This window comes from Chenopodium quinoa, unplaced genomic scaffold, assembly GCF_001683475.1.
Source record: "Chenopodium quinoa cultivar QQ74 unplaced genomic scaffold, ASM168347v1, whole genome shotgun sequence".
NCBI lineage: Eukaryota > Viridiplantae > Streptophyta > Magnoliopsida > Caryophyllales > Amaranthaceae > Chenopodium > Chenopodium quinoa.
In genome coordinates this window covers 2,846,638-2,918,726 of record NW_018742763.1, presented here as the reverse complement: position 1 = coordinate 2,918,726, position 72,089 = coordinate 2,846,638, and the positions used below count along the sequence as shown (strand labels likewise).

Genomic DNA, 72,089 nt, shown 5'->3' with positions numbered 1-72,089 from the left:
ACCAACGACCTATTATCCCCCGATCAAAATGCGGGGCTTTTACTACTCTTGCTGAGCAAACACCCCGAGCTAGCTAGTACTAGCAGTAGCCAACGATGCCCAGCGTGCTAGCGTGCAGGTGGCCTTGCTAGCACTGCTAGCACGCGAGCTTAGCTAGCAAGCTCCACCAGCACTCGTATAGGTTGTTGGGCTTGCGGTCTTACAAGTGTTTAGCCTAGTAGCCCTATATAGCCTAGCCCTCGCTTGGCTAGGCCAATGTGAGGCTACGACTCTGTATTGACTTGTGGTTTGACTTTATTTCTCGTCTCGTCGATTGCTAAATTCGACTCGACGTTCGACGCTCGGCTTTGACGCTCTAAGCTCGGAATCCAACGTCTTAGTTCATAAAATCTTTATCGACTATTTCAATCCTTCGGATTAATTCATCGTTTTAGTTCGGTTACACAATTGGGTGTGACCCGAAGGGTTCAATCAAGAGCAAGTTGTAATATTAATTATACATTAATATTACTGATCAGAAGCGACCTTTAGCTAGGCATTCCGATCACTTGACATCACTGAAAAATTAGCTTTCCTAATTAATTCCAAACCCTCTATTGGAATAATACACTTATTCAAAGGAAACCTTTCCTTTCAATCTCCTACTTGTCCTTCCGGACAAGTGTGCTGTTTGTGTATAGCCTGTTTCTTATGTCACTTGATGCCTCTTCATGAATTAAAGGTAAGATTCTTCGTCATCCTTATTACCTCCAGAAGTGTTTCTCGATTTCCGAGTTCGACTTTCAATAAACATATGATTTCTAAAATCCATTTGAGCACGGCCATGCATTTTCACAGTCTCGCTCTTCGAGAGGCCTTGTAAACAACAAAGACATAATCCCTATTTGTCAATAGGGGGACATTTCTTGTCTTTCATTATTAGCTTCCCTTACTAAGAGACTCTAGCCGCCCAAGTGTTTCCTTTATAATCCCCTTGAACAGCTGACGTTTGGCAACATCAACACGGACTAGTTCTCAAACAAGAGAACTTACAATACTCATGGTTGAGGAAAGAGGTTCTGATAGCCATAATGAGTATTATACTTATGACGATTGTTAAACCTCTTACAGTATTCGCATAGGTCGATCCGGTATAGTTCCAAACCAATACCTGTGCAAATGATTTATGACATTCATTCCTTGTAGCACAAGAAACGGTGCTATAAATCATACTACACACTAATCTCACGCGGTCATTAGTCTTCCAACTTTCAAATGACCTTGATTAGGTATAATCTTGATATGATATTAAACGTTCACTTAATAAGTGTTTCTTTTTCCAAGACATTGTCTTGATACCCTATTTTGAATATTCTCAAATCGAATGAACTAATTATTTAATTTTAAACCACAATTAAATATAAATGGAATAATAATTTACAAAAAAATGAATGGTTCAACATAGTGTTTTACATTTAATGAATGGTTCAACATAGTGTAACTCCATAAATGAATGGTTCAACATAGTGTTTTACATTAAAGTCTCCAAAACTCAAATCAAAACACACAACAGGGAAATCAAAGTCAATCTCCAATATGTCTAATTCCCATTGCCTCAACGTACTTGTTGTGTTTCACTTGAGGCAAAGATTTAGTGAGTGGATCGGCTACATAGTTGTCCGTTCCAATCTTGCAAATTCTGATTTCACCCTCGGACTTCCATTCCCTTATAATGTGAAATCGCCTCATGACATGTTTGACTTTCTGATGCTCCATTGGCTATCTAGCCTGAGCAATAGCCCCAGCATTATCACAATAGAGGTCTATTTGTCTCTTTATTGAGGGTACAACACCAAGTTCACCAACGAACTTACGAATCCAAATTGCCTCCTTAGCTGCTTCTAAAGCTGCCAAGTATTCGACTTAAGTTGTTAAATCTGCATTCATGCTTTGCCTAGCACTCTTCTAACTAAACGCTCCTCCGTTAAGACAGAACACGTATCCTGATTGCGACTTGTAGTCGTCTCTATAAGTCTAGAAGCCTGCGTTGGTATAACCTTCAACAACCAAATCCTTACTCCCACCATAGACTAGAAATTTATCCTTGTTCCTTTTCAAGTACTTTAGGATATTTTTGGCCGTAGTCCAATGCGCCTCTCCTGGGTCTTATTGATATCGACTCGTAGCGCTCAAGGCATACGATACATCCGGCCTTGTACATATCATGGCGTACATGATTGATCCAATAAGCGAAGCATATGGAGTCTGACTCATTCTCTCTCGCTCATCAGGTGTCTTTGGACACTGTTTCTTGCTGAGAGTTATGCCATGAGACATGGGTAGGTGGCCTCTCTTGGCTTCCACCATATTGAATCCTGCCAATACCTTATCAATATAAGTACTTTGGCTCAATCCAGTCATCCTCTTAGATTTATCCCTATAAATCTTGATCCCCAATATGTATTGTGCCTCTCCCAAGTCTTTACAAACTCCAGCATTGGAATGTTGTTTCCAATGAGCAATATGTCATTGACATATAAGACAGGGAATGCGATGTCACTCCCATTAACCTTCTTGTAAACACAAGACTCATCTAGATTCCTGATAGAACCAAACTTGCTAATGGCTTCATCGAGTAGTAGATTCCAACTTCTACTTGCCTGCTTTAATCCATAAATGGATTTCTTAAGCTTGCATACCTTCCTAGCATTGTTTGGATCTACAAAATCTTCAGGTTGTGTCATGTACACAGTTTCTTCCAAAATCCGTTTAATGAAGGCGGTTTTGACATCCTTTTTCCATATCTCATAATCATAATATGCAGCAATTGCTAGGATAATCCAGACAGATTTAAGCATGACAACTGGCGAAAAAGGTTTCATCATAATCAACCCCGTGAATTTGTCTGTAACCTTTTTTTCCACCAGTCTAGCTTTGTACGTATACAACTCCATCTTTGTCGGTTTTCAACTTGAAAATCCATTTGCAACCAATAATTGTGTAACCTTCGGGCAAATCAACCAAGTCCCATACTTGATTTTCAAACATAGAGTCTATCTCGGATTTCATGGCTTCTTGCCATTTTTGCAGAGTCGGGGTTCGTCATAGCTTGTTTATATGTCGTTGGCTCATATTCATCCATAACTAGGATGTCTTGATTCTCGGTCAAGACAACACCGAGGTATCTGTCTGGTTGACATCTTGGCCTTTGCGACCTATGCAGGGTAGTAGATTGAGCATTTGCATTGTTAGTTTGACTCTGACTTTTTTCAATAGTTGCTTCCAAAGCACTTTGATTGTTAGTTTTGTCAGTTTGACTTTGTTGCTCACCTTCTCGAACTTCATCAAGTTCGATTTTCCTCCCACTTGTCATTTTAGACACCATCTTGAGCAACAAATACTTTGTTCTTATATTGGTTGTAGAAGTAATACCCTTTTGTTTCTTTTGGATATCCCACAAAGAAACATTTGTCAAATTTTAGTGCAAGCTTGTCAGACATGAGTCTTTTGACATATGCTTCGCAACCCCAAATCTTAAGAAAAGACAACCGTGGAGGTTTCTTCTTCCATAATTCATGTGGTGTCTTTTCGAAAACCTTTGACGGAGCGCGGTTCAGTGTAAGTGTCGCGATTAGAATTGCGTGTCCCCAAAAAGTGATAGGAAGATCTCTAAGACCCATCATTGATCGAACCATGTCTAACAGAGTTCTATTTCTCCTCTCGGACACTCCATTCCATTGTGGAGTTCCGAAAGGTGTCAATTTTGGGAGAATACCATGTTCTTTTAGATGGTCGTCGAATTCGTAGCTTAAATTCTCGCCACCTCGATTCGATCGAAGGGCTTTGATTTTCTTGCCAAGATGATTTTCCACTTCACTCTGAAATTCTTTGAGTTTCTCAAAGGATTCAGATTTGTGCAACATAAGGTAAACATAGCCAAATCTACTAAAGTCGTCCATGAATGTGATAAAATAGCGATAACCATTTCTTGCGGTTGTGCTCATTGGTCCACATACATCCGTGTGTATAAGACCTAATAATTCACTAGCCCTTTCTCCCAACTTAGAGAATGGTTATTTTATCATCTTGCCAAGTAAGCATCCTTCGCAATTTTCAAACGACTCTAAGTCGATTGAATCAAGAATCCCTTCACGAAGTTTCTTGATGCGTTTGATGTTTATGTGGCCAAGAAGAAAAAGCCACAAGTAGGTTTGATTCGACTAGGTGGTCCTAGCTCTTTTGGTGGTATCATTAACATTATAAACCTGTTTGTCTAGTCACATTTGAAAATGTGAAATCCCATAAAACATAAGCAAGACATTCAAAACAACCATTGTTATAGTCTTGTGATCAAAACAACCCGGCGTCCAACGCCAAAGATCAAAATATGTTCTATGGTAAGAAAAACATAATAAAACGAGAATTAGTTCTATTACAAAACAAAAGAAAAATATTGTGCCTACAAACACGGCAGAAGAACCATCTTCATCGTTCGGTTGTAGTCGCACATTCACTTGTGAAGCCTCTCACTTGGTCCCTGAAATAGGAGCATAAAGTGAGTCATACATGGTATCCAATACCTATGAATTTATTATACACAAGTGTTAATGAAGATAACTGAGCTAGATGGAACATTCCTCTTTTCCTCATCTTCTCGGAAGATCTTGCATTCCCCCTTGTAGTGGCCTTGCCCACCACAATAGAAGCATCGAATCTTCGCTTTGTTCTTGAACTCCTTCTTCTTTACTCTCAAGGGAATCTTGGTTTCTCTATAGGAGTAGGCTTGCGAAGCACTTGTACCACCTCTTTTAATGAGTGTGACTTCTTCCCAGCAGCTATATGCATCCTAAGTGCGTCATAGCCAAAGTTGAGTGACCCTTGATACTTGGTAACTAGCATGACCCTTGATACTTCAATCTTCAAATCTTCAAGGGCCTTCATTGCATCTTCTTGGCTTCGTCTTCTTAAAAACGTCATCTTTGAGACATCACCACCAATTATGCAACTACTAGAAAAGCTAGGACTAACCTAAATAATTTAAGTACAAAAATACTTAACGACACGCAGTCCGTATTTAGATTTACAAAAATATAAAACGAAAACAGTCCGTATTTACTATCCTAGTTGGGCCCCACTAGTTGACATTTTGTAAAACCTGCTTTAGAATATCTATTACATTCATCCATTCACTTCTAAAGTGAATGTCCCATGTATTTTACAAATAATTCAAGCAACAATTCCAAACGAGCGCAAACTAGTAACTAACTTAGGTGGTTAATCCAATTAACGCGCCAAATTAAAACTAATCAAAGTAATTAACGCAATAATAATAGCTCAAAACGATTAATAAAGCTCCCACTAAATTCCACATCAAACTTAATTAAAATTAATCCAATTATAATTAATTAAGCCGCTTAACCAAAAATTTTGCCAAATAATTTTGCAAGTGCAGGAAAAACCAACGCCTAGCCTTGTTTTAATTACAAAAACACAAAATTGCAAAAACCGATGCCAAGTGCCTAGCCCCGAGCCAAAAGGCCTAGGGAATTGGCTAGGCACCAAGCATGGTGCGCAAGTCCGGCCACACGCACGTGGCCTACGCAACAAGGCTGCCTTGGCACGTGCCACTGCTAGCCACAGCAACTGCCCAGCAGCTTCGAGCCATGCGGCATGGTGCGAGTGCTCGCACTCCAGCCTAGCAGCACTTGCTAGGTGCTCCCGTGGGCGTCCTAGCAGCGTCCACTTCTGGCTGTGTGGCGCTCAGTCACCCGGCCAACCCGCTAGCCCTTTCCGCACACTCATGCTCGCAGCCACACGCATCTACACGCCCCCACTCCCTCGGCATCAACATGCGAGCAACCCTGCTAGCCGAGGGTGGTGCTCGAGGCTTGGGGCCTCGTTTCACATGCTCATCCATCGGAATATCATTCCTATTTTTTGTGTGTGACTTTAAAATTAATGCTAAATTGATTTTAAAACTAACATTGAGCAATATTGAAAATAAAACAAGTTCAACTTAATTAAATTCAATTTTATTAATTTAAGAACCATTCCTTAAATTATTTATAGCTCAACTTGATGCTACAAAAATTGAGGGCTATTCTCACAATTAATTTAACCAACATAAATTAATAATGAGATTTCACCAAATAGTTGAATAAAAAATCAATCATCCAATGACATAATTTATCAAATATTTACGTATGCACATTTTAATATAATAACCTTCCAATATGAAGAACAATAATATTTCAAGCACAAGTATGAACATTTAAGATTTTAATAAACTTCCAAAATGATTATTACCAAAATTAGTTCAATAAGGATTTTAACAAGTTAAGATTCACCCATTTAAACCATTAAAGATTGAATCTTTAACATTTTAGGGGTTTCAAAAATCATATCACCATAAATTTTTACACTACAAGCAATTTATTTGCAAGAATGTGAAATTTCAAGTTAGTGAAATTATGAGCTCACCAAATTAAGCAACCAATATGACTTCATAAACATGCTTAATAAGGTGTAAAATTGCAGAAGATTAATGGTATAATCAAACACATAATCCAACAATTGCATGCCAAAATTAATCAAGGTTTAAAGATTTAAAAAATTTCGTTCCAAACGAAAAACCACTTTCTGGGTGGATTTTGGCTTCTGGAATATCATTTTTAAACACTTTGTGGGTAAAGAATGATTTAGGACATCATTTCCACCCAAAATTCACTATTTTTAAGTGGAAATCGGGTTCGTAGGCCAAAAATAGCATAAGTATGATTATAATCTAATTAAAAACGAGGTCCTAATCTAATTAGGATAATAAACCAGAAATTTAAATGCATTTAAATCACCTTCGTTAATTTTTAGTTGTAAAAATTAAATGCAAGAGGCTCTTATACCGCTGTAGGGTTTTGCGGTGTCTGACAACACGCGAAATCAAAACCCGATAACCGGATCGCGTGCATAATAATTACAACATAAATAAAAGCATGCAAATAAACAAAAACACAAACACATAAAGAGAAGAGAGAGAAAGAAGCTCACCCTAGACGCGTGCTTCGCTCCCTCAACGAGCTCGAACTTGGAAAGCTTTAAGCTCCACAAGTGCGAAACCTCCGACAGCTCACACCCTCGCTCACCGAACCAGAACCGGCCCCTACCCCATAGCTTAGACGAGGTTAGACCAAAAGTAATTTAGAGTTTATGAACTAAGGTTTTCTCACTTTTGGAGGTCCCTTAGAGTTCACCAACTCAAGTGAAAATCCCAATACCCAATGATTGGTATTTATAGGGAATTGTTCCCAAGAATTCCCATCATCTTTCAATGTGGGATAGTTGGTAAAATGCCAAAAGAAAGAATTAATTTAATTCTACTAAATTTAAATGGCAAAACAATCATCAAACAACAAGTAGCACTAGGGGAGCTAGGGATTAGGTGAGGACCACAAAGGGAAGGACCACCTTCCCTTACTACCTAAGCAAAATCCTTCCAACAAATCGGCCCACTAGCATGCAGCCAGCTGGCGGGCTGCCTTTGCCACTAAGGATGTCGCGCTAGCGCCTGGTGCCTTGGCTGGGCCTGCCTTGCTAGCCCATGTCGCGCTAGCCCGCATAAGCATCCTTCGCTAGTCTGCACAAGCTATTGTGCAATGCGGGGCTGCTGCTGCTCTTGTTGGGCAAGCACCCCGGGCTAACTAGCACCAGCAATAACGAGCAAGGCCTAGCGCGCTAGCATGAGGCTGGCATTGCTAGCACTGCTAGCATGCGAGCTCGGCTAGAAAGCTCCAGCCAGCACCCGCATAGGCTGCTGGGCTTGCGGCCTTGCTAACGTTTAGGCTAGCAGCCCTATAAAGCCTAGCCCTCGCTTGGCTAGGCCAGTGTGAGGCAAAGTCTATGTATTGACTTGTTGTTTGACTTTATTTCTCGTCTCGTCGATTCCTTAATTCGACTAAACGTTTGACGCTCTAAGCTCGGAATCTGACGTCTTAGTTCGTAAAATCTTTATCGACTCATTTAATCCTTCGGATTAATTCGCTTTGGTTCGGTTACACGATTGGGTGTGGCCCGATGGGTTCAGTCAAGAGCAAGTTGTAATATTAATTATACATTAATATTACTGATCGGAAGCCGCCTCTGGCTAGACATTCCGATCACTTGACCTCAGTGAATAATTATCTTTCCTTATTAATTCCGAATCCTCTATCAGAATAATACACTTGTTCGAAGGACGCTATGACCCTCTTATAGCTTATACCAAAGTACTTGTAGTCATTAGAGATTTGACTCAAGCTATCCTCCATACGCTTGATTGTTTCAATTGGTATTTGCTTGTTAGGGTCTTCGACTCGGATGGTAAGTCCCTTAAGCATATAAGCAAGTCCATTTACAATTTCTTGAAGTTTCTCAAATCTTCTTGACTAGCTTCCATTCTTATCTTTCTTTTTTTTTCGAACTGGTCTATCGAATAGGAGTACTTGTATTAAGGTGTTGTCCTTGATTAAACGCCCTTATCTCCTTAACCAAGTGGTGTAAAACTAAACCATTGACTCTTTTATTGACTTGACTCAAATTGACTCGTAATTTTATTGGGTTGAAAAAAAAACAAAAAATGGGTGCATATTTTGGGAATCAAGTATGGGGATCAAATTAAGTTTTCAATCAACATGGTTTATGTTGGGAGGATAATATCCGACTTACCCCCCTAAAAAAATAACGGAAAAATGCACACAAGACCCTAGTGTGTGCTAAGACTCGTGAGTGAAAGTTATATGTTCAAGACTAGTGTAATGACCATGGGACTAAATATGTGATTAGACTCAAGCCAAGACTAAGTTAAGACCTCGTTTATATATTAAATCGGCTAATTATGAAATATACCCGGCTAATTGTGAACTATCGCGGAACGCTGTATCCATCGCGGTGTGACAAGACTGCCACGGTTCGATGGTCCTGGTGTTCTGCGGCACAGACCAAATTTTTGTACCAATAATGGAACGTCAATCTAGTATGTTTAGACTTCATAGGTTCAAATTAGTTAACCAATTTAATTAAGCAAAGTCCTATTTAATCCTTGGTTAGTTTATTAAGACTTTATTTACAAGAAACAAGTCAACATAAAGTGTTAGTTTAATCACAAGTAAGGTATGCACAAGTAAAAGATGCACAAATAGTCAAGTAGTCACAATATGATGCAATGAGTTGCAACCTAACCATAGCTCTAGTTCTCTAAGGTCACGGATTATGGTGTCCAAAAGGGTCCATGGTTATGAGTCCTGATGCATCGCGCGAAAGCCTTACGTTAGAAGGGTTGGCACGATGGATGGGACCCCACAAGTTAAACTTGCTTCCATGGTTTGGTGAATCACAATCTCGGATGCACCCATTGTTGCAAGGAGCGTTCATGAGGGTGGATAGAGCGTGAATTCCCAAGGGCTAAGACCATATGTCGAACACATACATATGGATTCAGAAAAGTCGAAAAAACTCAATTAGGAAGTACTAGAACCAATCAAAACATGAAAGCTGAAAACTAGCGCAATGTCGTGAGAACTCAGCATGAGAAAACAGAGATTGTTGCGCAACGACAACTATATCGCGCCGCGATAATGCTGTCGTTTGGCGACGGTCGTTGTCATCTTGCCAAATTTCCAGCGCGTCGCGGCAATTTTGGAATTCGAAGTTTTTTCCGATTTTTCGTAGTGTTTATTCAATTTTAGTTGTGAAAGATATTTCCAGCTTTTCCTACGTGTAAAAATCCTATGTTTTTGACGAATTACGGATGGTCTTTCCAATGCGAACCTTTTTATGCTTATGCCACAATGTTAATCAATATTATGCATAATGAATATCTAGAATCTTTAAAGTCTCATCCACTCATTCTAAATCAATTGGAAAAATTAATTTTAAGAATCAAAATTAGAAATCCTCCCTAGTGGAGTCGCCAAAAAACTGTAGGGAATTTATCGAACTCAACTTTGAGCCCCACTGTGATCAGGCTTTTAGGCATGGTGGCGTCTAAAGGGAAGGAAGCTAGAGATAAAAGAGTTGCCAACAAGTTGTAGGAAGTTGTAAACCGTTCACGGGTGTGAAGGTTACACCCCATTCACGATCAAAGAGATCGCTAAATCCATAGTGGTCCGGAACCATGACTGGATGTTTAGGGATGATGGTACGAATCCAACCTAAAAGAGATTGAACCCACTCTAAATGGGTCTCTAATTAATTTTTATGATATTCATGTGTGCTTTTCGATCAACGTACATACATCAAATTAATCCTAAGCATATTTAATCTACGTTGGTTGATTATTAGCAAGATCCTGGGCATGATACTAAACTGGATTAAGAACAAATCCTAGCATATCTCTAATAATTAAGATCAAAGCTTTTTCCTAAACATGATACTAGGAATCAACATGATATTAGAAATATTAGTTAACACTCTAAGCATGATACTAGGAATCAAAATCAACATCCTAACATGATTTTTATATCAAAGGAATAATTAAGTAATCGAATTACTTACTTTGATGCCTCGTATCTCTTTCTATCAAAACAATACACACGTTAGCAAACTTCAAGAAAGATTAAATCAAACAAATCAAATAAAAATTTAAATATAGATTTGGGACCAAACCCTTAGAACTATCAACATTTCACGTCAAGGTCGAAGGCAACTTTGAGGTTGGCTAGGAGTAATCAAAGTTCGTGAAAGAGGCATGGTGTGTGTTTGAAGAGAATAACAAGGATGTGTGTTTGGGATGTGTTTAGGCTAGGCTCATAAATCAAGAAAAGAGAAGAGAGAGTTTTAGAGAGGGAATTGGATGATGATTGTTGGTGAATGAAAATGGGGTGAAACGACCTCTATTTAAAAGGAAAAAACAGAGTCTAAGGATCAAAAAAGAGTCAGAATCCGACTCAGAATAAAACGCTTCTCATCACAGCGCAAAAGTTTTGTCGCGACAAGCCTGTCGCAGCGCGCTGGTACTGTCGCTCAGCGATGGATTTGAATCCGTTCGGAATCCGATTTCCAATCGGATGGGGTTAACCAAATATCCATACGTGTTTTATTTTGACTGGGATTAGGATCATTAAAAAACAGATGTTTTATCCGATGTAAAATTCTTAAATCTTTATCTTTTCAAAAATAGGATAAATTAGAACTTTCTAGAGGATTCTAAAAGCTCATAATAAATCCTAATGGATTTAGGATTGAAAACAACCTTCTAGATGATTTTAGAAGCTTGTGACAAATCCTAATTAGTTTAGGAATGGGATTAAGGTTAATAAACCCTCCACATGATCATTGGGCCGCAAGTAAGGCTCAATTTAGTATTTTAGCCATAAATTATTTGTTATAAGTTAGATTTGGGCTTATAATATATCTTTGGAAAGCTCTTTTCAAACCGTATCCAACTACACAATAGTTGGACCGAGATCATGGACCAAAATAGACTGGTTTGGACGATTTTATAAATTAGACACGAAATGATTGGTTTTCAAAGACGCAAAATGAATGATTTTGGTCTAAAACATTTAAGTAAACGTTAGAAATTGTTAAGGCTTAAAAGAAATTCACGAGACTCTTCAACTCTTCACCTAACTCGGTAATCAAAGGCGTAAAAGGTACTCGTCACTGGGTTTGGTTTTTGGGGAGACACAACTAGGTGTCTACTATTCTATACTTCACTGAACTTTTGAGCTACTCAAGATCCATATTTGTGAAAACGTTGAAGTAATGAAATCCTCTTTAGCTTTCAGAGTCAATTGTCCATACCAAGCACAATAGCTCCTTTCTTTGTCGATTTCAATAAGTAAGACCTGCTAGCCTTAGAACGATTCTGAATCGATCAATTTTCAAGAGTCTATTTAATAGAACCTTGAGTATGTTCTTATTGATGTGACATTGCTAAAGATAATCGGAACACAAATCATGTCTATGACTTGAACCTTGTAAGTTTATATCAGGGAAATGTCTGTTTATAATCAAACATTCTTGACTCATTGTTTAAACAACCTTTCCCTTCAAGTAAAACCAACAACCATTGTTCTTTTACTTTGAATGTGAGTCTTTCCGTGTGTAAACAAAATGTATGCTGATTATGGAACACAATAGCCATATTTGTTCCAACCTTAGTTATAAAAGGTCTTTTAAACAAATCCAAATGACTTTACAGCTCATGTACCACCGCTTGCTTCATTCCAAGCTCGTAAGACAATACCTTAGCTTAACTTCAATGAGTTTGAGGTCACTTCAGAAGTGGAACACTCAAGCAGTATCTGATACTTGTGAAGCTAAGTTAACTACGATGACATGAACTCTTAGGTAGAATCGGAATCTTGAATCCCTTTTCTTTGTTCCTTGTTCCCTATATTTCTTATCATACATCATCTCATAACTTTAAGAATCACTTCTTTAAGTGTTTTGACTTTTGTACTTTGTTTTGGCATAATTAAGCATCTAATGCATCGTAAACAAAGTTCTTTTTCTTTAATTCGTACTTGAATCATTACATTAAGGAGTCCTACTCATTAGTGTATAAAACGAAAAGATATGTTGGTTGTCAAATATTGACAAAATGAGTCTTCAACTCAATACTTCATGTTTATCGAAACCATCTAGTATTTTGAATACATGATGTCCAACCGTCCTTTCGGACTTAGTCATAAAAGTCATTCATGAGAAGTTGTATTTTAGAAATGCCTTTTTTTTTTTCTTTGAGAACTTTTCTCAAAAGATTTCCTTTACCAATCGTTTGAAACATTATAATTTGATTTAGAATACTACAGATATAAGTGCAAAGTATAACAATATATCAAGATAACATAATAAGCTTTGAAAAATACATGCATACTAGTAATTTCAAGCAACTTATTAACGCTTTGTTCACATATTTATAGTTTATCCCATTTAAGCGAGAATAAAACGATTCAAAGACCCTAAAAATCAAAAAGTGATTAAGCACGCTTTGACTTGTCTTAACACTTAATATTTTATTGTAAGCAATCCAATTACTAATAGCTCTAAGATATTTTTAGTTCAATAAAACGTCGCATCTAATGCTTCCTTGACGTTTATATCCATTGCCACGGCATCTAAGGACTCCTTACCGATATCGTTGAGTTTAACCAAAACTAACGCGTATACCTAGTATACCTTAAGTCCCTAGGAAAGTAGTAATGCCTTGCTTCGGCATAGCTCATTACTATTCTCATTACACTAGTAGAAAAAATTAAAAAGGCACCCCCTTTTTCGCACCGGTTCTTAAAAACCGGTGGGAAAAGAAATGGGTGGGATTTGGATATATACTTTTTGCACCGGTTCCTTATAAACCGGTGTCAAATCTTGGTTTTCGCACCGGTTTGAACCGGTGCTAAATTTAAAAAAAAAAAATAGGAAAAAGGTATTTCGCACTAGTTCAGCCCAAACCGGTGGGAAAACTTTATTTACAACCGGTTCGAATCGGTGCGAAATTAAACAAAAAAACAAGCTTAATCGTGAAATTCTTCTTCTTCCTTCAGTTTTCATTCCCCTGCTAGCTTTTCCAATTCTTCCTTCTCTCGTTGTCGCCTACCTTCACCATTGCTCTCCTTCACGCATAGCTCTGAATTTTCACCATAGTTGTCCTCCATTGAAGCGCATTCTGGGCTTTCGCACCTCCATTGCCGCGCAACTCCTCTCTTTCTCTCCATAGCTCTCCTCCATTGAAGCGCATTCTGCTGAGCTTTCTCACCTCCATTGAAGCGCATTCTGAGCTTTCCAACTCCATTATAGCAGCTTCGAGGTAAGATTTATTTCGTGGTCTTCCTAATTTATTGAATACCTTCGCAATCTATGGTTACTCGTTGATTTAGGGTTTTCTGTTCATTGTGGTTTGCTGTTGTGACTTTAATTTCGAGTTGTGCATTCAACAATAGTACATTGTTTTAGGGTTTTCTGTTCTTTGTGGTTTTCTTTGAGATTTTGGGTGGATTCTGTTGTAACAGTTGGTGGAATTGGTGGAATTTTGCTACCATAACTAAAATTATCGAGTGTGCATCATGTGACACACTAACATAACTCACAGGTAATAGTGAGTTTTGCTTGATTTATTATCCTAATTATATTTGCACAAGTTAGGGTTCTTGTTCTTTAAATTTTCTGGATTTTCGGTTTTATTGTCACTGTTAGTTTAGTCTCGCTCCTCCCAATTTCGTTTTTAAGGGTTTAATTTTTCTGGGTTTCGTTTATTTCATCTCATCTTTTTCTGGGTGAATTCTAGTAAAATATGTTTTGATAATTGGATTTATATATTTACTGTTGCAATTCTTGTTTTTTGTTTGGGTTTTGTTTGTTTTAGCTCATATTTGCTGCAGTTTTTGCTGGGTGAAATTTATAGGATTGGAACTATATAAGTATGGAAGCTTTATTCATTGATTAATTAGGGAGGATAGGAGAAAACAGAGCTGATTACAAGATTTGATGTCCTGTCTATCTCGGTTGGTGGAGATGCTTGAGATTATTTCAGTGATGCAATCGCCATTGGATCCTTTCATGCTACTCAAAGTGGTATCGTCGTGGTTTGTTCTGCTGGTAATTCTGGTCCTGATGTAGCGTCTGGTTCAAATGTTGCACCATGGATTGTTACTGTTGGAGCAAGTACTATGGATAGGGAGTTTCAAGCTTTTGCTGAGCTTCGAAATGGGCAGAGATTTAAGGTATCAGTTTGCAACTTTAACAAATTATATTAGCTAATCATTCTTATGATCTTAGAAGATTGTCTGTTTTTCTCAAAGTTTTATACTGTATTCAGGGTTCGAGCTTATCAAAACCTTTGCCAGATGACAAGCTTTATCCACTCATATCTAGTGCTCAGGCGAAAACTGCCAATGCATCTACTGCAGACGTGTAAGTTTAACCCTTTCTTTACCATCAAAGCTTGTTCTAACTGTGATATGTTGTAAACCTGATATTAGTCTATTTCTGCAGTATGCTCTGCCTGGCAGGCACATTGGATAAAACTAAAGTACAAGGAAAAATCGTGGCATGTCTTCGTGGTGGTAATGCAAGAGTGGAGAAAGGCGTGCAAGCATTACTTGCTGGAGCTGCAGGGATGATCCTTTGCAATGACAAAGATAGCGACAATGAGATTATAGCTGATCTTCATGTCCTTCCAGCAACACAACTAACCTATACAGATGGGGCTGCTGTTTTGGCCTATATCAATTCAACTGCGTACGTATTTAATTGTTTGTTCATTTATTTCCTATTGCTACAAAATCATCCAATTTAATTCTTTAGCTAATCCAAATGTAAAAATTTGTTGACAGTGAGCCTTATGGTTACATCACTCATCCAGCAGTTGTTCTAAATACCAAGCCAGCTCCTTATATGGCTGCCTTTTCATCCAGAGGTCCAAATCTTGTTACACCTGAGATTTTAAAAGTAAGTTGTCGTCATTTAAAATCTTCAGTCTGATTGAAATTGGACATATGCATAGTAATTTAAATCCTCGGTTTTAGTTTTACTTTTGGTTGAAATGTTACTTGGACTCGGGTATAGGTGTCTAACAATGACACGAGTTTTTAGTGCCATACACCATTTGATATGCCATGTATTCTTTTAATATAAATTAAAGTGTCAAGTATTCAATTTTCATACCCATATCAAAGTGTCGAAGAAGTAATGATGTTCTTGTGCTCTGTAGCCTGATATCACAGCATCAGGAGTGAATGTCTTAGCTGCATACTCTGAAGCAGTTAGTCCAACAAGAGAACCATGGGATAAGCATAAAGTTTCCTTTATGTTAGACTCGGGTACTTCTATGTCTTGCCCTCATATATCTGGGATTGCTGGCCTTCTCAAAACTACAGCAAACAGAGCTAAAAAATCAAAAGCTTTATTCATTGGTTTTCCTGTCTGTGTTGCTGTGAGCTGTTGTTTCTGCTACAGTGCTGTGTCTGCTGTGCTGTGATGTCGAGTTTTACTGGGTTGATGTGATGCGCTGCTGTGTTGGTGTTGCTGTCTGTTTCCTTTTGCAGTGCTGTGTTGCTAGTTTCTGGGGTGTTGTGCTGCTTAGTTGTAGCGCTATGTTTTATTATTTTTGTAGCCTGTTGAGCTGCTTAGTTCAATGTTTATATGCTTCATTAGAACAGGTTTTGGGAGTATTAGAAGTAAATTTTTGTAACTCTATATATATGTTAGTGTTTATATATCATTTTAAGTGAAAAAAATGTAAAAAACATAAATAAAAAAAAAAATTATTTTTTTTGGGCATTTTTGGCACCAGTTTTTGTACAGAACCGATGCTAAAAAAAATTTAATTTTTTTGGTGACTTTTGGCATCGGTTCTAAGACAAAACCGGTGCAAAAAGTCTGATTTCGCACCGGTTACAAACCGGTGCGAAATGTATGGGGTTTTAGCACCCCCCAAATCCGGAACAGTTCAAAACCGGTGCGCAAAGGGCGGTTTGAACCGGTGCTAAAGACCTTTATTCGCGTATTGTTAGTTCGGTAAGTGTTATTTTGGAATGACAAATTTTAACTCAATTTTATATTGACCTAGGCTTTCTTTGTTGGTTGATTTAAGTGAACTAAATTAATCATTCAACATTTGAAATCCTAAACAATCATCTAATTTCGCAATTATATATTAGAAAAATATATAAGGCATAAATAAAGATGCATTGGCAAACTAGCATGAGTCCCTTGAAACTTAAAGCATCCAATCTTCAAAGGCCTTCATTGCGTTTTCTTGGCTTTGTCTTCTTAGAAACGCCGTCTTTGAGACATCACCACCAATTATGCAACTACTAGAAAAACTAGGACTAATTTAAATAATTTTAAGTACAGAAATGCTTAACGGCATGTAGTCCGTATTTAGATTTACAAAAATACAAAACGGAACGCAATTCATATTTACTATCCTAGTCAGGCCATACTAGTTGCCATTTTGTAACACCTGCATTAGAACATCTACAATATTCCATTCATCCATTTACTTCTAAAGTGAATGGCCCCAAGCATTTTACAAATAATTCAAGCAACAATAAAAACCAATGTATCAAAACGAGCGCATACTAATTACTAACTTAGGTGGTTAATCCGATTGACACACCTAATTAAAACTAGTCAAGAGTTTATCCAATTATGTGAACTAACCCAATAACAAAAGAACAATCAAGGCTAAATTAAGCTCAAAGAGATTAATGAAGCTCCCACTAAATTCCACATCAAACTTAATTAAGATTAATCCAATTAAAATTAATTAAGCCGATCAAACAAAATTATGTCAAAAATATATGCAAGTATATGGAAAAACCGAGGCCTAGCCTCGTTTTAACAAAAAAAATGCAAAATCAAAACCGAGGAAAAATAATGGCTAAACCTAAACCAACCCTTTAGCACTATGCTAAGGCCATGGGCTTGCCATGCCTAGCAGCCCAGCCGCTCGTATGCATGCAAGTGCTGGGTGCTGCCTAGCAACCCCGACCTTGCGTGCCGAGCTGCTTTGCAACTAGCTCGCACATGGCGCGCGTGCACGCTGCTGCTGCTGCTGTCACGCCATGATGCCATCTTCGTCAACCCACCCCGCACCAAGCAGCCACACAATACGCACACACGCACACTCACCTTGCTCAGCAGCAACATGCTGGGCTGCGAGCAGTCCATGCTAGTTGAGCTTGGTGCTCGAAGCTTAAAGCTTTGATTTTGTGCTTGTGCTTCCGGATTTATTTTGAATTTTTTGTGTGACTCTAAATTAATTATTCTAAATTGGATTTTAAAGTAATATTTGAGAAATTTTGAAATTAAAACAAGTCTAACTTAATTAAATTCAATTTAATGCACAAACCAAAATTAATTTCAAGAACCATTCTTTTGATAATTTTGGCTCAACTTGATGCAATAAAATGAGGGTTTATCTCATAATTAATTTAACCAACATAAATTAATTATGAGATTTGACAAAATTAGTTGAATAAATAATCAATCATCCAATGAAATAATTTATCCAACACTTACTCATGCACATTCGTATATTCAAGCACAAGTATGAGCATTCATGATTTTAATCAACTTCCAAAATGATTAAAACCAAAATTTGTTCATTATGGATTTTAGCAAGTTAAGATTCAACCATTTAAACCATTAAAGATTGAATCTTTAACAATTTTAAGGGCTTCAAAAATCATATATATTCACCATAAACTTTCACACTACAAGCAATTTATTTGCAAGAATGAGGAATTCCAAGTTTATGAGAAATTAAGAGCTATCCAAATTAAGCAACCAATTTACCCCATAAACATGCTTAATAAGGAGTGAAATCGCAGAAGATTAATGGTATAATCAAACACATAATCCAACAATTGCACGCCATAATTAATCAAGGTTTAAAGATTTAAAAATTTTCGTTCCAAATGAAAAACCACTAGAAAAACCACTTTCTAGGTGGATTTTAGTTTCTAGAAGGTCATTTTTAATCACTTTGTAGGTGAAAATGATTTAGAACATCAATTCCACCCAAAAAAAAAACACTATTTTGGGTCAAAACCTGGGTTTGTAGTATAAAATTAGCAAAAATACAATTTTAATCCAATTAAAAACAAGGTCCTAATCTAATTAGGTTGCTAATCTAGAAATTTAAATCCATTTAAATCACCTTATTTAATTTTTAGTTGAACTCAATAAGGTATCTCTCAAAAGTGAGAAAGCCTTTAAGTTCATAATACTCTAGTTTATTTTGGTCTAGCCTCGTCTAAGCTACAAGGTAGGGGCTGGTTAGGCTTGAGGGTGTGAGACGAAGGAGGACTTGCACTTGCGGGTCTAGGACTTTCCGTGTTCGTGCTCGGGGTTCGTGACAAGCACACGTCAAGGGTGAGCAAGTCTTATCCTTACTTTTCTTGTTGGGTTTTGTGGTGTTCGACACCGTGCGGAAACAAAACCCGTAAAAGGATCACATACATAATAATTACAACATAACAACATAACATGCAATTAAAGAAAGCATAAACACACAAAGAGAAGAGAGAGAAAGTAAGGATAAGATTAACTCACCCTTGACGCGTGCTTCGCTCGTATCACGAGCTCGGACTTGGAAAACCTCGAGACTCGCAAGTGCAAGCCCTCCAACATCTCACACCCTCGTGCACAAACCGGCCCCTACCTCGTAGCTTAGACGGGGCTAGACCAAATAAAGCTAGAGTATTACGAACTTAAGGCCTTCTAACTCTTTTGGGAGATACCTTTATAGTTCAACTCTTGTAAAGAATTCACAAGGTCCTTGGGTATTTATAGGAGAAGCATCTCCATCCCCTTGATATTCTATCAATCTAGGACTTTTGCAAAGTTGAGGACTTGCACTTGCGAGTCTCGAGGTTTTCCAAATCCGAGCTCGTGATACGAGCGAAGCACGCCTCAAGGGTGAATTAATCTTATCCTTACTTTCCCTCTCTTCTCTTTATGTGTTTATGCTTTCTTTAATTGCATGCTATGTTGTTATGTTGTAATTATAATGCATGCGATCCTTTTGCGGGTTTTGTTTTTGCGCGGTGTCGGACACCGCAAAACCCAACAAAAGAAAGGATAAGACTTGCTCACCCTTGACGTGTTCTTCTCACAATCCCTGAGCACGAACACAGAAAGTCCTAGACCCGCAAGTGCAAGCCCTCCTTCGTCTCACACCCTCGAGCACGAACCGGCCCCTACTTAGTAGCTTAGACGAGGCTAGACCAAAATAAACTAGAGTATTACAACATAAAGGCTTTCTGACTTTTGGGAGATACCTTGTTGAGTTCAACTAAAAATTAATTAAGGTGATTTAAAATAGATTTAAATTTTTAGATTAGCAACCAAATTAGATTAGGACCTCGCTTTTAATTGGATTAAAATCGTATTATTGCTAATTTTTACTACAAACCCAGATTTTGACCCAAAAATAGTGTTTTTTTTGGGTGGAATGGATGTTTTAAATCATACTTAACCCACGATAGGTTAAAAATGGCCTTCTAGAAGCCAAAATCCACCCAGAAAGTGGTTTTTCAAGGGTTTTTCATTTGGAATGAAAATTTTTAAATCCTTAGACCTTGATTAATTATGACATGGAATTGTTGGATTATGTGTTTGATTATACCATTAATTTTCTGCAATTTCATCTCGTATTAAGAATGTTTATAATGTAAATTGGTTGCTCAATTTGGAAAGCTCTTTATTTCACATAAACTTGGAATTTCTCATCCTTGCAAATAAATTGCTTGTAACTTGAAAGTTTATGTTGAAAATGATTTTTAAAACCCTTAAAATAGATAAAGATTCAATCTTTAATGGTTTAAATGGTTGAATCTTAACTTGCTAAAATCCAAAGTGAATAAATTTTGAGTTTTAATCATTTTGGAAGTTGATTAAAATCATGATTTTTCATACTTGTGCTTGAAATATTATTCTTCATATTGGAAGGTTGTAATATTCAAATATGCATGAGTAAGTGTTGGATAAATTATTTCATTGGATGATTGATTATTTATTCAACCATTTTGTGAAATCTCATTATTAATTTTATTTTGGTTAAATTAATTATGCGACAAGCCCTCAATTTTTATTGCATCAAGTAAAGCCAAAATTATTAAACGAATGGTTCTTGAATTAATTTTGGTTTGTGCACTAAAATTGAATTTAATTAAGTTAGACTTCTTTTAATTTCAAAATTTGCTCAAATATTATTTCTAAAATCTAATTTAGAATTAATTAAAAGTCACAAAAATTCGGTATGAAATTCTGAGGCACACAAAGTAAAATTGAAGCACAAAGCTTCGAGCACCAAGGCTCGGCTAGCAGGGCAGCTTGCACAGGCCGCATGTTGTTGCTGAGCCAGGTCCGTGGGTGTGTGCATGTCTGTGAGCAGATGCTGCCAAATGCGTGGGAGTGGTGCGGCAAGCAACAGCTTGCAAGCACTGCCAGGCAGCACCTAGCCCGCAAAGGCAAGGGCTGCTAGGCAGCGCGCAATGCGAGCGCTAGGAGGCATAGCAGCACGCTAGCTGCGCTAGTAGCGTGCACGCATGCGAAGCATGCTACGAGGCTGCTGGTGCCAGTAGGTGCCTTAGTGCGCTGCTAGCTGTGTTTGCCCGCATGCAAGTTTGGCTAGGGTGCCTAGCAACCCTAGCCCTTTGGCTTGGTTTCTAGGCACTTGGCCTTGGTTTAGGGCTTACGATTTTGCGGTTTTAGTTTAAATTGAGGCTAGGCCTCGGTTTTTCACGTACTTGCAAATTTTTGACAAAAATTATTTTGATCGGCTTAATTAATTTTAATTGGATTAATTTTAATTAAGTTGAATGTGGAATTTAGTGGGAGCATCATTAATCGGTTTAGAGCTTAATTAAGCCTTAATTGTGCTTTTGTTATTGTGTTAATACACATAATTGGATAAACACTTGGCTAGTTTTAATTAAGCATGTTAATCGGATTAACCACCTAAGTTAGTAACTAGTACGCACTCATTTTGATACAATGCCTTGTATTGTTGCTTGAATTATTTGTAAAAATGCATGGGCCTTTCACTTTAGAAGTGAATGGATGAATGGAATATTACAAATGTTCTTATGCAGGTTTTTACTAAAAGCTAACTAGTACTGACTAGGATAGTAAACATGGACTGCATTCCTTTTCATATTTTTGTAAATCCAAATACAGACTACGTGCCGTTAAATATTTTTTTACTTAGATTATTTAGATAAGTCCTAGTTATTAATAATTGCATAAATTGGTGGTGAAGTCTCAAGACGGCGTTTCTAAGAAGACGAAGCCAAGAAGATGCAATGATGGCCTTGAAGATTGGATGCTTTAAGTTTCAAGGGGTCATGCTAGTTTGCTAATGCATTTTTAATTATCTCTTATATATTTTTGCTTATATATAATTGCGATATTAGGTGCATGTTTAGGATTTTGAATGTTGAATGATTAATTTAGTTCACTTAAATCAACCAACATATATAGAAACCCTAAGTCCCAATAAAATTGAGTTAAAATTTTCCATTCCAAAATAACACTTACCGAACTAATGAGAATAGTAATGGGCTATGCCCCAAAAGCAAGGAAATACTACTTTCCTAAGGAAGTAAGGTATACTAGGTATACGCGTTAGTTTTGGTTAAACTCAACGATGTCGGTAAGGTGTCCTTAGATGTCGTGGCAATGGAGATAAAAGTCATTAAAGCATTAGATGCAATGTTTTATCGAACTAAGAATAACTTAGAGCTATTAGCAATTAGATTGTTTTCCTTAAAATATTAAGTGTTAAGACAAGCCAAAGCATACTTAATCACTTTTTGACTTTTGGGGTCTTAGAATCGTTTTATTCTCGCCTAAAAGGGACAAATTTTAAATGTGTGGATAAAACGCTTAATAAGATTGAACATTTGCATGTATGCTTTAATTTTCAATCCTATCGGTTTTATGAATGGTTTTTCATTGCAAAATCTTTCATTTGTAGAAAAATGTTTGCAATTAACACCAACAACAACCAGTTTTCATTACACTAAATTCTCGATAAAGAGAAATTGAGTGGGTCAAACTTCCTTGATTGGCAAAGGAACTTGTGAATAGTTCTCATACAAGAGTTAAAGGAATAAGTCCATGCCCGACACTCCTAATGAGGAGGTCACACAGGCTCCCTAAACCGATGGAAGGCTGCCAATCAGGATGTCAAACACATCATGTTGGCCACAATGTCTCCGGATCTCCATAAGACTTTCTTTGAGAAGGAGATGGCTTTTGAGATCGTATCTGAACTTTAAAATATGTTTCAAGAGCAGGACCGAACTGATAGGTTCGAGACCCTTAGGCAAATCCTTAAGAGCAAGCTCAAGAAAGGAGAGCCCATCAGCCCTCATGTGCTCAAAATGATTGGATTATTTGAGAACATGGAAAGGCTTGATGTGAGATACTCGAACGAGATGCCAATTGACATCATTCTCCACTCGCTGCACAAAGGTTATGATCAGTTAAAGATGAACAATAACATGCACAACATGGAGAAAACCCACACTGAGCTTCATGGAATGCTGAAGCAAGCCGAGAAAACTCTCAAGGATGAAGGGAAGCATGACATGCTTATGGTAAAGAAGGGCAAGCCATTTAAGCGATCGGGCAAGAAGAAAGGCTATAAGGGGAAGGGTAAGAAGACGTTTTCGCCTAAGCCAAAAGCTACCAAAGGTGACAATCAAAACAAGGTAGCCACTTCTCAATCCGACTCTGAATGCTTCTACTACAAGAAGAAAGGGCATTGGAAACGAGATTGCCTCAAGTTCAAGGAAGATAAGAAGAACGACACCGTTGCTTTTGGATCAGGTATATTTTTTATAGACCTTAACTTTACTAGCAAAGCTTCATGGGTATTAGATATCATATGTGGCTCGCACCTTTGTTCCAATGCTCAGGGACTAAGGAAAAGTAGAAGGCTAGTGAAGGAAGTAGTGGAACTTCGGGTAGGCAATGGAGCAAGGATTGCAGCCATATTCCGTAGGGACACCTAGTTTGTCTTTGCCCTCCGGGCTTATTTTAGAACTTGACGAATGTTATCATGTTCCAAACATTACCAAAAACATTATTTCAATTTCAACGTTGGATGCCAAGGGTTTTGAATTTTGGATAAGGGACAATAGTTGTTTATTTTATCTTGATAATGTTTTATATGGTACGGAATATTCAAAAAATGGTCTTTATGTGCTTTTATTAGACAAACAAGTTTATAACGTTAATGATACCACCAAGAGGGTTAAGACTAGTGAGTCGAATCAAACCTACTTGTGGCATTGTCGACTAGGCCATATAAACATCAAACGCATCAAGAAACTTCTTCATGAAGGGATTCTCGATTCATTCGACTTAAATTCATTCGAAAACTGCGAAAGATGTCTACTTGGCAAGATGATAAAACAACCCTTCTCCATGTTGGGAGAACGAGCTAGTGACTTGTTGGGACTCATACACACGGATGTATGTGGACCAATGAGCACAACCGCAAGAAACGGTTATCGCTATTTTATCACATTCACGGACGACTTTAGTAGATATGGCTATGTCTACCTACTGTCGCACGAATACAAATCCTTTGAAAAGTTCAAAGAATTTCATAGTGAAGTGGAAAATCAGCTCGGCAAGAAAATCAAAGCCCTTCGATCGGATCAAGGTGGCAAGTATTTAAGCTACGGATTCGACGACCATCTGAAAGAACATGGTATTCTATCATAATGGACACCACCTGAAACTCCACAATGGAACGGAGTGTCCAAGAGGAGAAATCAAACTCTATTAGACATGGTTCGATCCATGATGGGTCTTACCGATCTTCCTTTCTCTTTTGGGGACACGCACTTCAAATCGCGACATTAACACTGAACCACGCTCTGTCTAAAGCTGTCGAAAAGACTCCATATGAATTATGGACAAAGAAACCTCCACAGTTGTCTTTTCTTAAGATTTGGGGTTCCGAAGCATATGTCAAAAGAATTATGTCCGACAAGCTTGCACCAAAATCTGACAAACGTTTCTTTGTGGGGTATCCAAAAGAAACAAAGGGGTATTACTTTTACAACCAATCTGAGAACAAAGTATTTGTTGCTTGAGATGGTGTCTTTTTTGAAAAGGAGCATCTTTCCAAAATGACAAATGGGAGGAAAATCGAACCTGATGAAGTTTGAATAGATGAGAAACAAAGTCAATCTGATAAAACTGACAATCATAGTGTTTCGGAAGCAGCTGTTGATAATAGTCCGAGTCAAACCGACAATATTCAAAGTCAAATCGACAATGTAAATGCTCAATCTATTACCCTATGTAGGTCGCAAAGGCAAAGATCTCAGCTGGACAGATACCTCGGGGTCGTCTTAACCGAGAATCAAGACATCCTAGTCATGGATGAAGATGAGCCAGCAACATACAAACAAGCTATGACAAGACCCGACTCTACTAAATGGCTAGAAGCCATGAAATATGAGATGGACTCCATGTTTGAAAATAAAGTATGGGACTTAGTTGATTTGTCCAAAGGTTATACACTTATCGATTTCAAATGGATTTTCAAGTTGAAAACCGACAAAGATGGAAATGTATATGTATACAAAGCTAGATTGGTGGAAAAAGTTTACAGGAAAATTCACAGCGTTAATAATGATGAAACCTTTTTGCCAGTCGCCTTGCTTAAGTCCATTCGGATTATCCTAGTAATTGTCGCTTATTACGATTATGAAATATGGAAAATGGACGTAAAAACCGCCTTCCTTAATGGGATTTTAGAAGAAACTGTGTACATGACACAACCCGAAGGTTTTATAGACCCTAACAATGCTGGGAAGGTATGTAAGCTTAAGAAATCTATTTATGGATTAAAGTAGGCAAACAAGAGTTGGAATTTGCGATTCGATGAAGCCATTAGTAAGTTTGGTTTTATCAAGAATCCAGATGAGTCTTGTGTTTACAAAAAGGTCAGTGGGAGTGACATCGCATTCCTTGTCTTATATGTCGATGACATATTGCTCATTGGAAACAACATTCTAATGCTGGAGTCTTTAAAGACTTGGCTTGGAAAGTGTTTTTCAATAAAGGACTTAGGAGAGGCGCAGTACATATTAGGCATCAAGATCTATAGGGATAGATCTAAGGGGATGATTGGATTAAGCCAAAGCACTTATTGGATTGATCATGTACGCCATGATATGTAGGCCAGATGTATCGCACGCCTTGAATGCTAAGAGCCGATACCAATTAGAACCAAGAGAGGCACATTGGACTGCGACCAAGAATATCCTAAAGTACCTGAAAAGGAACAAGGATAAATTTATGGTCTATGGTGGAAGTAAGGACTTGGTTGTTGAAGGTTATACCGATGCGAGTTTCCAGACTGACAAAGACGACTTCAAGTCGCAATCAGGATACGTGTTTTGTCTTAATGGAGGAGCGTTCAGTTGGAAGTGTTTTAAGCAACGCACGACGGTAAATTTTATAACTGAAGCCAAATACATGGCATGTTCAAAAGCAGCTAAAAAGGCAGTAGTTTGTATTTGTAATTTCATTGGTGAACTTAGTGTTATGCTCAATAAAGGGACCAATAGACCTCTATTGTGATAATAGTGGGGCTATTGCTCAGGCCAGGGAGCACAGGGAACATCAGAAAGTTAAACATGTCATGAGGCGATTTCACATGATAAGGGAATGGAAGACCAAGGGTGAAATCGAAATTTACAAGATTGGAACGGATGACAATGTAGCCGATCCACTCACTAAACCTTTACCTCAAGTGAAACACAACAAGCACATTGAGGCAATGGGAATTAGGCATGTCGGAGATTGGCTTTAGTTTCCCTGTTAATGTGTTTTAATTAAGTTTTGGAGATCTTAATGTAAAACACAAAGTTAACCATTCATATATGGAGTAATTTTAATTTTTCGCAAATTATTATTCCATTTCTTTTTAATTATGGTATAGAATTAAACAATGAGTCCATTCGATTTGAGAATATTTAAAATAGGGTGTCAAAACAATTTCTTGGATAAAGAAACACCTATTAAGTGAACATTGAATATCATATCGAAACTATCCCTAATCTAGGTCATTTGAAAGTTTGAAAACTAATGACCGCGCGAGATTAGTGTGTAGTGTGATTTATAGCACTGTTTTTTGTGCTACAAGGATAAGAATGTCATAAATCATTTGCACAGGTATTAGTTTAGAACTATACCGGATCGACCTATGAGAATACTTTAAGAGATTTAACAATCTTCATAAGTATATTACTCATTATTGCTATCGAAACCTGTTTCCTCAACCTTGAGTATTGTAAGTTCTCTTGTTTGAGTACTAGTCCGTTTTGATGTTGTCAAACGTCTGCGTACAAGGGGATTATAAAGGCAACACTCAGATGGCTAGAGCCTCATAATAAGGGAAGCTAACAATGCAAGACTGGGAATGTCCCCCTATTTAATAGTAGGGAACATGTCTTTGTTGTTTACAAGGCCTCTCGAAGAGCGAGACTGTGAAAAGGCATGGTCGTGCTAAGATGGATTTTAGAAATCATTTGCTTATTGGAAGTCGAACTCGGAAATCGAGAAACAATTCTGGACGTAATAAAAATAACGATGAATCTTACCTTATAGTTCATGAAGAGGCATTAAGTGAAATAGGAAAAAGGGTATACACATACAGCACACTTGTCCAAAAGGACAAGTGGGAGATTGAAAGGAATAGTGTCCTTCAAACAAGTGTATTATTCCAATAGAGGGTTCGGAATTTATTAGGAAAGCTAATTATTCAGTGAGGTCAAGTGATCTTAATGCCTAGCTGGAGGCCGCTTCCGATCAGTAATATTAAAGTACAACTAATATTACAGCTTGCTCTTGACTGAACCCTTTAGGTCACACCCAATTGTGTAACTGAACAAAGGCGACGAATTAATCCGAAGGATTAAATAAGTCGATAGATATTTTATGAACTAAGATGTCGGATTTCGATCTTAAAGCGTCAAAGTTGAGCGTCGAACGTCAAACGTCGAGTCGTTTCAAGGAATCGATGAGATGAGAAAATAAGTCAAAATGACAAGTCATCGCGCAAGACCTAACCTCGGATTGGCCTAGCCTCGGCCGCAAGCCCAGCAGCCACGTATGTACGCTGCCCGGGCATGCTGGCCGAGCTAGCTAGCTAGCAACACATGGCCTTGCGAGCATTGTCGTGCTGGGCGAGCTAGCAGCGCTAGCATCAGCACGCAAGCATGCAAACAGGCCGTTGCTAGCAGTGCTAACACCATCCCGCAAGCACGCGAGCAGGCCTAGCAGCAGCCCGCTAGCTTGCGAGGCTTGCGGCATGTTAGCAGGCCCAACCGAGAGCAAGGCCGCCAACTAGGCAAGCCTTGAGGCCGGTTAGGTTTTGGTTGACCATGGTGAGTTGGCGGTTTGCTTGCTCTCCAAGGGAAGGGGTTGTGGTTCTTACCTAACCCCTCCCTTAAATTGCCACCTATAATTTGCTTATTGTTTATGATATTTAATTTAAATTAATTGCTTACTTTTTCACACTTATCATTTCTCCCACATGCGAAGATGATTGAAGTTTTTAGGAGCATTTCCCTATAAATACTTGTAAACACCTGACTGTGTCTCCCCAAAAAACCAAACCCAGTGATGAGTACCTCTCACGTCTTTGATTATCGAGTTAGGTTAAGATTTGAAGAGTCTTGTGAAGTTTCCTTTAGCATTGACCATTTATAACCTTTCCTTAAGTGTTTTAGACCAAAATCATTCATTTCGTGTCTTTGAAAATCATTCATTTCGTGTCCTCTTTATGAAAACATCTATACCAGTCTACTTTGGTCCATGATCTTGGTCCATTTATTTTTTAGTTAGATGGGGCTTGAAAAGAGCTTTTCAACGATATATTATAAGCCCAAGTCCGACTTATAATGAATAAGTTAAGGCCAAAATACTAAACCAAGCCTAGGTCCACCTTACCTACGACCCAATGATTATGTAAGGGTTCAATACCTTAACCCTAATCCTAAACCAATTAGGATTCATTAGGAACTTCTAGAAGTCTCTAGAATGTTCTAATTTATCCTTTCTGAAAGTTAAAGATCAAAGAGTTTGAAATTGAATAAAACTCCTCTTTCTGAAAATCCTTGTTCTATTCGAATTTAAAGACATTCAGATATGATTTTCGTACCTAATATTTTTTATCCAAATATTAGAAGGTTGGATAGTCCTTGAAATTATCTTTCCAATGATATATCATAATCCCAATTTCGAGTTATAACGAAAAAGATATGAACGAAATACCAAACTCTATCCAAAACTGACACTGTCCCACTATTTCGATCATATCTTTTATTCTAGAAAATATATCAATATTATTTTAATTGGGTTAGAAAGTAGACTTCAAGAGATTTCTAAAAATATATTATTTATTTTATTCTGATTTCTGGATCAATAGTTATAATAAAAACAAAAACCGCAAAAACTGTTGTCTATCGCGCTGCGACAAAGCTGTCATGCCGCGATGAAACCAGTTTTATTGTGATTCAAATTTTGACTCTTTTCTGGTCCTTCAACCCTCTTCTTTCCTTATAAATAGAGGTCGTTTTCCCCCGTTTTCGATCATCAACAAGCTCAATCACCAACAATCATCATCAATACCCTCTTTAATATTCTTTCTCTCTCTCTTGATCCTTAATGTTCTTAGCATAGGCTAAACACATCCCAAACACACATCCTTGATACTATCCCCAAACAAACAAAATACCTCCTTTGCGAGACTTAAATACTCCGAGCCAACCTCGAAGTTTTCTTCGACCTCGACGTGAAAGGTTGATAGTTCTGAGGGTTTGGTCCCAAATCTATATTTTAATTATTATTTGATTTGTTTGTTTGATTTAATCTTTCTTGAAGTTTACTATTGTTAGAAAGGGATACAAGGCCTCAAAGTGAGTAATTCGATTTCTTATTTATTCTTTTGATGTAGAAATCATGCTTAGAATCTTATGTAATTCCTAGTATCATGTTAGGATGCTTTTATGATTTCTAGTATCATGTTTAGGGTGTTAACTAATATTTCTATTATCATGTTCCTAGTACCATGTTTAGGCTAAAGATTTTATCTTGATTATTAGTGACATGATAGGGTTTGTTATTAAGCCGTCTAGTATCATGCTTAGGATCTTGCGAATTATGTTTTGATGGTATTATATATTATGATGATGATTGTTTTGTCAACTATACATTGCTTTATTAATCATGATTGATTGTTATTGCTTGATCAAGCCCTTCTTGCAGGTTTAAAGGGAATTTGTACTTGAAATCACGCCTAATAAGATAATTAATAAATCGAATTTAGGCTAATATGATTTTAATTCAAGTGATCACCAATAATAGATTTGATTGTGCATTAATAATCAACCAATGTAGATTAAATATACTTAGGATTAATTTGATGAATGTATGTTGATCGAAAAGCGCACATGAATATCATAAGAATTAAGTAGATGTCGATTTAGGGAGGGTTCTATCTTGTTTAGGTTGGATTCGTACCATCATCTTCTAATATCCAGTCATGGTTCCGAAACAATGGGGTGTAACCTTCACACCCGTGAACGGTTTACAAGTTCCTAAAACTTGTTGGCGACTCTTTTATCTCTAGCTTCTTTCCCTTTGGAAGCCACCATGCCTAAAAGCATGATCACAGTGGGGCTCAAAGTTGAGTTGAAAAATTCCCTACAATACTCACCTTGAATAATGGGATTATTCACTTGTGTTGAACTCAATAAGGTATTTCCCAAAAGTGAGAAAGCATTTAATTTCGTAATACTCTAGTTTATTTTGGTCTAGCCTCGTCTAAGCTACGAGGTAGGGGCTGGTTTGGGCGCGTGGGTGTGAGACGAAGGAGGGCTTGCACTTGCGGGTCTAGGACTTTCCGTGTTCGTGCTCGGGGTTCGTGAGAAGCACGCGTCAAGGGTGAGCAAGTCTTATCCTTACTTTCTCTCTCTTCCCTTTATGTGTTTATGCTTTCAATAATTGTATGTTAGTTTGTTTAGTTGTAATATTATGCATGCGATCTTTTTGCAGGTTTTGTTTTTGCGCAGTGTCAGACACCGCAAAACCTAAAAGCGGTATCATGTAAATCGAACGGTCCACATGCTTTCTGTGTCGTTAATGGCATTTTCATAATATTTCAACTTTATAAAGTAGTTTCCAGTTTCATTTCTAAAAAGTAAATGAAAAGTTAGTTAAAATAAATGAAATCAATCATAAAGTAGTTTCCATTTATATCTTGGTCCATCTCCTCCGCTGTGGCCTATTATAAACTCAGTTTTGATGGGTATGCCCTTTATAATTTAACCTCTGCTGGTATAGTTCTAAGGGATAATTTAGGGAATCATATTGCTAATCGTACTTATAATTTAGATATTTATTTGACTTCTCTTGCTTAAACTATTGCCTTTCGTAATGGCCTCCTCCTAGCTAAGGAACTTAATATCACCTATATCTTTAGTGAAGGTGATAATCTTATAGTTAATAATATTATGCAAGGTCACTGTTACTGCCCGTGGAAGCACCAGCTGCTAATGGATGATGTCAAGAATATTTTGGATGCTTTCTCGACCTTCAAGTCCCAACAAATCTACCATGAAGGCAATCATGCAACATATTATTATGTTGCCTCTTGTATTCTACTCCGACGTACCAATATATATCCTTTTACATCGATAGCAAGTTTTCCTATATTTCACTTCTAGAGAGATTATGGCACAATCTTGCAAAAAGACGCTTCTAATCTACTTCGCTCTATGTATCTTACTTCTTAAATAAAAGTCTTTTGTATTCCAAAATTGTAATATTTATATCAAAACCAACATAAATCATGTCTTAATGTAAAGAAGTTTATTATTCAATTATCTCATTGAATTTAATTTTTTTAAAATATTGTAATGATATAATATTCGACAAAACTAACACAGAAAGTACCGTGTGACCAGTTATTATAGGGGTTATTTCGTTAGTATAATAAAGGTTACTTGGTCTGTATTAAAGGGGTCACTTGGTCAGTGTTAAAAGAGTTAATCGATTAGGATTATAGGGTTTACTTGGTCAATATTAAAGGGGTTACTTGTTCAGTATTATAGAAGTTACTTAATTATTTTAAAGGTGGCCACAAAACTTGCTGATCGATAAACTTAGTCAATTACATGATCGAAATTTGACATTTTTTTTTTAGATAAACATCCGACACAAGATTTTTCCAATAAAGTAACTTCCAAATTATCATACCAATCAATATCAAAATTCAAACATCTCATAAAATATCATTAAAAAAAATATCAAATGACAAAATAGTATTAAATAAATAAAAAACGAAAATCATGATATGGATCTCCTTCTCCCATGAAAAAGTGAAGATATTTTGCAAAGGAGTTAAATCCGTAGGATATTTTTAGTCAGAATAAAAATATCTGATAAACACAAACACAACTGGCATGTAATATAAGTGACAATAATCTTACACGTGTAAAAAGCGATGCCAACTGGGTTGCTCTTTTTGTCCCACAAACCGCCTCTTTCTTCTCTTTTCCATCTTCATCTTCGCCATTCAAACCTACGTTTCTACATTTCCTTTTAAAAAAATAAAATAAAATCATATTTTCTCCCAATTTCTACAATTCAATTTCCAGATTTTTGGATAAATCATAATTATATTTTTTACAATTTTGTATCAAATATCTTTTACGTTCCCGATTTTTTTATTTTTTTTTTTCTGTAAATTGTTTTTGTTTGTTGTAGATTTAGTTATGGAGGGTTCCATGAGCTCCCAATCTTCTGGAATTACTGGAGGTGATCTCTCTAATTGTGTTGAGCAAGAAGAAATTTCGAATTTGGTATATATTTTTCTTATTTGTATTGATTTGTTGATTTTTAATTATTTTGCATGACTCTGATTTTTATTTTTATTTGGTAATTATTTAATTTTTTTTTTCTAGTTTGGATTAGGTTAAATGATGAAATCAGATGTTAAATTTTTTGGATTTTTTTTATTGATTTTCTGTAATTTGTCGGTGATATTATGGATTTATTTGTGACTTGATTGTATTTTATTTTTGATTTTAGGTGAATTTTGTTTATTAGTCTGTTTAATCGATCAATCTGATGGTTAAATGAAACCTTTAGCTGTCGATTTTATTTATTTATTACTTGATTTATTGTTTTTTTTTTTTTTTAAATGAAGATTTTTATACTTGAAATATATTTCTAGTAAAAATTTGTAATGAATATTGTTTTTGCTAGTGTTGTTGACTCTTATTATTTGAGTATAACATTTTTGATGTATTTTGGATCACTATTTCCTTGCTTTTGATTGCTGAACTTTAATTAATTTAGTTATTTTTTGAGATTGAAGAAAATCTGAAATTTTAAGTTATAATAACTCACTTTACACTCATATGTAAACATTATGCCTTCAGAGTGGATCCTTTTGTTCATTTTCTATGATGAGTTGATTATTGATTGAGCAAAATCTTAGCTTCGCGTTACCTCATAGCGAAATTTCACTCTTTGCCCTCACAAAACATCAAAATTAAAAATAAAAGATAAGGTTTAGAGATACATATTGTAGTGGGTTTTTTTTTGTAACATACGACTCAAAAGGTTTTTCCTAGAAGTTCCTCATTCATGACGAAGAGGGACCCTTAATTCGAGGTTATGATAAGGAGCCTTTGGTTGCAAGCTCGAATTTCTTTGTGCGATAGTAGATAAATCGTTTGTGTTAGTTTTATACTTGTATTCTAATATATGTGTTTGAAATCGATTGATGCTTAGGTGTAGTGATATGGAATTTGGTTGTTTCCAATGACAGGCTCGTTCTTATTTTCGCTGTATAGCTATAACAATGTTCTAAATCTAAAATACGAACCTATTATGTTTTGCAGGAATTATTTGAAAAGGAACCCAAGTCCTCTGAGTGGACAGATGAAAAACATAGTATATATCTGAAGTCTATTGAAGCCTCATTTGTACAACAATTATACAGATCATTGAATTCAAGTGGTTTGACTTCACATATGAAGCAGTCTTCACCCATGAAATCTTCCAAGCATAATAAATCTCATATAGAAGATAAGGTATGAAATTTTTTTATTTTTATTTTTTATTTCCCTTGTCTTTTGTAAAATTATTTATCGATTCTCTTATTTGAAAATTAATTACTATGTATTACAGTATTGCATAATGCACAAGGCTATTAAAAGTCAAAGTTATGTGCTCCTATTATTTCAGATACATGGTGTTTATCAACTTGGTATTTTTTGGATTGGTTTCATAGGAACCTAGTTCTAGTAACCATCTATGAATGACAATTTATCTTTTTAAACAATTTAGAGTTCAGCCACTTGCTATGAGGAAGTATATGTAGTTAACGATCTATGATTACTGGATTATATTTGCTGTACATGTAAAAGACGAACATACCCTATCATTATTTGTTTTGGGTTGGGCCAGCATCCTCCTATCCCTATAACTTTTGCAGTTCAATTTAATCCATTATGTCCCACTAGTTTCTTTTATTTTTCATCTTAGTTTACGATCTATCAACATTGTTGCTTGCAGAGGATCAAATATGGAATGGGTGAACCTCCCCCAAAAGAAGCAAGAAAGTGTCGCCGCCTCCTACAAAATCAGTGGATTCAGCATTTTAGTAGTGGAGACCATCAAATTATGCAGGGAGACACTTCATTTGATAATCAGCCCGGGAACTGCGAGGGAAGGGCAATATATACATGTACATTAGCAAATATATCAGACAGTTTTCCTGTATGTCCAACTATTGGTGATTCAAGTGTCGGTGAAGGTAATTTTGACACCTTTTACTCTGTTTTAGGAGTCTTGTTCTTTTAGCTTATGTTTAAAAAGGATATTTCATATGCCAATTACTTTTTGATACAGACCCATTGGCATGAAGGAATATTGCATATGTATTTATTGCTGTTAAAGCATGACTTTTTGCTACCCATGCTTGTGCATTAGTCCACAACACAAAACTGAATGACTGACAGTTCGGATGACTGTTACATGAATGTTAATGATTCTCTTCAAAGAAATATTCAGTTGCTCGTTTGGTCCAATAGAGGCTATATTGCATTTAACTTTTATGGTTAAAGCTTACTTTTAACCAAAAGATTGTTAAAATTTGTTGTACAAAATTATTTTGTGAAGTACATCTTGAGTATTTTGTGAAGTACATCTTGAGTGAGACATATTTATGTTTAATTTTATCTTACTATAATTACAGAAACTAAAGGTTAGGGTTCACAAAATTTTATCACAAAAAGGAAGTATAGCCTATTGTTTTAGAATGGAGTATGGCATTATTTTCTTGAAGTATAATCGTTAATGTCATTGTGTGGCTACTGCCTTGATTTTCTTATGTACTGATTTGCAAAATGTTATATACAATGTTTTATCACATGGACTAAATTGAAACATTGTGGTTCACAAGTCAAGTTTATGGGCAATTATTGTTAATTTAGGGATCAGGAAAGTTTAAATGAATATATAAGATTGTTCAGCAATTGAAGAAACAATATTTTATTTAATAAACAAAATTAAACTAAAAAAATATTCAAAAGAGAAGTTGTCGCTCTGAGTCAAATGGCATGAAAAGTAAGATGCTGAGTGACCTACTATCCCAGTTTTCTGACCAGCTATAAGATGGAGAGATATCTGATAATTAATTACATGTTTTTGTTCCTGCTTCCCCCTCGTGTTGTTGGTGGCTTGTTGGTCTATATAATGCTGAATTGGGAAGCCTTCTCTTTACTTGTACATGGTCCTTTTTAGTAATTTGAAGGTTTGTAAGCAGCATTTCTTAGGTTTGACCAATGTTGTGTCATTGTTACTAGATAATATCTTATTCTTTAATGTTATTGATTTACTGAACCATTACTCTTTAACATACAAGTCAAGTGAACCCTGGAAAAGTGTGATTTCATTTTTTTAATTGAAGTTTTCTGTTTCACTTTGATCTTTGCAGAATTCTCTGGTCAGAATTTCAGTGAAGAAGATGATGAAGAGGTCACATGTAGATTGCGCTCAACAAAAAGGTTGAAGACTTTTGATGCATTAGCAGAAAACAATGAGTAAACATCTTACCATCTCACACACACACACACACACACACACACACACTATTATTTTGTTCGCAATTATTTCTGATTCTTATTACTGGCTATTAACTGTGCTCAATTTCAGGTAGTTTGATACGCAAAATCCTTTTGCTCATATTCTTCATTGAATGGGAAGTGGGAAGATAGAGACTGATCACCGGCTCTGGCGGACTAGTCTCAGCTGTATTAAATTGATCAATATATCCTGTAATGTCCAAATGATGAAAAGTAGCAGGAAAGAGTCGATTATACCAAGTATTAGTATATCAATAATAGTAGATGTCTGAGGTCGTTTAGTTTAGGTAGGTTGAAGAAATGGCTGGTGCTTTATTTTGTTGATGACACATGATCTAAACATAAGCCGGTTCAGTGGGTTTGATGATCTCTTTTGTGCATTAGTTGGTTAGATCTGTTGAGACCATCTGATTGAGAACTTGTAAATTGGTACCATTCATATAGATATGAAAGTTAGAAGATTAGTAGTAGGTTTACTTTGCACAAGCTGAAGATGGCTGACATCCTTTTATGCTAGTCAAGGTTGCTTATTCAGGTAGATTATGGTAAGACGGCCAAAGAATTAGGGTGTCTAGGTTGATTTATATACCTAACAAGAGTGTAGAAATTCCACAATGATAAAAGATTTTGCAGTTAATATCAAATAAAATACGATATATGTTTACCTTGTACTCGGCGATTTGTTAATGAAAAAATATAAAAAGTTATTTCCATTTACAATCATTTTCCAATAGGTTTATGGGATATGATTGTTATGAACCTTTTATTCATCATTTTCCAATAGGTTTATGGGATATGATTGTTGTGAACCTTTTATATACATATCGGTGCAATGATGGTGCACCTAAGGGTGATTTTTCTTGATTATTTGATATTTTCTTGCTCATTTATAATTTGTGCCCTTTACTCTTAACTGGCTCTCTCAATAACCGTCTTCTTTTTTATAAAAATAAAAGAAAATTTTTCTCAAAGTAATGGTTGATAAATTTCTTTTTGTCATAAGTCACCTTTCAAAAATTCTTTTACAACTTTAAACCTTAAAATGGTGCGGGATGAACCGTATAGGTTGGACTAAATTTTTTAGGTTGACTAACCCTTTCAAGTTTTGAATGGAACGTGTTGTTCAAATGACCGTCATTCTTTCTATTTCCACGTTCTCTTTTATTATTTTCACCCTTTATTATTATTTTGACAATAGAACTAAAGAAAAATGGTTGTAGTAGCAAGACCGTGCGCCGTATCAACCTTGTCACCAGAAACCTTGTGAACGTTGTACCAATTAAAGGGTTTGCTTGCCTGTCGAATACTATCAATCGTCCATCGCACATTTCTTCCCAAAGAATGTGGACCATAGAAAACGAGTCAGTGAGAATATTAACAGTCTTTAGTATTTGCTTGGCTACCCATTGTAGACCTTCAAGATAAACAATCATCTATGTCTATAAAGTTGATTGAACCAAGGCACCCAAGTAACACGGAACCCCAAATTCTATAATCTTTGTGCACCATCCCATTCCGGACTTATATGTTTGCTTCCTCCATGATCCATCAATAAAGTACGCCGTAGTAGACACACCTCCTGCCCACAACCCTATAAAATGGTTCGCATAAATCACGCCACAACATATTATGAATGTCATTTACTCTATTTTCACCATCAATTTCTCTATTTTCACTGCACATCTCATTCAACTATTTGTAGGGATGAAAGTTCAAATTTAGTTTGGATTTGACTCCTTTCAATTCAATCTAAAGTTAAGTTCAATTTTTGGATTTTGAATTTTATTCAATAAGATTCTCCATAAAATCTAAGCTAACTTGATTTAGGATTAGTTATTTGGCAGACTAGAACCACAAATCTAAATTGTTTCGGAGTTTCTTGATGTCCTTAAAAAAACCAAAATCCAAAATGTCGCGACTGCGCTTATGATCACCTGCAAAACACTGAATATTCTTTCACTGAAATATTCACGTCTGAAGATCAAATTTGTAATCTAGAACGGAAATATTGAACTCAATGTAACTTGTTCCATCAGTAAATGATTGGGCATTTTAAAGTGTTTAATGCTGAAAATTTTAATGATCTAAACATTAACTAGTCAAAATCAATATTTTTATCAAGATAGATCCCTATTTTGGAGTGCGTGCTTTTAAAGTTTTAATAAGGCGCACCTTGATTGGCGACCCCTACACTTGAGTGACATGTCTCTCAGGTTGTGGCGTCATATATACGAGTTTATTATCTGTTTGTGGGCTTTTGAGGCTTTCATCATCATGTATGTATCTTTTTCTGTTTGACATGCGCCAGAATCATATTGGTCTTTTTTGGTTGAGTTGGGTACCACATGTCAGTTATTGGTTAGGCCATGTGTTATCATCTCATTAGACCATGTGACGGGGGTATTTTTATCCTAAACATACACAAATTAATAGTATCATTTTTATCTTGTAGACCCGTTGTATAAGCTAAACATTTACCCATCCTTAGAAAAGCTCTTAAAAGTTAACATAAAAGTTTAATATAATCTCTTACCCAAAAAATCCATGGGTTTGTTTTGTCACTACATACTAAATATCTAGCTCACAAATCTTTTTTTGACTATATAGTCCTCAACCAAAGGACTCTTAGATTTGGAAAAAAGAATCTTGAAATTCATCCCCTCCTACTTCATGGTCATATATGAAAAGTTGATAATGGTACTAGTGCTCTATTCTGGCTTGATACTTGGATTACTATGCTTAATTTGGAAATTTCAAATATCTAGAAGCTGGATTTAACCGTTAATCATTTTCTCTTAAAAATAAACAATGTGATAATTCTTCTTTGTCTCTTTTATGTCCTATCTAATATTGTCCTTCTTATTAGTGGGATCCTACTTCCCTCTTCTATTATTCAAGATGAGCCTTGCTAGGGTTTCTCTAATACTTGTGATTTAATAGTTGTTTCGAGGTTTTTTTGATGTGTCCAGCGGGAGAGTTATAGCACCGGGAATGTACGCCTAACCTCTGTACCTGCAAAACCACGAAACTCTGGTTGGGTGGAGTTCCGCCTCCGAAGAACAAGTCAGATTCCGGGTTAGATTACGTGCGAAAAGTAATTGGTCTTTTCTCTCGGATTCCGGGAGATTCTGCAATTAATATTGCTCTGATTTTTGTGTGGGTTTTTATGAATGGGCCATAAATGAGGATTTTCCCCCTATTTGTAGTGGGGGAGGCATGTCCCCTGATTAGGGCATTGATGCCACGTGTCAGCATCCGATCGGATCCCGCTAAGCCTTTGGTGGGCTGCCAAGTGTCATGACATTATTGGGCCACGTGGCCAGGGGTATTTTTACCCCAAACATTTTCCCCTCACAGGTGTGACGTGGCGTAGCCACGTGTCACCTGTGACAGGTGTCAAACACAGGGGAGGTGACGCTTGGGTTGGTTCCCGCCTCTCTCTCTCTTGGTTTTGAATTTTGAAAAGGTTAAGCACAAGGTGGCGATTCGCCTTCTAGGCATCTCTATAAATAAAGCCATACCCCTCCCTCCTCTCCACTTTACTCTTTTCCAAAAATCCTCAAAAGAGCTCTGATACCGGCTGCTTTATTGCACTCAACTTTCTTGATTAGACACACCCGGATACCGGTTGAGTACTTCTTCATTCAGCTAACCCAGGTACCTGCTGCTTCTTGATTTATTCTCGATTTGCGTAGAACTACAGACGGTCTCATACCGTCTGGGGCACCTTGAGGCCTTTCCTTTATCTTATGCATTGGGTAGACCCGCAGACGGTTTGGACCGTCTAGGGTACCTTCAAACCATAGTTTCCAAGCTTAGATCCCTAGGCGGCTATGGGCCATCTAGGGTTTCTTCAAACAAGGGGCTTTTCAGTTTATGCATCTCATAGACCCACAGACGGTGATATACCCCATGTGGCCTCTCTTATTCAATCTTTTTCAAAGAATTGCATTTAAAGGACCCCCAGACGGTTACATGCCATCTGGGTTATTTTCGGATAACTATAATGCTTTGCATGTAGTAGACCCCCAGCCAGTAATATTCCGCCTGGGTCATTTTTGAACAATTGCTTCTTAAACTTGCATCTCATAGACCCTCAGACGGCTAGGAGCCGCCTAGGGTACCTTACAAACAATCAGATCTTTAAAATTAGATCCTCAGACGGCTAGGTGCCGCCTGGGGTATCTTCAAACAACAGATCCTTGAACTTGGAGTCTTGGATTCATGATACCCTCATCCGGATTTAATCCGCCTTGGGTATGCCTGAGTTGTCTTTATAACTTGCCCATAACACTCTTGTAAAACCTTCAGCCGGAAATAGTCTGCCTGGGGTATTTCGGAGTAATTTTTGTAGTAATTGTTTTCATTCATAAGGCCCTCAGCCGGTATTACTGCCATCTAGGGGGCTTTTAAGCAGTCTTCATTGATCCCGCCTGGGGGGATTTTGAACGATGCTTTGCAACCCTAGCATATTAGAACCTCAGGCGGCTTACATGCCGTCTGGGGTACTTTTGGGCAAGCTTTCTAGATACCGTCTGGGATACCTTTGGTCAAGATCTTTTTATACCGCTTGGGGTATCTTTGGGCAAGATCTTTTGCCACCGCTTGGGGTATCTTTGTATGAGTTTCTTGCACAATTCCTGACTGCTTGTATTTGTGTTTCAGGTTCTTCAAAATTCAAACGGACTTCTCCGCCTGTGGCGTCTTCAGGTCTCACTTTGGAATTCTCAGCACTCAAGTCTTCTTCAACCGTACTCATAAAGTCAAGTTATCACTTTTGCCCCTTTGTAACCTCTTGAGTTTACCGGTTGTATAGGTTAGAGAATAATGGACTCTCCCAATACACACACGGCACGGCCTAGGGCAGTTGTCAACCGGTCACCGGATACGGCTGAATCTAGGACTAGGGATGCCGTCTGGGGGTGTGTGGAACACCCTTACTTTTCTGCGAATCCGACCGTCTCTGCTCTTGTGCAGGACAAAATGGCTCGGACAAGAAAAACGGCTATTGACCCCGAGTACAAGTTAGACAATTCAGCCGGAACTCCGGTTGAGGAGGTTCCCTTTGATCAACCAGGCGTTCCAAGTACGCCTGGTGATGAGATTCTAGAAGAGTCCGGAGACTCAAGCGGCAAGGAAACTGATCAAGAGTCCGGATCAACGGAGTCTACCATGACACTGGATGGCCCTGAAGAGAATGAGGAGGCATACAACTGGCCTTCAATAAACAATCCAATGGAGGCGCACATGAGCGCCCGGGATGTAGTGACTTTAAACGCATCTCTCCCGGCATTTTTGAAAAAACGACCGGTTAGGGAGGAGTGGGAGGTTGGCGTTCCACCGGTTGATGCCTCAGTAGTCTGGGAAGATGACCTTAAGCATGCCGATAATTACTTCGGCTGCTATGAGGCGGCGTTCAAAGCCGGCCTCCGGTTCCCCCTGCACAGATGCATCAAACCCATCTTAAGGGGCTACGACTTGGGCGTTTGGAAACTTACACCCAACTCTTGGGTCAATATTTTAGGGTACATAGCCGCCTGCAAGATGTAGGAGGTTACGCCTAGCTTGGAGGCGTTTGCCCATATGCACTATTTGAGCCGGGCACCGGGTGGCTGGGATGCGTGGTACACACTGACTACGCATCCTGAGTACATGATGACCTTGGGGAAGCCTTCCAAGTGGACTAGCTGGAAAAGAAAGTTCTACTACGTCTCTTCCCCTTCTACGGCTGCTAATCACCGGATGCGCCGTTATAATAAGAAGTCGGCTCTGCTGGGAAGGAAGTGTGCCCTACCCTAGGTACCGGCTGAGGCTTGGGATGCCATCATGGAACCAGGCTTATTTAAGAAAACCACCCAGCCTTTAGAATACGGGACACTTATCATTGTCCCCAAATTCTGGGTCCCTCATCCGGAGTGGCTCAAGAATGAGGTGTTCTTTTCCGCCTGCGGTCTGAGCACCTTTTGGGACAAACGTAGGTTTACTGTTTAACCGGCATGTTGTGCCGCCTGTATGATGTTTGAATGCCTCTCACATTTTTCCTTGTTATTTTGTAGAGAATGGTTTCGAGATGACTCCTCCCGAGATGACACCGGCTAAGTCAGCAGTCGAGGCGAGGAAGGAGCAGTTGGAGGCCAAGCGGGCCCAACTGGCGGCCAAGGCCGGCGGGGTAAATACCGGCTGATTTCTATACCGCTTGTATATCTTGTAAACAATTTGATATTAACTTTGTGATTTATAGTCTTTTGCAGACGGGGAGCCAGAATGTGCCCCGCTCCATAAGACAAATGGTCAGAAGACTAGGAGAAGAGATCCCTCAGCCGGCCTCTCAAAGGCGAAGGACCTCAACCGGCCCTGCCCCAATCTCAGCCGGTGAGAGACCTACCACTGCAGGCAAAAGTTTGCAAGACCCAAGTGGAGGCCCTGGTCCGACTGGGGCAAGAACTAAGGAGCCCGAGGTTCCTCTTAGCTGGGTGCCTGCTATTGCATCCGGCTCTAATGCGGCTGGGGGTGGTGGCACCCCGCAGCCCATAACTCAAGGTGTGGATTCCCCTTTTGACCCCCCCGGCCGCTTGGGCCAGTTCGAGTCAAGTCTCACACTTCTCAATCAGGAGAGCCCTCCGGCGACCGGCTGAATATAGGGGCCATCTATGCGCAACACTTAACCAATATCTCTAATGATGCAGATACCGCCTCTTGCTTCCCTGACATGCAAAACTACGCCAGGAGGATGCTGAGAACCCTTACCCGGTCTGAGCGGGAGGAAGTGCCGGGTATCAACCAGGTCAACCTTAACCGGATTAACTCTCTGCTTGCCGAGGTAAGAATACCGGTTGGGGTATTTTCTTGTTATTTTGTCAAGCACTGGATGGGGTGCTTTGGTGCAAAATATGGATTTGCTTTTATTATTTTGCCAACCACCGGATGGGGTGCTTTGGTGCAAAATATGTATTTGTTATGTTTTGAACCAACTCGTTTTCCGGATGACTCAACAGGCGTTGCTGAGGGTTGATGCCATGAAAACCCCCTTGCGGAAGAAGCAAGAGGAGGTAAGGGATGCCCAAAAATGGGCAGCCGAATTACTTGATGTATGTCAATACAACTCCATAATGCTTGAAGTCAAAACTAAAGCAAGGGAGATGAAACAGGAGGAACTCATCCGGGAACTGACGGATGCTGCTGACAAGGCCAACAAAGCTGCAGAGGACCGGAAGCTCGAGATTGATCAGCTCAAAGAAGACCTTAATGCTTTGAAGGATGCTGATAAGGAGAGAGCTGGTCTTAAAGATGACGTCTCCCGGCTGGGGAAAGAGCTGGAACAGGCCAAGGGTGAACTGGTGAGAACCAAGAAAGAGCACCTGGACCAGCTGTCGGCTGAACAAAACCGGCTGGTGGCCGAGAATGAGCGTGATTGTGAAGCGCGCATGAAGATGGCATGGTCCATGATCCACCCGGATACCGACTTTACTTACTTCCACTTGAGGTACAAATACGCTACTGAAGTGTTTGATGCTCAAGTTCTCGGACTACCACAGCCGACACATTTCGACGAGTGGGCTAGCCTGGAGGAGCAGCAGGAAGATGTGCCAGATGGGGCAGAGGAAACCCAAACCCTGGAAACCCAAGGAGCCCCAGCAGCCAGTAATGACCAACCGTCTCAACAGCAGCAACAACAACAGCAGCAGTTTTTCTTTTTTCTATTTTAATTTCATCCGGCCTGTGAGCCGTGTAATCATGTATCTCTTTCTCCGGATAGGATTCCGGCTAACATTTAACATTTTTCAATATATATACCGACCGTGTCGGTTTGCTTTGCATTCTTCAATTTGTTTCAATTTGTTGCACCTTTTGAATTATCGCAATTTTCTTTGCCTATGTATGCCCTTGGACGGTTGGCTATTTAGCTGCTTAGCCTAAGAAAGCAGCCGTCCATAGTTGTCTGGCAGGCGTTTACAACAGGTTTGTTCGTGTAGGGTTTCATAGTGACCCTCACTACGCGGAAAGAAACCCGCCAAGACCCGCCCCCATAATAAATGCAATTAACAAGCAAAACATAATTAAATACAAGAAATGATAAAATATTATACTTTTGACGCGTGCTTCGCTCAACTAAGAGCTCTTACTTGAACCCCGAAAATACGAGGTCTCCAACGGAATCGTACCCTCGAACTCGACCCGAGCGTCCTAAGTCTCGAAGGTTAGTTGAGACCCGGACAAATAAAACTATGAGTTTTACGAATCAAGGTTTACTCAAATCAAGAGTTTCCTTTTAATTCCACTCAAGGTTGTATATTCCCAATACCCATGCCTTTCGTATTTATAGGGAAATGCACCCTTGATTTCCAATCTTCCACCAATGTGGAAGAGTTCGTAAATTCAACAATTTATTTAATTCCAAATTAAATAAATAATTAAATCAATCACAACGCGACAAGTGGCAGAATTACATGCTAATGAGTGATGCCCAAGGTTAGGAAGGGGGGGATAGCCTTGCTCCCCAAGGCTTTGCTTGGTCCCCACACCCACACACAAACCGCCTCAAGGAGGGCTGTGCTGGCTGCCAGCTAGCGTGCCAGCTAGCGCTACCAGCTAGCACTAGCCAGCAGCCTTGTATCCCTAGCCAGGCAGTGCGTGCTGGTGCAGGGCGATGCTTGGCGCTGGTGCGTGCTAGTGCTAGGCGCTGGTGAGTGCTAGTGTTAGGCACTGCTAGCACGTTATGCTGGCGCTGGCCTTAGCACTCCCACGCATTGCCTCGCACACGCACTCGCATACTACACGCAGCCATGCCAGCCAGCCCCTCACGCACGCAAGGCCTAGCATGCGTGCTGCTAGCGAGCCACGCATGCTGGGCTTGGTGATGGGCGATGGTGCACATGCACACGCACTGAGCGAGGCTAGTGCTGCTTGCTAGCTTTCTGTGCTTGGTGCTGCCATGCGAAGGCACGCACGCAAGCACACAGCTATGCGAAGGCTCGGTGCTACATTGTGAGGCTGCTGGGCGATGGTGCACACGCACACGCACACACGCATGTGCCTAGCACTGCGATGGTGCTATGCGTGGTGCTAGGGCTGCGATGGCGCCTACGCATGATGCTAGGGTTGCGATGGCGCCTAAGCACTCTTGCCTTGCCTAGCACACCATGGTGCGCCTAACACACACATGGTGCGCCTGGGCTTGCAATGAGCTAGCCTAGCCTAGCTACGGCTACGCTCATACTTGTCGCTTGTGATTTTGCGACGCTCGGTCTCGACGCCTGTATTCGTGAAACTCCGTCGACTTATTAAATCCTTCGGATTAATTCGTCGTCTCAGATCGGTTGTTCGATTGGGTTCGACCCGAATGGTTCAGTTAAGATTAAGCTGTTATATTAATTATACCTTAATATTACTGATCGGAAGCGGCCTCGACCTAGGCATTCCGATCACTTGACCTTAATGAAGAATTAACTCTGTAATAATTTTGAACCGTCTATCATAATAATACACTTGTTGGAAGAACACCATTCCTTTCAATCTCCCACTTGTCCTTTCGGACAAGTGTGCATATAGTGTATAGCCCATTTCCTATGTCGCTCGTTGTCTCTTCGTGAACTATAAGGTAAGATTCATCGTCATCCTTATTACGTTCAGAAGTGTTTTTCGATTACGAGTTCGACTATCAATAAACAGATGATTTCTAAAATCCATCTGAGCACGACCATGCATTTTGACAATCTCGCTCATCGAGCGGCCTTGTAAACAACAAAGACATATTCCCTATTTTTGATAGGGGGACATTCCCAGTCTTGTACTGTAAGTTTCTCTTACTAAGAGGACCCAACCTCCCGAGTGTTCCCGTTATGATCCCCAGTTACGACAGACGTTAGGCAACATCAAAGAGACTAGTTCTCAAACAAGAAAACTTCACAACATTCATGGTCGAGGAAATGAGTTCTAATAGTTATAATGAGAAATGTACTTATGACAATTTTGAATCTCTTAAAGTACTCTCATAGGTCGATCCAGTGCAGTTCCAAACTTGCACCTGTGCAAATGATTTATGACCACCATGTCCTTCCAGCACAAGAAACGGTGCTGTAAATCATACTACGCACTAATCTATGGCGATCATCAATCATCCATCAGTTAGATGACCTCGATTAAGGATAATTTTTGATTTAAATATTCAATGTTCACTTAACAGGTGTTTCTTTATCCAAGACATGGTCTTGATACCCTGTTTTGAATATTTCCATAAATCGAATGGACTCATTATTTAATTCTAAACCACAATTAAATAGCAATGGAGTGAAAAATAATTTTTGCACAAAAATTAATTATTCCATTAATGAATGGTTTCAATACAGTGTCTTACATTAAAATAACTAGTTTAATTAAAACACATGTACAGGGAATTTCAAAGACAGTCTCCGATGTGCTTGATTCCCATTGCCTCAATGTGCTTGTTGTGTTTCACTTGAGGCAAAGGTTTAGTCAAAGGATCGGCCACATTATCATCCATGCCGATCTTGAAAATTCTGATTTCACCTTCGGATTTCCATTCCCTTATCATGTGAAATCGCCTTTGGACATGTTTGACCTTCTGGTGCTCTCTCGGCTCTCTAGCTTGAGAGATAGCTCCATTGTTGTCACAATAGAGATCTATCGGACCCTTGATGGAGGGTACAACACCAAGTTCACTGATGAACTTGCGAATCCAAACAGCCTCCTTAGTAGCTTCTGAAGCAACCAAGTATTCGGCTTCAGTTGTAGAGTCTACAGTTGTGCTCTACTTGGCACTCTTCCAGCTAAACGCTCCTCCATTCAAACAGAATATGTACCCTGACTGTGACTTGAAGTCGTCTCTGTCTGTCTGGAAGCTAGCGTCAGTGTAACCTTCAACAACCAGGTCTTTATGGCCACCATAAACCAGGAATTTATCCTTGTTCCTTTTTAGGTACTTCAGGATATTCTTGGCCGCAGTTTAATGCGCCTCTCCTGGGTTTGATTGGTATTGGCTCGTAGCACTCAAGGCATACGAGACATCCGGCCTGGTACATATCATGACATACATGATCGACCCAATTAGTGAAGCATATGGAATCTGATCCATTCTCTCTCGCTCAACAGGTGTATGTGGACGCTGTTTCTTGCTGAGAGTTACGCCATGGGACATGTGTAGATGCCCTCTATTGGCATTCTTCATTTTGAATCGTGCCGGTACTTTATCAATGTAAGTACTTTGGCTCAATCCAATCATCCTCTTAGATCTATCCCTATAGATCTTGATGCCCAATATGTACTGTGCCTCTCCTAAGTCCTTCATTGAAAAGCACTTTCCCAACCAGCCCTTTACGGACTCCAGTAATTTTGTGCTGTTTCCAATGAGCAGTATGTCATCGACATATAGGACTAGGAATGCGATGTCACTCCCACTGACCTTCTTGTATACATAAGATTCATAGGGATTCTTGATGAAACCAAACTTGCTGATGGCTTCATCAAATCGCAGATTCCAACTCCTGCTGGCTTGCTTTAGTCCATAAATGGACTTCTTAAGCTTGCAAACCTATCTAGCGTTGCTCGGATTGACGAAACCTTCTGTCTGTGTCATATACACAGTTTCTTCCAAAATCCCATTTAGGAAGGCGGTTTTAACATCCATCTTCCATATTTCATAATCGTAATATGCAGCATTCGCTAGAATAATCCGGACAAACTTTAGCATTGCAACCGGTGAAAAGGTTTCATCATAGTCAATCCCGTGGACTTGTCTATAACCTTTTGCCACCAATCTAGCCTTGTATATCGATACATTTCCATCCTTATATGTCTTCAATTTGAAGATCCATTTGCAACCAATGGGTGTGTGACCCTTGGGCAAATTCACCAAGTCCTAAACTTGATTTTCAAACATAGAGTCCATCTCGGATTTCATGGCCTCTTGCCATTTAGTAGAGTCGGGGCTCGTCATAGCTTGCTTGTATGTCGCTGGCTCATCGCCATCCATAACTAGGATGTCTTGATCATCGGTTAAGACAATACCAAGGTATTTGTCTGGTTGAGATCTTTACCATTGCGACCTACGAACGGTAATAGGTTGAGCATTTACATTGTCTGTTTGATTTTGACCAATCTTCTCAGTTGCTTCCAAAGTACTTAGATTGTCAGTTTTATCCGGTTGACATTGTTGCTCGTCCTCTCGAACTTTATCGAGTTCGATTTTCCTCCCACTTGTCATTTTGGAAAGGTGTTCCTTCTCCAAAAAGACACCATCACGAGCAACAAACACTTTGTTCTCGGATTTATTGTGGAAGTAATACCCTTTGGTTTCTTTTGGATATCCCACAAAGAAACACTTTTCCGATTTGGGGTGAAGTTTGTCCGAAATTAATCGTTTGACATATGCTTCGCATCCCCAAATCTTGAGAAAAGACAACCTAGGAGGTTTCTTAGTTCATAATTCATATGGAGTCTTTTCAACAGCTTTTGACGGAGCTTGGTTTAGTGTTAGTGCCACGGTTTGTAGTGCATGTCCCCAATAAGAGATAGGAAGTTCACTAAGACCCATCATTTATCGAACCATGTCTAACAAGGTTCGATTCTTCCGTTCGGATACTCCGTTCCATTGAGGAGTTCTGGGAGGTGTCAACTCTGAAGGAATACCATTTTCTTTCAAGTGATCGTCGAATTCATGGCTCAAATATTCGCCACCTCGATCCGATCGAAGTGCTTTAATTTTCTTGCCAAGTTGATTTTCAACTTCTTTTTGAAATTCTTTGAATTTCTCAAAGGATTCAGATTTATTCGACATTAAGTAGATATAGCCATATCTACTAAAATCATCGGTGAAAGTGATGAAATATCAGTAACCTTGTCTTGCGGGTGTACTCATTGGTTCACATACATCCGTGTGTATTAGACTTAATAAGTCACTTGCCCTTTCTCCCAACTTGGAGAATGGCTGTTTTATCATCTTGCCTAATTGACATCCTTCGCAAATTTCAAACGACTCCAAGTCGAATGAGTCAAGAACACCTTCTTGTAGAAGTTTCTTGATGCGTTTAAAGTTAATATGGCCAAGACGACAATGCCACAAGTAGGTTTGATTCGAATCGATGGTCTTAGCCTTTTTGGCGGTATCATCAATGTTATAGACTTGTTTGTCAAGAGAAAGCATATAAACACCATTTTCTTAATATGCTTTACCATATAAAACATTATCAAAATAAAATGAACAAGTATTGTTCTTAATTCGAAATTCAAAACCTTTGGCGTCCAACGACGATATTGAAATGATGTTTTTGGTAACTCTAGGAACATGATAACAATTTTCAAGTTCTAATATGAGCCCAGAGGGCAATGACAAATTGAGAGTTCCAACGGAGACGACAGACATTCTTGCTCCATTGCCGACCCGAAGCTCGACCTTTCCCTTCTCTAGCCTCCTATTTATCCTTAGTCCCTGAGCATTGGAACAAAGGTCTGAGACACATCCGGTATCTAATACCCATGATGTTTTGCTAGCGAAGTTTAAGTCTATCACAAAAATACCTGATGAAGAAGCAACGGTGCCGTTCTGCTTATCTTCCTTGAATTTGAGGCAGTCTCGTTTCCAATGTCCTTTCTTCTTACAGTAGAAACATTCGGAATCGGACTTGGAAGAGGCTACCTTCTTGTCCTTGTTGCCCTTGGCAGTCTTTGACTTAGGCGGAAAATTTCTCTTTTTCCCTTTAAAGCTCTTCTTCTTGCCCGGACGTTTGAATGGCTTGCCCTTCCTCACCATGAGCATGTCATGCTTGCCCTCATCCTTGAGGGTTTTCTCCATTCTATGCATATTATAGTTCATCTTGAACTGATCATAGCCTTTGTGAAGCGAGTGGAGAATGATGTCAATTGCCATCTCGGTTGAATACCCAACATCAAGCCTTTCCATGTTCTCAAATAATCCAATCATTTTGATGACATGCGGGCTGACTGGCTCCCCTTTCTTGAGCTTTCTCTCAAGGATTTGCCTGTGGGTTTCGAACCTTTCAGTTTGGGCCTGCTCTTGGAACATATTCTGAAGCTCAGAAATGATCTCAAAAGCCGTCTCCTTTTCAAAGAAAGTCTTTTGAAGGTCCGGAGACATTGTGGCCAACATGATGCATTTGACATCCCGATTGGCACTTTGCTATCGGTTAAGGGCAGCCTGAGTGACCTCCTCGTTGGGAGCGTCGGGCATTTCCTCATCAAGGACGTATTCCTTTTGCTCTTGTATTAGCACAATGCGCAGATTTCTTTGCCAATCAAGAAAGTTTGGCCCGCTTAACTTCTCCTTGTTGAGAATTGAGCGTAAAGAGAATTGGTTGTTGTTTGAGTTACTTGCAAACATTGTTCCACAATTGAAAGAATTTGAAATGAAAAACCATTCATAAATCAATAAGTTGAAATTTTAAAGCGTTCATGCATATTTTCAATCTTATTGAGCATTTTATCCACGCATTATTAAATGTCCCTTTTAGGCGAGAATAAAATGATTCCGAGATCCCAAAGATCAAGAAATGGTTAAGCATGCTTTGGCTTGTATTAATCATTAAATATCTTAAGGTAAGCAATCCAATTGCTAATAGCTCTAAGCTACTCTCGGTTTGATAAAATGTCGCATCTAATGCATCCTTGACATTTTATCTCTTTTTCCACGACATTTAAGGACTCCTTACTGATATCGTTGAGCTTAACCAAGACAACTTGTATACCTAGTATACCTTACGTTCCTAGGGAAGTAGTGATGCCTCTCTTTGGCGTAGCCCATCACATACGCGCATTAGTTCGGTAAGTGTTGTTCTTGGAACGATAAATTTTAGCTCAATATTATTAAGGGACCTACGGTTTCTATGTTGGTTTGATTTAAGTGAACTTAACTAATCGTCGCAACATGTAGAAATCCTAGATATGCATCTAACATTCATATATAACAGTAATATATAAAGCATAAATTGATGCATTTGGCAACTAGCATGACCCCTTGAAATCTTCAATTTCCATGGGTCTTCATCTTGGCTTGTCTTCATCGAAACGCCGTCTTGAGCATCTTGGCCAAAATAAAATAACTAGCTAGAACGACTAAGATTAATCTAATAGTACAAAAATACTTAACGGTTTGCAGACCGTATTTAGATTTACAAAATTACATAACGGAACGCAGTCCGTATTTTCTATCCTAGTCGGGCCCCACTTGTTTCCATTTTCAATAACCTGTTTTGAAAACAATCTTCTATTCACCCATTCACTATTTGTGAATGGCCCATGCAAATTACGAAATACATAATTCAACACGCAAAACTAGTAACTAACTTAGGTGGTTAATCCAATTAACGTGCCTAATTAAAACTAGTCAAAGTTGTTTAATTCATTATTTCTAAAAGCAAATTGCTCACGTAATCAATTAAGCTCCCACTAAATTCCGCATCCATACTTAATTAATCCGATTAATTATGTCGGCATAACCCATAATTTGTCAAATTTTTGCAAAACCAAAAAATCGAGGTTTTAACCTCGTTAAAATAATTACTTAAAATATTTAAAACGGAAAATTTTTCTCAAAATTATATAGCTTAAAAATTAAGCAAACTAGCCCCACCCAATCATGGTGCATTGCGCACCATGGCTGCTAGGCAGCAGTGGACTGGCTGGCTGGGGCTTGCTGCCTCGTTGCCTAGCAGCAGCACAATCTTGCCAGCAGCCTATGCCACACAACACCAGCAGCATCAAGGGCTGGGCTGGCGCTTGGTGCTAGCATGCTGCGCCCGACACAACACACTACGCTTGCCAGCACCACGCATGCCTGCTCGCATGCTGGCGTCTGCCAGCAAATGGGGGCTGGCTGGTGCTTACTACTACGCTACCCAGCAGCGTCCCAAGCAACCAGCAGCCAATGCCACTTCCCAAGCCCAGCACCTTGGCACCCCTCGCCACACAGCCACACAACATTGATGCTCAGCCATGCGCGCACCATCGATTTGCGTGCATTTCACTCGGAATTTTAATTTCGATTAGTGTGTGACAAAATTAATTCTAAATTACATTTTAGAATCAATTTGAGGAAAAATAAAATAAAATAAGTCTAACTTAATTAAATTCAATTTTAATGGTGCACAAGCCTAAGTCATCCAAAAAAAAAAATTATTTTTGAACAAATTTAGGTCTTTCTTTATGCTTAAAATTAAATTAGCTATGTCCATAATTAATTTTGCCAATATGCAAATTAATAATGGATTTGAGAAATAGGAGTTGGAAAAATAAATTAACCATCCAATGATAAAATTTTCCAACTTTCATACTTGTGTAAAATACCAAGATTACATCTTCCAATATGAGGATTAATCAAAATTTTACTCACAAATATTTGAACTTCATGGATTTTAATCAACCAAAATGAAAAATCCAAACTTTGTTCAATATGGAATTTAGGGTTAGAGTTCCAATCATTTAAACCTTTAAAGATTAGAACTTTAACATATTAGGAACTTAAAATTACACATTCACATCAAACATTCACACATTCTTGCAATTAATTTGCAAGATTTGTGAAAAACAAGTTTATGTGAAAAAGACATATCAACTCAAGCACTAATTAAAACTCCATAATTATGCTTAAGGATGTTTAAAATAGCAATAGATTAGGGATGCAATAAGGCATTTAATCTAACCTTATAATGCTTGCATTAATCAAGGCTTGAAAAGATTTAAAATTTTCGTTGAAAAAGAAAAAACCCCAAAAACTTGGGTTTCTGGTTCGAATTTGGCTTCTGGACAGCCCTCAAAGAGAGTTGAATCTGTTTCACAATGTCGATTCCACCCAAAAATCACTATTTTTGAGCCAAAATCTGGGTTCGACAGCCAAATCGATAAAAATACGAGTTTTAAAATTAATTAAAACGAGCTTCTAATCTAAGTAGTAAAGGAAAACCAGAAATTAAATCTTACTTTAAAACACCTTAATTAATCAATAATTGCAAAAATTAAAAGGAGCGTGGCTCCGATATCGCTGTAGGGTTTCGTAGTGACCCTCACTACGTCGAAAGAAACCCGCCAAGACCCGCCCCCATAATAAATGCAATTAACAAGCAAAACATAATTAAATACAAGAAAGGATAAAAGATTATACCTTTGACGCGTGCTTCGCTCAACTATGAGCTCTTACTTGAACCCCGACAATACGAGGTCTCCAACGGGATCGTACCCTCGAACCCGACCCGAGCGTCCTAAGTGTCGAAGGTTAGTCTTACGAATAAAATTATGAGTTTTACGAATCAAGGTTTACTCAAATCAAGAGTTGCCTTTTAATTCCACTCAAGGTTGTATATTCCCAATACCCATGCCTTTGGTATATATAGGGAAATGCACCCTTGATTTCCAATCTTCCACCAATGTGGGAGAGTTGGTTAATTCAACAATTTATTTAATTCCAAATTGAATAAATAATTAAATTAATCACAACACGACAAGTGGCACAATTACATGCTAATGAGTGATGCCCAAGGTTAGGTGGGGGGGGGGGGGGCATAGCCTTGCTCCCCAAGGCTTTGCTTGGTCCCCACACCCACACACAAACCGCCTCAAGGAGGGTTGTGCTGGCTGTCAGCTAGCGTGCCAGCTAGCACCAGCCAGCAGCCTTGCATCCCCAGCCAGGCAGTGCGTGCTGGTGCTGGGCGATGCTTAGTGCTGGTGCATGCTAGTGCTAGGCGCTGGTATGTGCTAGTGCTAGGCACTGCTAGCACGTTATGTTGGTGCTGGTCCTAGCACTCCCACGCATTGCCTCGCACACACACTTGCATACTACGCGCAGCCATGCCAACCAGCCCCTCACGCACGCAAGGCCTAGCATGCGTGCTGCTAGCGAGCCACGCATGTTGGGCTTGGTGCTGGGCGATGGTGCACATGCACACGCACTGAGCGAGGCTAGTGCTACTTGCTAACTTGCTGTGCTTGGTGCTGCCATGCGAATGCACGCACGCAAGCACACAGCTATGTGAAGGCTCGGTGCTGCATTGTGAGCCTGCTGGGTAATGTGTGGCATTTATGCCACCATTTTACCCTATTTCATTAGGGATTTCCCCAGATTTGTCACTTGTTTATTCCTCTTTTCACCACTTTTATCTCAATTTTAGTCACTTTAACTCCCTCTCGTGTTTCCATTCCCTTTTTGTCTTTTCTTTTAGCTTTTACCACATTTTTGTGTGTTTTGATAGCACCTAGCGCTCGTGTGCGAATCATGAATTGGTAGCTTGAGTAGAGATGCTAAAGGAGCTTGCCAAGGAAGTGGAGATGCCAAAATGGAGAGGGCGCGCTGTTAAAAATGGCCGCGAGCTCAGGCTAGGAAGCCGCGGGGGCGGACAGGGAGGTCCTAATACAAGCTAAAGAAAGTGGAGATGGCGAGCCGCGGGCGCGACACAGAGGGCCGCGGGCGCGGTAGAGAAGACCCGCGGGCGCGACATTTTCCTGCACGGGCGCGACAATCTGGGTCTGAGGAACTTAATACCCAGTTTGGAGAGGGCGCGACAGCCGGTTCGGAGATCCCTCTCCCTTGCCCTTTTTCTTCTTTTTGGTAGAAGACTATAAATAGTCTTTAGCATGAAGTTTTTGAGGCATTCACTATTCCATTGTTTTAAAATCATTTGTAGAGAGAGAATATCTATGTCTTCTAGAGAGAGAAAACACTAGTCTTCAAGAATCAATCTTTGTAATCAAATATTCAAGCTTTCTTCTAGATTGTTGCTACTACTTTGATGATTTGGTAATCCTTCATCTTTATGATATCAATCTTTATTTTTGTTTCTCTAGTTTTTGATCTTCTTTGTTTTATTTCTCTCACTTGGGTTTTCTTTCATAAATATTCAAGCTTTATTAGTTACTTTGATTTCCTTTCAAGTTAGAATCATGTTAGGTTATGTGGATTTCGAATATATGCTTATGTTAGTTGTCATGGCTATTCCCTTTCTTCTAGCTTAGGTTTTTAGCTAAGGAAGGGGGTGAAAATCATGTGTATTTGATTATCTATTGATTATTGATTGGGATTTATTCTTGAGTTGATGATTTGAGCTAAAATATGCTTGGAGTTAGTGTGTGCACCTCTAATCCCAAGAGTGTAGCCCTTGATTGAATGCATGAGAATGATTTAATCTAGGTGTGAATGATTTCATCCACTTGCTTGAGTAGTTGCATGAGAATGAACTATCTTAGGTAGAGTTTATACTCCTAGAATTGATTCCTTATCGGTTTTCCTTAGTATTCCTTGTTCATGATTGAATCCCCCTCTCCCTAGTGCTTTTGTCATTGTTATCTCTCTAATCTTGTCCATTTATTTGCATTTAAGAGTGTTTAATATATTTCCATTGTTTTTAGTTTATTCTAGGCTCAATAGTAGTTGGTTTGTCCATAGGATTCTTCAAACACAAATCTCAATACCCTTTTTTTTCTTACTAGCAATTTATCCTAGATTTCGTATTAATTGTGCTAAACCCCCGTTTCCTTGGGAATCGACCCTACCTTACCGCTATCTAAAGTAAAATAGATAGAGTTAGGATAGCTGATATAAATTGTAATTTTGATCTAGGATAGTAAACTAACGATCTATTGTCCACTGATCACTGGGCGATGGTGCACACGCACACGCACACACGCATGTGCCTAGCACTACGATGGTGCTATGCGTGGTGCTAGGGTTGCGATGGCGCCTAGGCATGATGCTTGGGCTGTGATGGTGCCTAGGCACTCTTGCCTCGCCTAGCACACCATGGTGCGCCTAGGCTTGCGATGAGCTAGCCTAGCCTAGCTACGACTACGCTCATGCTTGTCGCTTGTGATTTTTCGACGCTCGGTCTCGACGCCTGTATTCGTAAAACTCCATCGACTCATTTAATCCTTCGGTTTAATTTGTCGTCTCGGATCGGTTGTTCGATTGGGTTCGACCCGAAGGGTTTAGTTAAGATTAAGTTGTAATATTAATTATACCTTAATATTACTGATCGGAAGCGGCCTCCACCTAGGCATTCCGATCACTTGACCTTACTGAAGAATTAGCTCTGTAATAATTCTTAACCCTCTATCAGAATAATACACTTGTTGGAAGGACACCATTCCTTTCAGTCTGGCTGTATTACATTAGGACAATAACCGGACACATGCGTTGTGAACACTTGTAAGCTGTGAAACAAGGTCTGGCCTTGTATCTGACATTTTGGCCGGCTGTATTGCTTTCTTGCAAAAGCCGGTCGCGGACTTATCAATACAGAGACTACCGCCTGTAATGCGTTGGGGCAATAGTAGGTTATAACTTATGGAGCTATTATCCGGCTGTATTGCCTTAGGTCAATAACCGGTTGTAGCTATGACCGAGATTGCCAGCTGTATTACCTTGGGGCAACAGCCGGTTGATATTTTTACGAAATGGTTTCGTAGTTAATTAATTTTAAATTCTAGGAGAGAAGCGTGGTCCGGCTGTGATGGTTTTGGGCAAAGCCGGCTGCTAAACAAGATTTTATTAACCGCCTGTATTGCCCCGGAGCAATAACTGGGTGTATCTTGTTTGCAATAGGTCATTCAAACGTGTGTGGGTTATCGTTAACCTGGCCGGTTAAAGCCGTGTGAGTTCATGACGCATAGAATAATGTACCACCCAATAGGGAGATGTTCTCTTCGACGGATTCACCCGGATAGGCGTCGCCGGATGACTGCTTTGGTTTAAAGCAGGCGAGTTTAAAATATTTTGGCATTGGACCTTTTTAATTAGCTAAGTTAGGTACTTAGCCTTTGTTGCCCGATTATGCGTTGCACGCGGTACCTAGCCGGTGACCGGGGGTGCGTCGCACATGGGACTTAGATGGTGCCCGGGTGTGCATTGTACAAGGGACTTAAATAAGAACAAAACTGGAAAAATGTATTTCTCATTCATTTACTCTTTACAAAAAGTATTTATAATATTCCTAGAAGTAGTGTTTTTTCAGGTTGTCTACATTCCAGGTTCTGGGTAGCTTTCTACTGTCTGGGGTTTCCAGGCGGTAGGTTCCGCCTCTGACTTTTTCAAAAATCTGGTAGGGGCCTTCCTAGTTGGGGGTTAGCTTTCCCTGCTCATTTACCCTACCGGTAGCTTCCATCTTTCGCAACACAAAGTCCCCCACTTTGAGGGGCCGCTTGTGTACTCTTTTGTTGTAAGCCCTTGTCATTCTCAGACGGTATATCTCATGATACAAGGCGGCATTGCCCTTGTGTTCTAGGAGTGAATCCAATGCAAGACACATGGCCTCCCAGTTAGCCTCTTCGTCATAGAGCATGACTCGGAGTGTTGGCTCATATAGCTCGATTGGCAAGACGGCTTCAGTGCCGTATGTCATGAGAAACGGGGTTTCACCGGTTGCCCCCTTCTCAGTTGTTATGATGGCCCAAAGGACGTGAGGTAACTCATCCGCCCAAAGATCACCGGCTTTTTCAATCTTCTTTTTTATGCCGTCTGAGATGATTTTGTTGAAGCCTTCAACTTGACCGTTTGCTTGGGGCCGGCCAAAAGATGCAAAACAATGTGAGATCCCCTGATCTCCCAACCAATCCTTGAGGACCGACGTTTCAAACTAAGGACCGTTGTCAAACACCATAGACATAGGCACCCCAAACCGGGTGATGATGTTCCTCCAAATGAAGGAGATAACGTCCTTTGTCTTAATGCCTTTGACCGCCTCGGCCTCAACCCACTTAGTGAAATAATCTATAGCCACCAGAATGTATCTTCTGCCCCAAGATGTCCATGCCCCACTTTGTAAAGGGAATTGGGCTGTAGATAGCCGTCAGATCTGTTGCCGGACGGTGTATGAGCCGGCTAAACTTCTGGCGCTTGTCACACTTCTTCAATAGGTCCATTGCGTCTGCCTTAAGAGTAGGCCAAAAGTAGCCTTGTCGCCTGACTCTCTTTGCTAGAGTCCTGCCACCTATGTGTGAAGCACAAAAGCTCGCGTGCGGGTCATCTAGCACCTCGTTTCCCCTCTTTGGGGTAACACATTTCAGCAGCGGCTAGAGGTAAACCTTTCTGAAGAGTTCCCCCTTGAACATTTCAAAGCTAAGAGCTTGCTTTTTAAGTGCCGCTGCTTCTAATGGGGCATCCGACAGAGTGTCATGTACCAAATAGTCCCGGATGAGGTCTATCCAGGTAGAGCTTTGGTCAAGAATTCCAATAGGGTCATGCTCAATACTTTTTATTTCCATGACCTCCCAGAAGACTGACCTAGGCGCATCACAGGTGGCAGATGAGGCCAATTTGGACAAAGCATCCGCCTGATTATTCTCTAACCGGGGCACCTGACTCACATGGAACTCGTCAAATGTCCCCGCCTCATCTTTGACCGCCTGCAGGTATATTATCATTGCTGGATGGGTGGCCTCATAGTCACCATTGAATTGGATAACAATCAATTGGGAGTCCGAGCAGGCGTCAACATTTCTTGCCCCTGCCGCCTTACACATGCATATACCGGCTAGCAGGGCCTCATACTCAGCTTCATTGTTTGAAGCTTGAAATTTGAACCATAGTGCATATTCGTATGTATCTCCTTCTGGAGATTTGCAAATCACGCCTGCACCACAACCGTTTACCGTAGAGCTTCCGTCTACAAATAACTTCCAAACTTGGTCGGTATTTTTTGGCTGAGCCGGCCTAGTCATTTCGACAATGAAGTTGGAAAACGCCTGACCTTTCACTTCCCGCCTAGGCTCGAAAGTCATCTCAAGGCTTTGGATTTTAACAGCCCACTTGATCATTCTGCCGGATGATTCTATGGTAGTCATTTGACGCTTGAGTGGCTGGTCAGTATAGACAATCACCGGATGAGCCAGAAAGTAGGGCTTCAACCGCTTGACTGCTTTGTAAAGAGCCAGCCCTAATTTTTCAATCATAGGGTACCGGAGCTCAGCATTCCTGAGAATGTGGCTGATGAAATACACCGGGAGCTCCTTGCCGTCTCTCTCAACAAGGAGAACAACACTAAGGGAGTGATCTGAGACGGCTAGGTACATGTAGAGAACCTCCTTGGGCAGGGGGCTCACTAGCCTTGGCAAAGAGTGCAAGTGTTGCTTTAGCCTCTGAAATGCCGCCTCAGCCTCTTTTCCCCATTCAAATCTAGACCTCTTCCTGATGCTTGGAAGAAGTAAAGGCACTTGTCACCTGACCGGCTGAGGAACCTTCCTAATGCCGCCAGGCAACCGGTTAGTTTCTGCGCCTCCTTGACGGTTCGGGGTGATTGCATGTCAATCAGCGCCTATACCTTTTCCGGATTGGCCTCTATGCCTCTTCGATCAATCAAGAATCCGAGAAACTTCCCAGACTCAACACCAAAGACACACTTCTTGGGGTTTAGCATGACCTTGTGCTGCCTGAGTGTGGTGAAGGTTTCTTGGAGGTCGGCTAGGTGATCCGCCTGAAGCTTGTATTTGACTATCATGTCATCAATATACGCCTCTACAATCCTTTCGATTTGTTTAGTGAAAACCATGTTGATCATTCGTTGGAAGGTAGCAGGCGCATTCTTCAACCTAAACGACATCACCGTGTAGTAATACAACCCCTGATCAGTGACGAAGGCCGTCTTCTCCTGATCTTTCTTCCATAGGGGAATTTGATGGAAGCCTGAATAGGCGTCCATGAAGCTCATCAGGGCATGGCCGGCTGTGGAGTCAACCAGACTGTCGATCTTAGGAAGCGGATAGTTATCCTTTGGACATGCCCTGTTTAGATATGTGTAATCTACACACATCAGCCAGGTACCGTTCGACTTCTTGACAAGAACAACGTTTTTTACCCAATCCGGATAGTAGCATTGCCGAATGAACCCAGCATCAAGGAGCTTTTTGACCTTGGCGGCTGTCGCCTGAGACCTCTCCTCACCGTGATCCCTCTTATTTTGCCTAACCGGTTTAATGTTGGGATCAACGGCTAGCTTGTGGACGGCTAGATCCAAGCTGACGCCTGGCATCTCCTCCACTTCAAAGGCAAATAGACCTTTGAACTCTCTCAGAAGTTGGAGCAAGTCTGCTCCCAACTTTTCATAGGAAACTGCCCTAACCTTGACTATTCTGACAGGACGGCTGTCGTCCAAGACGACATCAATGCTCTCACCAGCCGGCTGGGGTCGGGATTCATCCAGCCTTTCCTCGGCTAGTGATTGCTATTTCATTTTTCTTGCGGGGGCCAGTTGGTCTGCCTTTCTCTTCGTACCGCCTGCCTTAGGGGCAATCCCGGCTTCTTTGTCCATGAGGTCAGTAGGGTCCTCGCTGGGGCCGGCTGCATGAGCAGTCGGCTTGACGTCCGAGAGATAGCACTCTCTTGCCGCCTTTTGGTCCCCACTTAGGGAGCCTACTGACCCATCATCCCTCTCGAATTTTATCAGCATGAGGGAAAGGATTATGACGGCCTTGGACTCGTTAAGGGTTGGACGACCCAATATTAGGTTGTAGGCAGTCAATTCCTCAACCACCAAAAATTTGACGACCATGTGCCGTCCTTCCCTTTTGCCTCCCAGCTGGATAGGTAGGTCAATTCTACCCACCGGATGCACTACCCCACCTCCAAAACCGACTAGAGGGTGGGGAGCCTTGTGCATGCTGCTGGGCTTGTACTTGAGCTTGGTCAAGCAGCGATAGCTTATCAGGTCAGACGAGCTCCCGGTAACGATTAAGATCCAGCCAACTCGTTGATTGGCGACTTTACATTCGATGACGATGGGGTCATCGTGGGGCCGCCTGACCATGCCCCGGTCCTTCTCAAAGATGAAGACCTCAGGGAAGGTGTCTTTTGATGCCTGGCCTTCATCCTTAGAGCTGGACAACCTTCTGATGTTGTCCTTGGCACCCCGGACGGTTGAACCACCGCTAGCGAAGCCGCCTGCAATTGTCCACCATTTTTGGGGTTACCCTTGGACTTCGTCAGAGCTTACAGCCGGCTTCTTTAACGATTGTCCACCATTTTTGGGGTTACCCTTGGACTTCGTCAGATAGGGATTCAGAGCCCCCTCATCAGCCAGACGGTCTAGTAGCCACCTGAGGCTGTAACAACCATTCGTGTCATGGCCAATATCCTCATGGAATTTACAGAACTTGCTCTTGTCCCGGTTTTTTACAGAGCTTTTCAAAGGAGCCGGTTTCTCGATGGTCAACCAGTCTTTTATCTCCATGAGGATGGAGGAGCAGTCCTTGTTGTACTCGTACTTGAAGACGTATGGTTCCAACTTCTTTTGCTTTTTCTGGGACGACTGACCTAGGCGGTCAGCAGCCCAGACTTCTTTTCTTCTTTTTTGGCCGACTGTTGGGGCCGGCTGTCTTTTTTGTCAGACTGCCTGGTTTCTGACGAGTGCTTGATGGCGCAGAGTTCCGTTGCCTGTATGTAGGCTTCGGTCTCCATTAATGCCTCCTAGAGGGTAGCAACCCTCTTGCGGTCCAAGTCGAACTTGAATGTCGACCCGTCCTTCAGACCCTTGAAGAAGTCTATGTACGCAACTTCGTCAGACAGTCCTTGTATCTGAATTCTCATTAGATTGAACCGCCTGACATAGGACCGAAGTCCCTCCTTGTCTCTTTGTTGGATAGCCTCTAGATCGAGACTTGTCTTCTTGGTAGGGATGTTCATGGAGAAGTTGGACGCAAAAAGATATGCTAGCGTCTTAAAGTTATTGATGCACCCAGCCGGTAGGTTTCCGAACCACCGTTGGGCTATGCCCTTCAGCGTTGCTGGGAAGCATCGATACCAGGCGGCATCATCCAACCCCTGTAGGTACATGAGGTTGGTGTATGCCATCAGGTGGTCTTCCAGGTTGGTGGTACTGTCGTAGGTACCTACCAACACGTTCTTAACCTTGGCCGGCTGTGTCGCCTCGGTTATCTCCCAGGAGAAAGCCGAAGGCTGTTCCCCTAGGTTTAGCAGCCGGAGCTTCCAGTCCATGGGTTGGACGGTGTTTGCCGCCATTCCCCCTAAAGGAAACAGCTGCATATAGGGTGATCCAGTTCCACATGGTTGTTGGGGCACATATGGGACCTGATGGATCACATGAGGAGCAGTACGAACAGACGTGTCGTGTAACTGGCTCCTTGGGTGGGTTTCCGAGTGGTTCGTCGAAGTATTGCGGAAACTGTCTTGGTAGGTCGACGTAGAAGCTCACTGAGACATGCTCTGACTTCTCTTCTCCTGGATGAACATCCGAGCGTCAGAGAAGGTCTTTTTTGACCCATCCGGCTGTACATGCTGGATGACCTTTTGCTGCCTAGACTCAGGAAAGCGGATCTTTGGGAGATCGATTATGGGCCCATCCGTCCCCTTGGGCTTAGGGTGAGGAGTAGGCACCCGGTCCTTGATTGGCTTCTTCCCGGAAGCCTTCTTGGCCGACTGACCCTTGCTGGGACTAGCGACCTTCTTGATTATGTCTTTAATCTCCCCTTTGAAACTTGTCATGAGTTTCAAGAGTTCGTCTCAGGTGAAGGGGGCAGTGCCCTCTGCCGCCTGGGGTTGTACAGGGTGCTTGCCGCCTGGATTATTGGGACAAGCTTTATCTTGGCCCCGTTACCTCTTTTCCTTGGAACGGGTGCGCCTAGAACGGAATGACCCGTTTGAGGCCATGTAGGTTTCAACATTGTAGTCGTCACCACTACCACTTTCATGGTCTGTATGGACCTAAGGGTCAGCCGTAGGCCGACTGCCCTCTACATTCGGTACAACATCAGATGCTATCTCAGTGGTACTCTCCCCACAGATGGCACCAAATGTTTCAGGGTTTTTTTGATGTGTCCTGCGGGAGAGTTACAACACCGGGAATGTGCGCCTAATCTCTGTACCTGCAAAACCACGAAACTCCGGTTGGGTGGAGTTCCGCCTCCGAAGATCAAGTTAGATTTCGGATTAGATTGCGTGCGGAAAGTAAATGGTCTTTTCTCTCGGATTCCGGGAGATTTTGCAATTAATATTGCTCTGATTTTTGTGTGGGTATTTATGAATGGGCCATAAATGAGGATTTTCCCCCTATTTATAGTGGGGGAGGCATGTCCCCTGATTAGGGTTTTGATGCCACGTGTTAGCATCCGATTGGATCCCGCTAGGCCTCTAGTGGGCTGCCATGTTTCATGACATTATTGGGCCACGTGGCAAGGGGTATATTTACCCAAAACAATAGTCAAATCAGCTTTTTAGCTTGCTCATCATATCTCTTCTCGTACTAAACATTTTTCCTTGCAAAAACTTGTTAGCTTGGTGGACTCTAGGCTTGTTGTTTGTGTGGAGTTTAGTTAATTAGGTGGACTCTTGATTAATTAATCACACAGTTCTTGCTTAATTAATTAGGTGGATTGAGAAAGAACATATCCTTTTTGTGTTGATTTCCGAGTCAATATATGCATTATATTTGGTATCAAAGATGATAGTGAGAGAAGGTCACGGTGATAGCGAGATCCAGTTGATAGTGAGTGAAGCACGTGGTGGAGGAATTGCAAGGCACTTTGGCATTAATAAGACATTTAGTATTTTGCAAGAGCACTTTTATTAGCCTAAGATGCAAAGATATATACAATCAATGATCTCAGGATGTGCTTCATGTTAAAAGAGTGTTTTCCATTATGGTCTTTACATTTCTGGAATGTCTGTGGGTAGATGTCTTAATGTCTCCATGGATTTCATTGTGGCTTGCCTCTAAATCAAAAAGGTAAAGATGCTATTATGGTTGTTGATACATTTTCTAAGATGGCTCATTTTGTTGCTTGTCATAAAACTAACTATGCTATGCATATTACGGAACTTTGAGGAAATTGTGCTTTTACATGGTATCCCTAAAACTATTATTAGTGATAGTAGGGATGGAAAATTGATGAGTATATTTTGAAAGTCCTTGTGGAAACTTATTGGTACAAAGTAATTATTTAGTACTTCTTATCTATCCACAAACTAATGGACAAAACAGAGGTTATAAATAGAACTTTAGGTGTTTTGTTGCGTGGGTTAGTGAGAAAAACTCAAAAAGATTGGGATATCAAGCTTGCTCATGCTGAGTTTGCTTATAATCTCTCTCCTACTTAGTGGCGGATCCAGAAAAATATTTCACGAGGTAAAATAACATTTTACAAATTTTAATGGGGTCAAGTGAGTAATTTTTATGGGAAAAAAAGCTTAATTTTAGAGGTAAAAATTTCCTTCTTTCATGTTTATGTGGGGTCTCTTGATCCCACTTAGTTTGTATGTAAGTCCGCCACTGCTCCTACTTATGCTACTAATCATTCACCATTTGAAATAGTTTATGATGTGAATCCAAGATTGCCATTGGATTTAGTGTTGGGTTTTACGATGCGTGAGCACTGTCCGGAACCAAAACCCGCCCGGACCGCATGTATAATTAATACAAATAACTAATGAACATGCAATTAATAAAGCGATAAACACATAAAAAGGGAGAGAGAGAAAGAAAGGAAAATACATGAGGGAGGGAGTAGGTGAGGACCACAAGGAGGACCAAATGGCCTCCTTGCTCCCCAAGCATACCCAACTCCCACAAATCGGACCAACCATGTGCGGCCAGCTGGCGGGTTGCCTTGGCCGCCAAGGTTGCCGCGTTGGAGCTTGGTGCCTTGGTTGGGTTTGCCTTGCTGGTTCGTGTTGCACCAGCCCGCACAAGCAGGCCTCGCATGCCAAGTGGGGCTACTGTGCGATGCAGGGCTGCTGCTGCTCTTGCTGAGTAAGCACCCCGGGCTGGCTAGCGCTAGCAACAACTAACGAGTCCTAGCACGCTAGCATAAGATTGGCCTTTCTAGCACGCAAGCTCAGCCAGCAAGCCCCTTCCAGCATTCGTATGGGGCTGTTGGGCTTGCTGCCTAGCTAATGTTTAGGCTAGCAGCCCTATTTAGCTTTACCCTCGCTTGGGTAGGCCAATGCGAGGCTACGACTATGCGTTGACTTGTTGTTTGACTTATTTATCATCTTCGTCGATTCATTGAATTGACTCGACGTTTGACACTCGCCTTAGACGCTCTAAGCTCGGAATCCGACGTCATTTCGGTTAGGAAATCTGCAAAGGCTTAGCCCTTTATTGCTTTTCTAGGTTCGAATGTAATATTGAATCCTCTCTAATCCAAGGCCCATTTAAGCATTCGGCCACTGGCCTCCAATGTTTGTGAACAACTTTTTCAACTGTTGGTTCATGTAGACAATAATTGAGTGAGCAAGAAAGTATGGCCTTAGCTTCTTTGATGCCATGCACAATGCCAAGCCAAACTTTTCAATGGGTGGATACCTCAACTCGACATTGTGCAAGACGTGGCTGATGAAATACACAAGGATATGATAGTCGTCCTTTTCAGCAAGCAAGGCAACACTTAAGGAATTATTTGAGATTGCAAGATACATGTATAGTTTCTCATCTTTGAGTGGACTAACGAGCCGAGGAAGGGTATGCAAATGATTTTTCAGCTGTACGAAGGCTTCCTTGGCCTCCACTGTCTAATCGAACATGGCTTTCTTCGTGATAGTCTGGAAAAACTAATGGCACTTATCCCTTAATCTTGAAAGAAATCATCCGAGTGCAGCTAAGCAGCCGGTTAGTCTTTGAACTTCTTTTATGGTCATGGGCGATTTCATACCTATAACCGCTTGGATCTTCTCAGGGTTGGCCTCAATGTCACGCTGATCAATTAAAAATCTGAGAAATTTGCTGGACTCATCACCAAAGACACACTTATTTGGATTTAACATCATCTTATGCCGCTTGAGTTCGGTAAATGTTTCTCAGAGGTCACTCAGATGGTCGGCCGACCTTTCTAATTTAACAATCATATCATCAACATAAGCATCCATGTTCAGGATGATAATCTCTAAAGACCGTATTCACAAGTCTCTGAAATGTAGCAGGGGCATTCTTCAGGTGGAATGGCATAACCTTGTAGCAATATAACCCCTACTCGGTCACAAATGTTGTCTTTTCTTGACCTCCTCCCACAAAGAGATTTGATGGAATCTGGAGTATGCGTCCATAAAGCTCATCAGGGCATGTCCAGCCGTCGAATCAACTAGTCGGTCGATCTTAGTCAAGGGAAAGCTATCCTTAGGGCCTTCCTTGTTGAGGTCAGTATAATCCACGCACATCCTCCAAGTTCCATTCGACTTTTTGACAAGAACTACATTGGCTACCCAATCGGGGTAGTAACATTGCTTAATGAAACCGGTGTCTAGCAGCTTCTTAACTTCAGCTGCGGCCGCCTGATTCCTCTCTTCACTATGATTTCTCTTTTTCTTACGGACATGTCTCACAGCTGGATTCATACCCAGTGTATGAACAACATAGTTTGAACTGATACCCGGCATCTCATGAACTTCAAAAGAAAAGACATCTTTGAATTCTCTTAACAGATACACCAGGTTATCTCCAAGCAAGCCCACGGCCACAGTGCCCACTCTGACTATTCGATCAGGCTGGTCTAGGTCAAGCACTATGTCTGTATGATTGGGGACCGGTTGTGGCCTCAACTCGTGTGGCCGACCGACGATCATTAGCTGCTATGCTTGCTTCTTCTTGATTGACTTGCGCTTTTGGCCAATCTAGTATGCTTGGAGTGACCCTTTTTCTAAGTTTTTCTCGGACACCTTTCCATGTCCGCGTGATGTTGGATTTACGGCCAGCTGATTGCATTCCTTTGCCATTTTCTGGTTCCCTTGAATGGAACCTATCTTCTTATCTGACCGCGCAAACTTCATCTGCATTAAGTGAGGGACAATTACCGCCTTTGATGTAGTTAAATTTGGGCGACCGATTATAACATTGTAGCTAGTGAGCTCCTTAACAATTAGGAAGTGGATGACCATGTCCTTCCCCTTGCCCTTCTGCCCAAATAGGACGAGCAAGTCTATCCATCCAACCGGGTGAATAATACTCCCGCCAAACCCAACCAACGGGTGAGAGATATCCTTAAGGGTATTCTCTAAAACTTCAAATTCTTCAAACAAGCTAAACTGATTATGTTGGACGAGCTGCCTGTGTCCATTAGCACTCGTCCGACCTTCAAATTAAAGAATTTCAAGATGAACACCATGGGGTTATTGTGAGGGGCCTTGATCTTACCTCGGTCTCCTTCGCAAACCGTCACTTCTAGAAAGGGCTCAGCCTTCACCCCTTCGGTGTGCATCACATTTTCAAAATTCCAAGCGTCTTGCTTAATTCCTTTCATGGTCGGGCCGCTTTCCGCAAATCCGCCTGATATAACGGCCGCGAACTCTAAATCAGTGTTGTTTCCATCATCTTTCTCTTTATGTTTCTTCTTCTCGGATTTGTTTTCTGCCCGAGAGTAGGTTAACTTGGACTTCAGGACGTACGAGTTGAGCATGCCCTTTTCGGCTAGCTTATCCAACTATCGCTTTAGATTGTTGCAGTCGTTCGTGTCATGCCCCACATCATTGTGGTAATGACAATACTTGTTCTTGTTTTTGTATTGGGCTGAGGCTTCTCAAACTTGAACTTGTCTTTAATATTCCATCAAGATCAAATATCAATCCTTGTTGTACTCATACTAAGGCTCATAAGTCTTTTCTTTCTTTGATTTTGTCTGTTGGCAATCGGCCACCCAGACTTCTTTTATCTTGTTGTTTCCTTCCTTTTTCTTGTCGGCCGAGTCTTTCTGAGAAGATTGTTTCCTCTCAACCCCTTTGGCCGACTCCTCTAACTTGGTCAGCGAACAAAAATCAGTTGCTTCAATATATGATTCGGCCTCTCGCAGAATGCATGCGTGTGTCTGAATTTGAAGGAACTTCGAGTAGGCCATCTCATCCGGCAGATTTTGAATTTGAGCCTTCTCCATATTAAACCTCTGTACGTACGAACGCAACCCCTCTTTCTTCCCTTGGACGATAGTTGCTTAGTTTAGACTAGTCTTCCGGGGTGGTATTTTGTAGTAGAAGTTTCCAATAAACAATAAGCTGAGAGTCATGAAACAATTTATCCATCTGGCCGGTAGGCTGTTAAACCAATCTTGAGCCACACCCTTGAGGGTGGCCGGGAAGCATTTGCACTAAGTGGAATCATCCACGCTTTGCAAGTGCATCATATTTCTATACAAGGTGACATGCTCCTCTATGTTGCCCGTACCATCATAGGCACCCACAAGTACACTCTTCACTTTAGCTGGTTGAGGAGAGTTGAGAATTTCTTGAGAAAATGAAGGTGACTTGTCACTAAGATTTAACAATCGCATTTGCCAATCAATGGGTTGAGGTTATGCGGCCAGTCCGCCCTGGTATGCTTCCTGATTTTACGACAAGCTATACTTCCTATAAATAGGGGGAGTAGGAAGTAGAATTGCACCATAATTTTATGGCATTTAAAACAGAAGTGGTTAGGTTAAAGGAATTGGAGTTAGAGTACGGTGAGCTTGACTCTTGTTGGTCCTGGCCGAGCTGGTATGCTTGGAGAGAGTGTGGTTGGAGAAACCATTCGGCATGGAAGGAGTGGAGGAAGTATCCTAATAATAGGAGTGTGCCTGCTCCTTCTATTAGTGCCGGAAATAATCTCTAGCGTCCTTTTAGCGCTGGGATGGCTCATTTAGCTGCCTGGTTTTCTCATGAAGCCTCAGCCAGTTCGTTCGGGGCACCCTCGGAGAACTCAAGTGTCTTCTGAATGGGGTATTCCCGGCATCATTTGCATTGGCCGCCTTGCTTTGAGTTTTCTTTTGAACACCTTCTCCTTCCCTTCCGAACGGCTGTCTAGAAGAAGAAGGGATCTTACCCTCAGCTTTCTTCAGAGCTTACTCAAAGCAGCCTACAAGGAACCAACAGTCACCAGAGGATCCTTGACCTCATGGAATGAAGTGGTTAGAGGATCACTTATGTGGATTGTTGCAAAAAGATTCTCTACATGTCTGTCTTGACCTGGACCGGGTGTCAGACCATCTTTAGCTATTTTAGACGAGTATCCTAACAGACGACGCCAAATGTTTCGGGGTTTTTTGGAATCCCTTGGGATAATGGTCTCGAATATAGCCGGACGGTCGCAGACACTTGCAAAAAATAACGAATATTCCGGTTAACAGAATATTCGCCTCCGACGATCAAGTTAGTGACTAGAAACGAAATAAATGTAGAGAGAGAAAGTAGAGAGAAGTTGGAGCTATTTAGTGCTCTTGAATGATATGTCTCAATCCACCCCTCCCATTAAAAATGATTAGGGTATTTATAGTGGTGGAAAAGTGTGTCCCTCTAGGGTTAATGACTTATAATGGCGTGCTCTAATCGGCGGTGCAATCAGGTGAAGGCACATGTCTATAGGGGCGTCGTTTTGCGGCTTTCTCGGGATTTGGGCCTCTTGATGTCAGGAGGCCCTTTTGTCTCATTAAGGTGCTTTTATGTTATATACGTGTAAGCTCCCCCCCATTGAGACACGTGTTGCCCTTTAATTTGGCCTCATGTCGCTATGGGATTGAACCACGTGTTAGGGTACTTTTTACCCTAATCACTAGGTAACTTGGTGTGAATAAGGTTTTACAATTTGATTGGTTATGCTAAAAAAATTACCTAAAGAGTTTAAAATCTTGAAGCAAAGGGTAATAATTAAAAATGAGATGGTTAATTATTTAACCAAGAATTACAAGAGTTGTAATCAGTATGTAAAGAGTTTACTCACCTTTGAAAATGTAATGTTAGGGCCAATGTCCGGTCAATTATTGCACAAATAAAGGGTCTTCAATTAGGATCATTTTATACTGAATAAAGTGCTTTTAAAGTAACCTATTTAATTCGTTTATAGTGTTTCGGGGTTTTCTGTCCCTCGGGAGAGTTACGTCATTAAGTCTGGATTCCGGGCTTCTGTACCTGAAAAACAACAAAAGACTTCGGTTGGGTGAAGTTTCGCCTCCGACGATCAAGTTAGAACGTGTAAGGTGAATGTAAAAAAGTGCAGAAAGTTAAGTGGGATCTTCTTGGATTCCGAGATCAGGTGTTTTTTCTCTGTTCACAAGAGTATTCAGTGTTTTTAATGATTGAATCACGTTGTTTTCAAGGTGAGGTAAATCTCCCTATTTATAGGGTCGTTGGGATTCGTGCCCCTATCCTAGGTTACGGAAACCTTGGACTAACGGGTTGCGCTGTTTAAGGGCAGTTTAGGAAATTGGGCCTTGAAGGCCGCCAACTCCATATGGAGTATCTGCTTGCCACGTGTCTAGACCTGGTAGGTCCACTTTGGGATCTCCCTAGGGTGACACGTGTCATGCTCTGGTTGGTCCACGTGGTGGGGTAAAAATACCCAAATCATCTGCCCCTCATAGGGGTGATGTGGCGCGCCACGTGACGCCTGTGACAAGTTTCACGCATGCATGGGTGGACAACATTTTTACTATTTAATTTATGGTGTAAATGTCAGAATTGGCCATGAGATTTTTACCCCTCTATATATATGTCTTTATCCCCTCATTTTCGCATATTCACGAGAAATTCAGACAGGGAATCTTTGACTTTTGAGAGAATTTGTTTATTGCCGCTTGAATTCGATCCGCCTACATTACAGACGTCCCAAGAGGTTCCTTTAGTACCTTTAATACAAGGTAACCGCCTGCTTTATTTCTTTCTTGTTCTTTAGTTTTCCGTCTGTGTTTGTTATTCCTTGTATTTCAAAATGGTTTCACAAACACGCACAACACGATGTAGGGTAGCTATCAGCCGGTCACCAAGGACGGCTGAATCTAGGACTAGGATTGCCGCCTGCCCCCACTTGGACTTCCTTCTACAAACATCCCCGAATCCTATTGTCTCTGTGTTTTTGCAAGACACTATGGTCAGAACTAAAAAGATAGCCCAGGGCCTATTAATGAGGAAGATGTCGACGCTATTAGGGTACCAAGAGATGAGGTTTTTGATCACCCACCCAGCACTCCAAGCACGCCGGATGACTCTATTAAGAACGAATCAGATGATGGGGCTGATGATAGTGCATCCGGCTCTGAATAAGGGTCATCCCAGTTGGATGTTGTTTCAGACGATTCTGAAGATAGAACTGTGCCGCCTGTGTCCCATGAAGAGCTAGAAAGCTCTAAGTATTCCTCTAACTCTGAGGAGGAGGAGGAGGTCGCCTCTCCTGAAAGAGGACAAGGGGAAGCTTCTTCCTCTGCTTAAAATGAATTCACTCCCTACTCCACCCATGTCTCTGCTCGGACTCGGAGAAATATGCTGAAAAAACTTTAGGAATTTCTGGACACCTATGTCATGGGGGCCGGATATGAGATTCATGTCCTTGACCTGGACGATACAGTCATCAGGCCATTCAATCAAAGTTACGGGGATCAATGCTTTGGCTGTTATGAAGCTGCGATACAGGCGAGATTGAGATTCCTGCTTGATAAAGACGTTGAGAAAATCCTGGACAGATACCGCCTAGGTATTTAGTAGCTCGCCCCTAACTCATGGGTGAACATTCTGGGGTACGTCGCCGCCTGTAAGATGCAGGGGGTGAAACCGAGCTTTGAAGCCTTTGCTTTAATGCATTATTTGAGCAAGGCGCCTAAGGCAGCCGACCCTGAGTGGTACACCCTAACTTGTCACAAAGGGTTCATGATGAACTTGGGCAAGGACACAAATTGAAATAACTGGAGAAGCCGTTTCTACATCATCTCTTCGCCAGATTCCCGGCGAAATTGGAAATACAACACTTGGAACAGGAACCAGTACCTTCTAGGCAAGAAGGCGATTCTCCCGCCTATTCCTGATGAAGGCTGGGATCAAATTTTGACGCTTGGCTTATTCATGGTTTCCACCAAAACCTTAGAGGGAGGGAACGAAAGGGAGTTAATTTCCCATAGTTACATCCCTAAGTTTGAGTGGTTAAGGGACACTTTTTATTTTGCCGCCTGTGGTCTTAGCATAGAAAAAACAAAAGGTAGCTGGCCTGATGGACATGCCTAGAAATATATTTTAATTCTTTGTTAATTCTTACTAACGCTCATCCGACCTATTTTGCAGAAGAAGCAATGTTGCAGCTATCTCCGAGCAAGAAACCCGTGAGCTCTGTTGCCGCCTATCGCCAAATGATACGGCAGAAAAACCAAATCTTCAAAAAAGATCAGCTGGAACATGTAAGTATTCTACAATTGTCACAGTCAGGCGGACCTTATTGTCTTGAATTTGATGACTTATCTTGATTTTTAGGAAGGATAAACGAGGCCGCCTGCCTTTGGCGACAAGCCCCTGAAGCGTTCGTTTGCTAAAGAGGACCAGATGCCCTCTAAATTGAGGATATCTGTGGCGCATAAAAATCCATCTGCTTCCAGGACTTGGGATGATTCTCACCCTTCCACTGCCGGCAAGTCACCTGCTTCTCTTGGAGTCCTTAAAAAACCAGATGCCCCACGGGTGCGAATAGTTGCCAGCCACTTACCGCTACTGTCGGCACAATAGCAACATTCGGGCATGTCGCAGGTGGACGCAAAGACAGG

General features: G+C 40.4%; 2 protein-coding genes across 3 annotated transcripts; both read left to right on the top strand.

The window, feature by feature from the left end:
* The first annotated feature begins 8,967 nt into the window (after positions 1 to 8,967).
* Positions 8,968 to 16,258, top strand: LOC110724386 (subtilisin-like protease SBT5.4). The gene is made up of 6 exons (XM_021903804.1): positions 8,968 to 8,983; positions 14,476 to 14,675; positions 14,771 to 14,865; positions 14,947 to 15,192; positions 15,288 to 15,402; positions 15,665 to 16,258. The coding sequence occupies exons 1-6, from the start codon at positions 8,968 to 8,970 to the stop codon at positions 15,929 to 15,931; spliced, it is 939 nt and encodes a 312-aa protein (XP_021759496.1). The 3' UTR covers positions 15,932 to 16,258.
* A 15,691-nt stretch (positions 16,259 to 31,949) lies between these two features.
* Positions 31,950 to 36,326, top strand: LOC110724410. 2 transcript variants are annotated; one of them, XM_021903831.1, is made up of 5 exons: positions 31,950 to 32,360; positions 33,408 to 33,599; positions 34,084 to 34,324; positions 35,507 to 35,576; positions 35,725 to 36,326. In XM_021903831.1, exons 1-5 carry the CDS (start codon positions 32,274 to 32,276, stop codon positions 35,726 to 35,728), a joined length of 594 nt encoding a protein of 197 aa, XP_021759523.1. In that variant the 5' UTR covers positions 31,950 to 32,273; the 3' UTR covers positions 35,729 to 36,326. The 2 variants fall into 2 exon arrangements, with proteins under 2 accessions (XP_021759523.1, XP_021759522.1); XM_021903830.1 differs by having other exon boundaries at positions 31,955 to 32,360; positions 35,507 to 35,612.
* Positions 36,327 to 72,089: the final 35,763 nt, after the last annotated feature.

Coding starts and splice junctions, on each gene's coding strand:
- LOC110724386 (XM_021903804.1), top strand. Junction 14,866..14,946: donor AATGCATCTACTGCAGACGT/GTAAGTTTAACC, acceptor CTATTTCTGCAG/TATGCTCTGCCTGGCAGGCA. Junction 15,193..15,287: donor GCCTATATCAATTCAACTGC/GTACGTATTTAA, acceptor ATTTGTTGACAG/TGAGCCTTATGGTTACATCA.
- LOC110724410 (XM_021903830.1), top strand. CDS start 32,274: ATGGAGGGTTCCATGAGCTCCCAATCTTCTGGAATTACTGGAGGTGAT. Junction 32,361..33,407: donor AAGAAGAAATTTCGAATTTG/GTATATATTTTT, acceptor TATGTTTTGCAG/GAATTATTTGAAAAGGAACC. Junction 34,325..35,506: donor TGATTCAAGTGTCGGTGAAG/GTAATTTTGACA, acceptor TGATCTTTGCAG/AATTCTCTGGTCAGAATTTC.